This window comes from Pinus tabuliformis, chromosome 1_2 (genome assembly GCF_031772625.1).
Source record: "Pinus tabuliformis cultivar Carrire ecotype Pingquan chromosome 1_2, CPIR1, whole genome shotgun sequence".
In the NCBI taxonomy this organism is placed as follows: Eukaryota; Viridiplantae; Streptophyta; class Pinopsida; order Pinales; family Pinaceae; genus Pinus; species Pinus tabuliformis.
Window position 1 is genome coordinate 228,909,475 of NC_142298.1, and position 72,089 is coordinate 228,981,563.

At 42.4% G+C, this 72,089-nt stretch overlaps 3 non-coding genes and 3 pseudogenes across 3 annotated transcripts; 3 read left to right on the plus strand and 3 right to left on the minus strand.

Annotated features, from left to right (window-relative positions):
- Nucleotides 1-19,139: 19,139 nt before the first annotated feature.
- LOC149205231 (25S ribosomal RNA) lies at nucleotides 19,140-20,645 on the minus strand (annotated as a pseudogene).
- On the minus strand, nucleotides 20,646-21,730 carry LOC149205232 (25S ribosomal RNA; annotated as a pseudogene).
- A 502-nt stretch (nucleotides 21,731-22,232) lies between these two features.
- Nucleotides 22,233-23,317, minus strand: LOC149205233 (25S ribosomal RNA; annotated as a pseudogene).
- A 10,229-nt stretch (nucleotides 23,318-33,546) lies between these two features.
- Nucleotides 33,547-35,356, plus strand: LOC149205234 (18S ribosomal RNA). The gene has a single exon (XR_016253156.1). It is a non-coding gene; the product is annotated as an 18S ribosomal RNA (ribosomal RNA).
- Nucleotides 35,357-39,193: 3,837 nt separating this feature from the next.
- LOC149205235 (5.8S ribosomal RNA) lies at nucleotides 39,194-39,347 on the plus strand. The gene has a single exon (XR_016253167.1). It is a non-coding gene; the product is annotated as a 5.8S ribosomal RNA (ribosomal RNA).
- Nucleotides 39,348-39,593: 246 nt separating this feature from the next.
- LOC149205236 (25S ribosomal RNA) lies at nucleotides 39,594-42,961 on the plus strand. The gene has a single exon (XR_016253166.1). It is a non-coding gene; the product is annotated as a 25S ribosomal RNA (ribosomal RNA).
- Nucleotides 42,962-72,089: the final 29,128 nt, after the last annotated feature.

Here is a 72,089-nt window from a genome sequence, read left to right on the forward strand (position 1 = left end):
CCTTGTAGGCCTATTTTTGTAGCCCAACCAATGATATATGTGTGACTGTGGTGGAGGGGTGCTAAGATAGAAAAGATACCCTCCTTATCTTTGCACGTGTGACTATGGCTTGCCCTCAAAACAATCCTCTTGAGCTTAGTTGTGTACCCTTCTTCTTCATTGCACTTGGAGACCCTTTCTTCACTCTTCTCTACCCTTTCCTTGTGCCTTCTATTCATAGATTTCAGAGGTTATTTATTGATGTTTTAATGGAGTGGACAACCTCTATATATAGAGGACTTTCCCTCCTTTTAGGCCGACTTGAAGGCCGACTAGGAGATTGCGGGTTGACTTGACATTCTAATTCAAATTTCTTCTTTGGTGGTGTTAAATGCTTGGAGGAGACTTGACCTTGCTTGGAGGGTTATTCTTTGACTCTTATACAAACATATACATGATGTAACGTGCCCTTAAGGTCTTCAACATTTTCTTTTGACCATTTGACTCATCTATAACACTTTAACATGTGCTAGACCTATTTCAATGAGAAAGAAACTCATTGACGTATATTATAAAAATAATATTTCTTTTCTTGAATAAATAAAAATATAAAAACTATATTTATGAAGACCAAATGTGGTTACATTTCCTTCAACACTCCCTCTTAACTAGGGAGGTATTCATACAACATTACAAGATGTTTAGCTATGTTTCAATGTTAAAGATTTCACGTAAGAGAAATCAGATTTGCAATCCATATGTTATAGCATCATAATAACCAACATTGTTTCCACATCAAGGCCTTGAATGAAAGCTCTATCTCTCAATAGATCAGAGCACAATGTTGGTGATACCAATGAATTATAGACACCTTAGTAATTGTCTCTCAAGGTACATACCCACCCAAGTGTTCACTAAGTATTACCTTCTAGGACTATTCTTATCTTGGGTACCCACCCCTCAAAGAATATCGATCATCTTGCCTACTCTTGTCTTCGATGCCCTACACATACTCAAAGAGTATCAGATGCCATATGATTACCCAATCCTCCCATTATTTATTCCCAAGTGAAGACAATAATGTTGTGTTTATCACTTCCTCTCAGTTGAGGAAGACATGCCCACATATCTTTTGACAAGGTACTTTTCCAGGTTCCTTTGTAATTGGGAACTTGTTATAACTCCCTCTTAGCTAGGGACTTTTCCATTCATCAACAACTTCTTCTTCGTGGGTCCTTCAGCTGCTTGATCTTCTTCTTTCCTTCGATGTCATGAAGTCTTGGTTCGAACTTCCTTTTGGTAGGGAACCATCCATCAATCACTTTCCTTCCTGTTTTTTCATGTCATTTATTCCTTTGTGGAAAGTGTTGAAATGTGGCAACACGAATATTCCAATTTAATTTGTCCTTGAATTAAATTGTGAATTAAAATTGAATTTAGTCTTAACAGCTACTTGGAAATAATTAATTAAGTTTTTTTGACTTAATTAGTTGGAGAAATTCAAGTTAGAAGTCTTTATGAAGTCATGCAAGATTTATCCCTTAAATTAAGTAGATAAGCCTTAAATTGAGATAAGATTGAGTTATATTTGAGTTGTAATTAGTTAACTTAGTTTACTGAGTTAAGTCCAGTTAAATTAGTTCCAAACTGTTTGAGGAACTAATAGAGAGCTAATAGTCAGTTGATGCATGCATGCATTCAATTAGTGTACTACAGTCAACTGAAGGTTCCCTCATCAGAAACTCATGCATGTCTATTATGAGAAAGACCCAGTTGAGATTAAAAACAAGGACAATGTACTATCAGTTGCATGTGTTTTCTTATAAAGAAAACTCATGCATGCAGTCAAGGCATCATTCCTTGAGGATTGCACAGTTCTGATAGTGTGTAAGATCAGAGTGTTCCACTTGGTTGAAGGTGAATCAACCCAGAGGAACAATGCAAGGAAATAGGAGCTTGGAGGGTAGAGAGGAAGGTTGGAAAATAGCCAATATTTCCTGTGAGCATCTGTGAGCATTGTACTGAGATTTGGCTAGCTGTGAGAGCTAAGGCTTTGTATAATTCCTATGTATTTCCACCTTGTATGAAAGTACAAATAGTGGGGTTTTTAGCTGAGGCTTTCCCCAAATTATTTTCATGTGTAGTGTTTGGTTGATTCTTCTTCTTCTGGTTATATTGTTTAGCTCAATCTTTAAGCTTCCGAAAATTGATAGTAGAAGCAGGTTATAGTATTTTCTTTGATGTATATTGTATTATCGGGTTAACCTACATACAAATTCCCTACATGGTATCAGAGATGGATTTGTAGAAATTTTCTACAAGGAAATCAGAGATGTGAACAGTATACTGAGAAGAGAATTCGAAGTTTGAAGTTCAGGGTTGCAGGTGAAAATCGAATTCATATCATACTTCAAGGTTGGCCAATGGCGTTCTATGGATTGAGACTCGAGTATGCCTGGGAAGGTAGCTCGAATTACATAGCATGGAAAGATAGAATGGAGGTTTTATTAGAAGACAATAGCTTGAAGGAATTAATTGATCAAGAAATGCCAAATCCAGCTTCAACTAATGCACAACAGCTGGCTGAGTGGAAGAAGTGTGTGGCGAAGGCGAGATGAATCATCCTTGAGGGAGTTCAAGACCATATTGGCTTGAGTCTCCATGGGAAGGATACTCCATTTTCAATGTGGAAGATATTGAAGGACCTCTACCAGAATAGTAGAGACTAGAGGAAATTGGTGCTCAAGGATAAGCTTTGAAGAATCAAGATGGAGAAGGGCAATACTATTTCCACATATCTGAACAAGCTCACCACCTGTAGAGATGAGCTTGGTAGTGTGGGAATAACTATTGCCGATGAAGATATGGTGAGCCTCACTCTCCTTGGCCTTCCAAAGAGTTGGAATAGCTACCTGGACTCTGTGAATGGAAGGGATAAACTTCCGAATTGGGAACAAATATGGTCAGATCTCATGCAGGAGGAGATTAGGAAGAGCACACAAGATGGTTCATAATCCAAGGATGATGATGAAGAAAATTTGGCCTTAGCAAGTAAGGCAAGGAAAGGGAAGGGGAAGGCTTCCCATTCCAAATTGAATTCTTCTCATGGAGGGAATAAGGGTTACATGTCTAAAGTGAGATGCTTTAATTGTCACAAGATGGGACATTATGTGACTAATTTCCCATCAAAGAATTCCAAGAAGGGATCCTCGAAAGGATCGGAAGGTGAGGCATTAGCCTCTCAGTTTGAAATGGACTTTACCCTCATCGCATGCATGGTGTAATCGATGATGGGTTGTGTCTGGTATCTTAACAGTGGAGCCTCATTCCACATGACTGCTGATAAAAGTTTATTCAGTGCCTTGGAGGAGAAACACCTCAAGATGTGCATATATATGGGTGACGACGGAAGGTATATTGTTTCAGGATTGGGCACAATTTCTTTTCAGAGGGAGCATGGAGCTCCTATCACCTTGACAGATGTGAAGTATGTGCCTATACTGAAGAAGAACTTGGTATCAGTCGTGATGTTGGAGGAAAAAGGCTACGATGTTGTCTTTAGTAAAGGAAAGGTGTTCCTAAGACACATAGCGATGGTCAAACCAAGAGGATAGGGATTCGGGTGAAGAATATCTATAAACTAGAGATAGATGATTGTGCGAAATTGAGTACGAAAGTAGACTTGGTGCAAAGCCAAGACATTGGCGATTTGTGGCACAGGAGGTTGGGACATTTGCATCATGGGGCTTTGAAGACAATGCAACAGATATCTACAGGACTTCCCAAAGGTAAACTTGAGAAAGTTTACACATGCAAAGGTTGTACCTTGGGAAAGTACACCAAATCTTCCTTTCATGATCGAGACAGTCGAGCAGAGGCTATCTTAGAGTGAGTTCATATTGATGTGTGTGGACCATTCTCGACGGAATCCACAATGAAGCAAAGGTATTATGTGATTTTCATTGATGACTATTCTCGTAAATTCTGGATTTATTTCATGCAAAAGAAGGACCAAACTTTCACAAAGTTTTGTGAGTTCAAAGCTTTGGTTGAGAAAGAGTCAGGGAAGAAGATCAAGGCCTTGAGAAGCAACAACGATGGAGAATATGACTTTCAAGAGTTTAAGGACTTCTATGCAGTGGAAGGAATTAAACGAGATTTGATGGCACCTCATAACCCACAACAGAATGGGGTGGCTAAGAAGAACAAAACTATTGCAGGGACAAAACGGGCAATGTTGCATGACCAAGGCCTACCACTTCACTTGTGAGATGAGGCATGCAACACAACGGTATATTTTAAAAATAGAATCCCACATCGCATACTTGGGATGAAGACACTGGAGTAAGCTTTCTCCAGTAAGATACCGGATGTGGGTCACTTCAGGATCTTTGCCTCATCAGTATATTGCCATGTGACAAAGGATGCATGGAAGAAGATTGAGCTGATAGAAGACTTGGGGATATTTGTGGGCTACACTGATACACCTCACAACTATCGGGTGTAATTTCTACCAGTGGGAGGACAGTGGTTCGCAAAGATCTCAAGTTTGATGAGCAGAAGGTCATGCGAGTTTCCCTTGAGAGGGAGCTCCAATTACAGGCTGTGGAGGAATTGTTGGTTCCTAAGGAGGAGGAGCCTCAAACTTATGCAGAGCAGCCACATGTAGAGGTTCCAGGAGTGGAGACATCCACTCAAGTAGAGTCTTCCAGAGATCGACAGAAGCACACAAGAAAAGTTGACAGATTGTTAAAGGATGTGAAAGAGAATGAGGGAGCACCATCTTGTCTGTGCAAACAAAGGAGGTCACCTGAGAGGTACACTGGATACATGGCCCTTGTTCGGGAATGTGTTGAGATCGATCCATCTTCCTTTGAGGAAGCAGTGTAGCAGCTGATTTGGGTTGATGCTATGGTGGAGAAGTATGACTCCATAGTTCGTAACAATGTTTGGGATGTGGTTCCGAGACTGGAGAACAAGTCAATTGTGAGTTCCCATTGGCTTTACAAGGTAAAGAAAGCTGCTAATGATAGGAGGATCATGTTGCTGGAGTATATTTCAACAGACGAGCAAGATACTGAAATTTTGACAAAGGCATTGTCAAAGTGTAAATTTGAGTTCCATAGAGATAGGATCGGGGTGGCAGATAATCCCTTTCTTGTTGAGAGGGAGTGTTTAAATGTGGCAAGAAGAATATTCCAATTTAATTTGTCCTTGAATTAAATTGTGAATTAAAATTGAATTTAGTCTTAACAACTACTTGGAAATAATTAATTAAGTTATTTTGACTTAATTAGTTGGAGAAATTCAAGTTAGAAATCTTTCTGAAGTCATGCAAGAGTTATCCCTTAAATTAAGGAGATAAGCCTTCAATTAAGGAGATAAGATTGAGTTATATTTGAGTTGTAATTAGTTAGCTCAGTTTACTGAGTTAAATCCAGTTAAATTAGTTCCAAACTGTTTGAGGAACTAATAGAGAGTTAACAGTGAGTTTATGCATGCATGCACTCAACTAGTGTACTTGAGTTAATTGAAAATTCCCTCATCAAAAAATCATGCATTTCTATTCTGAGAAAGACCCAATTGAGATTAAAGATAAGGACAATGTACTATCAGTTGCATGTGTTTTCTTATAAAGAAAACTCATGGATGCAGTCAAGGCATCATTCCTTGAGGATTGCGCAGTTCTGACAGTGTATGAGATTAGAGTGTTCCACTTGGTTGAAGGTGAATCATCCCAGAGGAACAACGCAAGGAAATAGGAGCTTGGAGGGTAGAGAGGAAGGCTAGAGAGCAGCCAAGGTTACTTGTGAGCATTTGTGAGGATTGTACTGAGAGCTAGCTAGATGTGAGAGCTAAGGATTTGTATAATTCCTATGCATTTCCACCTTGTATGATAATACAGATGGTGGGGTTTTTAGCTGAGGCTTTCCCCAAAGTATTTTCATGTGTATTGTGCAATTGATTCTTCTTCTCCTGGTTATATTGTTCAGCTCGATCTTTAAGCTTCTGTAGATTGATAGTAGAAGTAGGTTATAGTATTTTTCTTTGATGTATATTGCACTATCGGGTTAACCTACATACAGATTCTCTACAGAAAGTGGTATTCTTGTCCTATATTAGGATCTTTTGTCATTTGGCTACTCCTTTATCACATTTTCCATGCTTCGGAATACTCTTCTCATGGATGCTTCGTTGAACTTGCTTGTTCCCATGCTTCAGTTGAGTAGCCCTTTATGAATTCATCATGTTATTGCTTCAACATTAAGTTTTGCTTGATGGGTTTCTTCATCATGACATATTTGTAGAGTAGAATCTTTGATTTCAGACTTCTGTGATCCATATCATTATCAAATAGAATTTCTAGAATAATCACATTGTTGTTTCAGAGTTGGCATTTCAAACCATCTATTATGGTTCATCCTTAGGACAAGGATGAAAAAGTAGATATGCAATTAGGTATAAATAGCAAAAATGCCCCATGTGCCAGAAGTAACTTTTAGAAATTTAGTCAAGTAAAATTAAATTATTTTAGGTATAAGAAGAACATTAGAGATTAGTTAGGTCAAAATAATATTAAAAAATAAATTAGTTGGGAAGGATATTAAATACTAATATAAATATAATAGAATAATTATTAATATTAAACATAGATAACCGTTAATAATAATAATAATAATAATAATAATAATAATAATAATAATAATAATAATAGTAAAAAAAAATGAATAAGTGAAAAAAAAAGTAAAATAATATATATATATGTATATGAAAAATAAAATGAAAATAAAAACAAACACAATAAGGAGTGAAACAGAAAAAACAAAGAAGTCAAGAAGAAAGGCCAGGAACCCAACTCCTACTTAAGGTCCAATCATCATCCTTGTTGAGATTCCTTGGATGATTTTCAATTTCAGTGGCCTCACGTAACTTCCTATGATGAAAGTGATCAATCCTAGCGATGACATGGGAGTTCTCAATGCAGACATGATGAACAGTTTTCTCTACATGCTGAACAATAGCTGAGGAATAATGCCTGTGCCTGAGGTTAGCAGCATGTCCCTAAATACGAAGATTAATGGAGCGACCCGTTTCCACAATGTAGGGAATCCCACAAGAGTAAGGGATTGAATAAACCCCTCTCATGTCTTTAGGGTTAATAGGGTCCTTCACAGATAAAAGGGAGCTTCTGATGGTATTAAGGTGGTTAAAGGTAGCCAAGAATTTATGCTTTTTAAGGATATGATCAATCTTGTATGTGGTTCCTTGGATAAAAGGAAGTGGAATTATGTGAACAAGATCATCCAAAACTTTTTTAACCTTGGGAGACTTACTGGCTCTTTGAAAAGCCTTAATACCCTGAAAATTGCTATAACCATTCTTTCTAAAATCTCTCAAAAGATGAGATTTCTCCTCCTCCACGTGACTAACATCCGAAATTATTAAGGCACGTAAGGGATTGAATAAACTCCTCTCATGTATTTAGGGGTAACAGGGTCCTTCACGGATAAAAGGGAGCTTCGGATGGTATTAAGGTGATTAAAGGTAGCCAAGAATTTATGATTTTAAGGATGTGATCAATATTATGTGGTTCCCTGGATAAAAGGAAGTTTAACTATGTGAACTGGATCATCCAAAACTTTTTTAACCTTGGGAGACTTACTGGCTCTTTGAAAAGCCTTAAGACCCTGAAAATTGCTATAACCATTCTTTCTAAAAACTCTCAAAATATGAGATTTCTCCTCCTCCAGGTGACTAACATCCAAAGTTATTAAGGCACGAGTGGATAGAGTGTTCAAAACTCCAATCTTCTGGGTTGGAAAGTTGTGGGAGCTCGTATGAAGATATTGCTTCGTGTGAGGTTTTTACGAAAAACACGATGCGACAAGGAGCCATCATCTAACCCACACAGAAGAACACTGAGGAATGGAAGGAACCCATCAACCTCAACCTCCATTATGAATATAATGGAGTCAAATTAAGAGTTAAGATGATGAAGGAAGATGTATAGCTTCTCACGCCTATGGAACCAAATGACACAAATGTCATCGACAAACCTTTTCCAACACTTGGGTTTAAAAGGAGTGGAGGCCAAAGCTTTGGTCTCGAAATCATCCATGAATAAGTTAGCAACGACAGGGGATAGCGAGGATCCCATAGCAACACCACAAGTCTGCTCATAGAATTCGCCTTGGAAACTGAAAAAAGGTAGAGGTAAGGCAAAGGCAAACTAACTTGGAAGTGTCATCATCAATGTTCCTACTTTTGAAACTAATGACTTCTTGGATGGGGATTTTTGTATAAAGTGACACCACATCGAAGCTCACCAATAAATCACCAGGGGAAATCTTCAAACCTTTAAACTCATTAACAAAAGAAGCAGATTCGTTAACAAAGGAATCAGTGTGAAAAACCAAAGGCTTGAGCTTATGGGAAAGAAATTTGGCAAGGAAATAAGTGGGACCACCTATCTTATTGACGATAGGTCTTAGAGGGGCCCCTTCCTTATGGATTTTGGGAAAACCATAGATTCTAGGGGAAAGGGGGTTACTCTCAATAAGTTTTTTTCTAAGGGGGTTGAGCATAGAATTAGACTTTATGACACAGGCAACACCCTTAGAAACTTTTTAAGGGGGTTCTTATTAGGTCTTTTGTAACTCCCACTATTTAGAAGATGGTCTAACATCTTCCTAATGTAGTCAAATTTGTCCAAAATAATGATGGTGCCACCTTTATCAGCTTTGAGAATGAAAAGGTTAGGGTTATCTTTAAGGGACCTAAGGGCTAGGAACTCATCCTTGCTAATGTTACTCTTGGGAGGCTTAGCCTTCCTAAGGATAACTGCGCAATCTTGCCTAATGGCTTCCTTAACATTGTCAGAAAGGTCTCTAATCCCAAATTCAATATTACAGATAATATCCTCTTTGGGAATTTTTCGAGGGGCCAAGGCAAAATTCAAACCTTTTTCCAGGAGGTGAAACACAAAAGGGTCAAAATCCAAACTAGACAAATTTACGACTGTCCTATGGGGAGAACTACAATGACTACTACTAAAACTATTACAAATATCTAAAGAGGAATTATTATTATTATAATAATGCAATTATTATCATCATCATCATCATCATCATCATCATCATCATCATCATCATCATCTATATTATTATTATTATTAAACAAATTATTAACATTGAAGAGGGACAATTTAGGAAAGGATGGGACAGACGGAATCAAACAGGGTTAAATGAGAGATGAGAATTCTATTTGATAGAGTATAATTTGTTATCTGCACCTTTTGTATCTCCAAGGCCTTCATAGGTGTCAAGGGTATTTTCTTGCTTTGTGAGAGTTGTCCTCCCTTCTTTCGGGAGATGTCTTCAAAGCATCTTTGTCAGATAGAGATATTCTTTGAGATCATGGTGTTCTTCACATGTTTGGTTTCTTTATTCATTTGCTTCTTCATGGATATATTGGTCAACCACCTTATGCTCCTTGTAGGAGCACTTTGTCATTGCTTTATTTTAGGACTAGTCAACATTTCTTCTTTACTTGCTTCTTACCCAACAATATTATACTCATTATGTGAGTATTTTCTTTTGTTGAACTTCTTTGCATTGTAGTACATGCCTTTGACCATATCAGCAGTGAAAGAGAGTCTTTCCTACTTTATCATGTTATATAACTATTCCCATGACTCAATAATATACAAATGATAACATGACTAAATTTTGATGCATACATACCTCATCTTGATTCTCCTTTGATCATCTTAGCTTCATTTGGTTTTCCTTGGTGTGTCCCTTCTTACTTCATCTTAGCTTGCCTGCTTATCATTCTTTTCTTGAATCCCATGAATGGGATTCCCAATGAGACATCTTCTTTTGTTTATGAATCTTCTTTTGAAGATTCCATCATAGGACCTTGAGGACCCTTATTGTGCAAATGTTTCTTTCCTTTTTGATGATGGAGGTATTCTCAGATTCTTAATCATGATCAATTTCCTTTCATTGAGGATGAGGTCCTATTCTAGGTATGCTCCTTCTACATGAATACCTCGAGCTATATCTACCATGCTCATATATTCTAGAAGATATTATAACCATGCATTTTGTTCTCATTATAAATTGTCCTTCTACATGAGTATCTAGAACTCTATGTACTTCATGTTGCTAGATTCTAGAAGATGTTTATAGCTATGAAATTTTATTCTATTCCTACTGTTAGTGTCGGTCTTGAAAGCCCTCCATCAGCGATCAAAGCTCTTTGCATTTGCATTCGTAGGTGTCTCATCAGTGTCAAATTTTGCATCCCGTTAGGCATGCCATAACCCTGATGGAGGAGCTGGTCTATTTATACCCCTCTTGGCTTTGCTGGATCAGGTCATATCAGTCATTAAGCTTTTTCAAAGATTGTCTTGTTTTGTCTTGAGGTCAAAGTCCTAGGTCTAGGGTTTTGGTCATTTATCTCTGCAAGGTCATGTCTTTGAAAATCCATGAGTACTCAGCAAGCCAGAGGGAGGTTTGCAAACGTGTTTCTTCGATATTTTTATCTTGTACAGTGAATTTTCACCTTGGATTTAAAAACTCTGTTTTTAAAGCCAAGGTCATTTTCCGAATTTTTGTAAATAAGTGATGAAATTTCAAAAGTCTTCAGCGGACAAAGTGCAACCCTGGTCCCCTTGCCAAGGTCCCTCAGATGATCTACCTACAAAAACAATCAAGTCAAAGCACTCAATGAGTCAAATTCAGGATAAAGGAAACCAAAAGTCAGTGTTATAAAAGTGTCAAAGATAAACTTTAGAAAGTGGGTTTATGAATTTTTTTTTTTTTAAATGAAACTTATAAAAGCCCAAATTCCCTCCTTTCACTCTCATTGTGCTTCCTAACGCTTTCAAGAGAGGTTTGAGAGAGTGATTGAGAGAAAGGAGCAAAGACAGAGCGATTTCAGGCAGCAGAGAGGGGCGCGACCCGTCGAGCCAGGTGCGCGACCTGTTGGGTGCGCGCGACCCGTCAGAGGGTCTCCCACAGTTCAGAAAAACAACGGGTGTGACCCGTCAGAGGGGCGCGACCTGTTGGGCGTGGTGCGCGACCCGTTGGACTGTTTTGGTGCAAACTCCAAACAAATTCCCTCAAACGCCCTCCAAGCTATCAAATTGTTCGAGGTAGGTGCTCTAAACATGGAATGGTTGCTGGTTATGAATGGTGGATGTCATGAACATGTTAAAATGATCAAAATTTTGCAAGTGAAACTCCTTTATATGGCTGCAATGTTAATGAGAAAACTGTGCTAGGGTTTGTGTTGTTTCAAGCTATTTTTCCCTTTGGTTTGTTTCCCTCCTTTCCCTTTCACTCACACTTATATGTTCATCTCTTTTCCCATATTATTTTACAAATGAAATGCAAATCTTTCCCCATCCCTAATCACTAAAATGAAAACCCTATCCCTCTCCCAAAGCATCAAAAAACAAAATTCAAAACCCTAGTTCTCCTCCACCATATGCATGTGTAAATAACAAAAAATGTTGGTAAATATGTCAGCATGTTTTGTGCATGGTTTCCCTATTTCCCCTATTAATACATGTATGCATATTCCCATGTTCACTTTCATATATGTTTTTTCCCATATGCAATGATCTTTGCAAATGATTTCCCAATTATAAATATGTATTCCTATATGCATAATGATTTGCAACATTTCCCTTAAAAATTCCCTGTTATATTTATATATTCCCATTCCTTGTTAAAAGATCCCTCCCCTAACATTTCCCTCATGTCTTTTTCCCCTTGAAATAGCATAGAGTTCAACACTTTTTGCAGGCAGAGACAGCAGTTCAGTTTGTCCACTTTGCTCCTAAACCATGTCAGAAACCGAAACTTATGAGCAAAGTGATGACCATTCATCATCTACAGAGGTTGAGGTACAGAGGAGGCCTTGTAGGGGTGGTAAGGGTGGACATCATAAGCAAGAGGAGCCCACCTCTTTGGCAGAATTACAGGCTTGTCCTATGGCAGTCACTTGTTTTCAGTACATGTCTTGTTATCAGTTTTGTGAGAGGATCTCCCGGATTCAACATCACAGAGAGTTGGCCCGCCTCTTTGTTTTAAATTTGCATGATGGACATGTCAATCTAGCAGGGGTAGATTTTACATTGACACCCAAGGTGATCTCACATGCTACAGGGATACCGAATGTTGGTGAGGTGTGGCCTAAGCGCAAGTTGCTAGATATTGTTCACTTTGAGCCTTATGTCCGACCACCATTCTTGAGACATTTAGCGGGTGTTTTTCCATTCAGATTTCTCTGGAGTGAGTATGCTCCCATCATGAGGCTTATTATGCACTATTTTACCTGTGAGGGCAGATTTTCACAGGTGTACTCATATCACATTCGCCTCTTGATGCATTTCACCCGAGTGAGGATGATGAACATCCCGGTTTTCTTCTTTCAGAACATTCAGAAGATGGTGCCCATGTTGCAGAGGAAGACCCCGGCCCAGCAGTACAGGAGCTTATGTCATTATGGTTTGATTCAGCTCATAGTCTTGCATTAGTTGACACAGCAGGGTATCTCATGGGAGGAGTTTATCTCTCGTGAGTTTTTCACAGTGCCACCCCAGCCACATCATGAGTTCATTCATGGGGAGGGAGGACCATCTCAGCAGCCCGATATTCCGGTCACTCGACATGTCAGCTCCACACCTCTGGTCACCTATCAAAAATGCCCAAGGGCCTTATTTGCAGCAGCCAGGCGAGTACTATCTCCACAGCAGGTGGAAGGGGTCTCGCCTTCATCATCAGCTCAGCGAGTGTTATCTCCACATCAGGTGGAAGGGGCCTCGCTCTCTTCATCAGCACAGGTAGGATAGAGGGGCAAATAGCCTATGATTCATGAGGGTCCATCAGGAGTCCCAGACACCGAGGTCATTGATCTTGAGGCCAGTTCTCCTAGCCGAGAGGCAAAGGAGTTCATTCAGCATATGAGAGCTGAAAATGATGCTTTGTAGAGGAGACTTGAGGGTGCCCAATGGACTATCACTTACCTGGAGCAGCGGAACAAACAGATGGAGGAGGAGAAAGCACTTGATGAGCTATGGAGGATTCGTAGTGACCGAGTCTTGAACCGAAGAAGACCCGGTGATCCATTGCCTGCAGACCGAGAGTCAATGCTCATCCAAGTGGATGCATACTTAGAGAGGCTATTGGCTAAGGCCAACCAAGAGAAAAAGCTGTTGAGGAATATGAAAAATCATTATTGGGCAAGGATGCATGTATGCAAAGCCAAAATGAAAGTTTTTCAAAGGAGGTTGACCGAGGCCCAAAAACAGAGAAAGAAGCCAAATCCCCTTCGTATCTTGGCTGAGGCTTCACTCAAGGATCATGGCACTCATTAGCCTAGACACAGCTCAAATCCCAAAAAAATTCTGAAAGTTTTGGGTAATTTTGGCAATTTTTGGAAATTTACAGGTTTTGGCTCCTCAATGGGTCTCACCCCCTGTGAGACCCTTTGTCATGGCAGCTCCTTTTTGCAAAAACTCAGCATTTCTAGATTTTTCATGCAAAGTTACATATGACTATGGATGGACTTGAGTTTTTATGGAGTTTTGGGCCTCCAAAAGGTCAAATACATGCAAAATTTGACTTTCTGCCCCTTTTTTGAGTTGCAGAAACCAGTCTTGGGAGAATTAAGTTTTGACAGGGAAAATGACCTCCAAATCCAAAAATTCCAGTTGGGTTGGAAATTAGACTCACAGAAATTTCCAACGAGCTATCCTGTACCCAATTCTAATACGTGAAAGTGCCTCAAACAGAGCTCCAAAGGTGCGCAACCCGTCAGGCAGGTGTGCGCGACCCGTCAGGCAAACTTTGCCAGATTTCACTGTAACAGCTCGGAAAAGCACAGTTTGACTTGGTTTGAATTTTTAAGGTTAATTATGGTCCTCTTTGATGTAATTGTGACATGTTTTAGGCACTTTACCCTTTTGTAACTCTTCTAGAAGATTTATTCATGTAAGGGGTAAAAATTGAATGTATGAACTGGTTTCCAAGTTTATAGAGGCAAGTTGTTTTGACTGCCTATTTTGTAGTGCTTAGTTTAGAGGTGGTTGAAACAGCTCCTAGGATAGTGAGCTCGACCCATGGAGGCAGGGAAAGAGGTTAGATCATCTATATTATGTACTTTCTTGCTCATTTTCATGGTTGGACTCTTGAGGGAGAAGCTATCATTGTATATTTTCACTGTATCTCTGCAATTTTTTGCTAAGGAAGACCAGGGTTTTGCAGTTATCTTTGGGATTCTTGTGGACTCATGTGTTGATGGTTTGTTTTCTCAATGTTCTTGTAAGCTTTTTTATGTGATTCATTTCCTTTCTTTACTTCTGCACATTAAACAAATGAAGTGTTAAAGTATGAATTCATGCTAGTCATGCTCTGCTTTTAAATTTGTTTAATTTCAATGTTTTCTACTGTCTAAAGGGAATTCAAAGTCATTGTTTGCTCTCTTTAGCTCCTCATATTTCATTCCTGATCATCCATCTCAATCAAAGGCATCAATACGGTCTCCTACCTCGCCCCAAGGAACCCCCTGCAGAAACTGTGTCAAATCCCCGCACCCAAAATTGCAATTTCTCAAATTGCCACCAAAAACCCAAAAAAAAAACCCCAAATCAACCTTTTAAATCAGTTTACTAGCCTAATATCAGTGTTACCTTGTTGGTCATCTCATCCCATTGAAGATCTGCCGAGATTGACCAGAGAGAGCCTTCTCCTGCCCCGTAGGGCTAGCTACGAGGCTAAATGGTTTGATGTAGCCTTGAGGTTTACCTTTCTCAGCCTGAGGTGAAATTTCAAGCGCTAAAACCTACATGCTCCTATCCTACTGAAAACTTTGAAAGAAGACTTTAAGTGAAGAAGTAGACTTATTCATAGTAGAGATTTGAAGGATCTTCCTTCTTTTGCTTCTTGTCTTCTTCTTTAATGTATTGAGTCACATAAGCTTCTTCCCTTTTTGTTTTGTTGTTGTTGTCCTTCTTTAGTTTAGGGAAATTCCTCTTGTAGTGTCCATATTCTTGACATCCATAGCATTGGATTTTAGACATATCTCTATTGTTTGTTTTTCGTGGACCAAATTTGCCAAATTTTCCCTTTCCCTTGGCCATGGTAGGTAATGTGTTACGGGCGAAGTCGCCCTAGGGTATTAGGTTGAGAACCCCAATAGAGCAAAGGGCTTACAACATAAAGAGGCATGCAGATAGATAGTCCTAATGCTTAAACTACTGAAGTAGGAAGAAGAGGTATTACCCGAAGATCCTACGTTTGGGGTCCTTCCCGTAGGGTCCAAACCCTGTGCTTCTTCCAATGCTTTAGAACCTACAACTCATTCAAGGAAAGCATATAAAATAATAGTAATAGAAAGCATGTTCATGATATAGGTGTTAGGTCATATAATCATGTAATTAAATAAGTATTAACATAAGATTTATAAACAAATCATAACATAGATTAATGCATTAAGACCATAAATATTAGGAACAAAATAACACCTCTTTGTTGATGTAAACTAAAAAGTATGGAAGAACTACAACCTAATTCATCCATTGGCTCCAAGTGAAACCATCCTCCAGATTTGTCTTGCCCAAACTTCAACAATCCTCCTCCATCGATATACACAAGGATGTCATAAAAGGGATGAAGGACATCTCAAGAAGGAAATAGAGGTTTCCTATGACATGGGAGTGCAGAAGGCACATGGATTTATTCACACTTGATCACGGATGTAATCAACTATGATATCAATATATAATCTTTTTCCTCCCCTTAGGCCTTCCCATGGAGGTCTATTTATACTTCTCAAAATTAGTTTTACAGTTGGGCCATGAGCTATAGTAGGTGAGTAACAAGTGAAACCCATAAACTCTACCTGAATTTAACGAGATTATATATTTTTTAATGTTTTAACACATATACGTGGGTTGGGTATAGATTGACCCACATGTACACGCTATTTATACAGGGAAAAACATCATATGGTATTTAAAACATTGTTTTTTATAATTTGGACCAAGTTTGGAAGGGAAGGGTTTCCCTAGGCCATAATGTAGAGCATCAAATCTACCAAGGGTGGTAAATGGTGCTATAATAGATTCTCCCTAATATATGAGGTTAGAAGGGGTACATGATGTCCGGAATGCATTAAGTGTAAAGAAGGAATCATGCCGAGACCTAAGAGGAGTTCACCAGAATTCAGCATGTCAAGAGAGTGGAACAGATTAGAAAGAAAGCTACTGTCTGAGGCGGGCATACCCATGCTCAGCGATAATAAATCATGTTTGTATATCAAATACAAAAGTGGATCCAATATGTATAAAATTATAAAAGAACTGAAAATACATTGTGGATCATCTAATCATATCCATAGAAGTACATGTCTCAATATCACATATAAAGAACTGATCAATGATGTTGAAGTAAAAAGATGATCACTGAAGTCATAAAGCTGATCCAAAAAGTACGAAGTCAAAAAGTGGAACAAATGGTACTACATGCAACTTGGGTACCAACGTGTAGGATTTCATTGTAACAAACTACAACATATAAGGTGGCTGTTATCACTGGTAGAAACAAGAGGAATGGGCAAGTGAACCAAAAAATGTTGATGCAAACCCAAGGTATTCGCCGACCTCTGTGGTACATTTCTACACAATGGGAATAAATGATCTAAAGTCAACCATGTGAGAAATCATTTGATTTTTGTTCATTGATGTATACCATTAACAAACACGAGACTACTCACCGATAATGATGATGAGAGCCAAGGTACCTAGTACAATCTAACAAGTGCAAATAAATGAGCTAAAGTCGAACACTTGGAAGAATCTATCAGTCAGGATACAATGATGTTTTCCCACTTTCGATAGTGAAGGAGTCTACCACTAATGACTACAAACCCTAAGGTACACGAGTTGCATATAACCGAACATGGGCGCCTGTACTATAGGTTCAGTATTTTGACTCTCTCGGGAACTCCCAACTCAAATACTTGACACCCCAGGAGCCCCCCCTGCGTATGTGGTAGAGGTTTCTGACGTGATGGGACATGGAAACCCTAGATTTCGTGCACTTCGGTAGCTATCATCACAGAGGGGTAGGGAAACCCTGTTTTCCCTGCACTTGGACGGCTCCCATCACAACAAGGCATGGAAACCCCAAGTTCCAGAGACAGACCAGGTAAGCAGTTTCCACCCCACCGTGAAATGGAAACCCCGAGTTCACAAGACTTGGGCGGTTCTTCATCGTTCCGCAACATGGAAACCATGAGTTCCATAAACTTGGGTGATTTTGGTCATGTTGCGACATGGAAACCCAAGTTCCCCACACCAAGATCTCAGTTTTTTCCTGGGCGGGAGATGGAGACCCCAAAGGTTCCCAGAATTAGGTGGTTTCCCTCATGCCACGAAACAGAAGCCCCAGGTTCTGCAGACTTGGGTGGTTCTCTATCGTTTGGCGGCATGGAAACCTGAGTTCCCTGCACCGAGGTCGCGGTTTCTGTCATGGCGGGACATGGAAGACCCCGATTTTCCCATAAGTGGGCGGTTTTCATCATGCCACAGAATGGAAAGCCTCGTGCTTGGTAGACTTGGCCAGTCGTTCCCTGTCGTGCGATGACATGGAAACCTGAAGCTCCCCAAACTTGGGCGGTCGTTCCCTATCACGCGATGAAATGGAAACCCAAAATTCCCTAGACTTGGGCGGCAGTTTTAGCCGCGGTGCGAGCGACATGGAGCCGCGCATTTCCTAGACTTGGGTAGCAATTTTTATCGTGACGTGAAATGGAAACCTCATGTGTCCACTGACTTGGGTAGTAGTTTCCATCGTGCTGCGAAATGGACACCCTGAGTTCCCCGGACTTTGGCAGCTTTTCGGCGCCCCACGACATGGAAATCCGAAGTTCGACATACTCTCGGGCGATTCAGGGTGTGCCATGACATGGAAACCCCAAGTTTCCAAAACTTGGGTGGTTTCTATCGGTGGTTCAGGCCGCGTCATGACATGGAAACTGTGATTTCCCCAGACTTGGGTAGTGGTTTCGAAACACCCCAAGTTCCCGAGACTTGCGAGCTGGTTTGCATTGTCATGGAAACCCCAAGTTCCCCACATTGGGGCATTGTTGAAAACCCCACGTTTTCATTGTGCCGTAAAATGCGGAAACTCGCGATTCCATCAAGGGAGGGACATGGAAACCCAAAGTTTCCCTAGACTTGGGCACCACTGGTTTTGGCCGTGGTGCGACATGGAAACCCTAGGTTTCCCAGGCTCGGCGCTAGGGCACGACATGGAAACCCGAAGTTTCCCAAGGCTTGGGCGCCGCTAGTTTCGGTCGTGGCGCGACATGGAAACCCCAAGTTTCCTAGGCTTGGGTGCTAGGGCGCGACATGGAAACCCCAAGTTTCCCCAGGCTTAGGTGCCATCGGTTTTGGTTGTGGCGCGACATGGAAACCCCAAGTTTCCTAGGCTTGGGTGCTAGGGCGCGACATGAAAACCCCAAGTTTACCCAAGCTTGGGCATCACCAGTTTCGGTCGTGGTGCGACATGGTAACCCCAAATTTCCCCAGGCTTGGGTGCCAAGGTGCGACCTGGAAACCCCAAATTTTGGGCACGACATTGAAACCCCAAACTTTTTGCACCGAGTGGAAGCCCCAAAATTTAGGCACCTGGTGGAAACCCCAAATTTTGGGTGCGACATGGAAACCCCAAATTTTTTTACGATGGGTGGAACCCCCAAATTTTAGGCACCGGGTGGAAACCCCAAATTTTGGCGCGACATGGAAGCCCCAAATTTTAGGTGCCGGGTGGAAACCCCAAATTTTTGGTGCCAGGGCATGGCATGGAAACCCCAATTTTTCCCATGCTTGGGCACCTTTTTCGTCGCAACGTGGAACCCCAAATTTTGGGCACCGGGGCGTGACATGGAAACCCAAAAATTTTGGGTGCCAAAGTGAGACATGGAAACCCCAATTTTCTCGGGCTTCGGTTCCTTTTCCGTTGTGGTGTGGAAACCCCAAATTTCCCACCCCCAAGCAATAAAAAATTGTCATTTGGAGGAAGAGGCAAAGGCGCGAGAGCAGGAGGGTTTTCTGGATTTGTTTGTGATAAGAGCGAAGCTCTAAATCGAGGCGACCAAGGGCTAAATCTTAGTGGATCATGGTAGCAAGGCCACTCTACCACTTACAATACCTCGTCGCATGTTTAAGTTGTCTGCAAAGGATTCTTCTCAATGACCGTTTGGAATTGAACTTCAAAGCTGCCCTGACCGAGATGCTTCATGGTCACGATTTGCAAATGACAAAGGCCCCTGGGGGCGACAAAGCGATGCCCCTACTGCGGGTCAAGATACAGTCGAAGAGTGACGTGCACTGCTTCTAGCGTGGATTCTAATTTAGAGTCGTTCAGTCATAATCTGACACACGGTAGCTTCGCGCCACTGGCTTTTCAACCAAGCGCGATGACCAATTGTGTGAATCAAGGGTTCCTCTTGTACTAAGTTGAATTACTATTATGGTGTGGTTCATCAGTAGGGTAAAACTAACTTGTCTCATGACGGTCTAAACCTAGCTCACGTTCTTTATTGGTGGGTGAACAATCCAACACTTGGTGAATTATGCTTCACAATGATAGGAAGAGCCGACATTGAAGGATCAAAAAGCAACGTCGATATGAACGCTTGGCTGCCACTGGTGGTAACTTTTCTGACACCTCTAGCTTCAATTTCCAAAAATCTAAAGGATCGATAGGCCACGCTTTCATGATTTGTATTCGTACTGAAAATCAAAATCAAATGAGCTTTTACCCTTTTGTTCCACACAAGATTTCAGTTCTCATTGAGCTCATCTTAGGACACCTGCGTTATCTTTTAACAGATGTGCCACCCCAGCCAAACTCCCCACCTGACAATGTGTTCTGCCCAGATCGACCCGCCGAAATGTGCCTTAAGGCCAAAAACGGGGGCAATGCCCCATCTCCGCCCCATGGAATAAGCAAAATAATGTTAAAAGTAGTTGTATTTCACTTGCACTGAGAACGGCTCCCACTTATTTTACACCTCTCAAGTCATTTCACAAAGTCGGACTAGAGTCAAGCTTTATACGGTCTTCTTTCCCTGCTGATTCTGCTAAGAATGTTCCCTTGGCTGTGGTTTTGATAGATAGTAAAGGGATAGTGTGAATCTCGTTAATCCATTCATGCATGCCACTAATTAGATGACGAGGCATCTGGCTACCTTAAAAGAGTCATAGTTACTCCCGCCGTTTACTTGCGCTTGGTTGAATTTCTTCACTTTTGACATTCAAAGCATTGGACATAAATCACATTGCGTCAGCATCTGCAGGGACCATCACAATAATTTATTTTAATTAAAAAGTGGGATTCACCTTGTCCATACCAGTTCTAAGTCAACTATTCGATGCCTAGGGAAAAGCCCCTTGCAGGGGGCATTCTATGCCTGTAGCCCAATCGGCACACAACTGCCCGCCCTCGTTGTGAGAGCAGCTCGAGAAGACTGCCGACAACCCATGAGTTGAGGGCATAGGCCCCTAGGCCTAGCCCTCAGAGCCAATCCTTTTCCCAAAGTTACGGATCCGTTTTGCCGACTTCCCTTACCTACATTGTTCTATTGACCAGAGGATGTTCACCTTGGAGACATGATGTGGTTATGAGTACGACTAGGCATGAACGGTACTCGGTCCTCTAGATTTTCAAGGGATGTCGAGGGCACATCAAACACTGCAAGATGTGCGGTGCTCTTCTAGCTATTGGACCCTATCTCTGAGTGAGCTGATTCCAGGGTGGGCAAGTTGTTAAAAAGAAATGATAACTCTTCCCGGGGCCGCTGACGACGTCTTCGGATTTCCTAACGTTGCCACCTGCCGCCATGTCTCGGTTTGGGAATATTAATCTGATTCCCTTTCGATGCTTATATAGAGTGCACCCTTGATACAAGGCTTCCCCATTTCGTAGGATCGACTAACCCATGTCTACGTCTTGTTCACATGGAACCTTTACCCACTTCAGTCTTTAAAGTTCTCATTTGAATATTTGCTACTACCACCAAGATCTGCACTGGGGGCTGATCCACCCAAGCTCATGCCCAAGGTTTCTCAATGACCCTTGCATCCTCCTACTCATTGGAGCTAGGAAATTGCTCCGACGGTCGAGTATAGGTTGCGCGCTTCAGTGCCATCCATTTTCGGGGCTAGTTGACTCGACAGGTGAGTTGTTACACACTCATTAGCGGATTTCGACTTCCATGACGACTATCCTGCTGTCTTAATCAACAAACACCCTTTGTGGGATCTAGGTTAGCACACAATTGGACACTGTAACTCGACTTTCGGTTCATCTTGCATCACCAGTTCTGCTTACCAAAAATGGCCCACTTGGAGCTCTCGATTCCACGACACGACTCAATCGAGCAACCGCACCCTCTTACCTATTTAAAGTTAGAGGATAGGTCGAGGGTGTTACGCCCCCGATGCCTCTAATCATTTTCTTTACTTGATAAAACTTGCACGTGAGCTCCAGCTATCTTGAGGGAAACTTTGGAGGAAACCAACTACTAGATGGTTTGATTAGTCTTTTGCCCCTATACCTAAGTCAGACGAACAATTTGCATGTCAGTATCATTACGAGCCTCCACCAGAGTTTCCTCTGGCTTCACCCTGCTCAAGCATAGTTCACCATCTTTCAGGTGGACTCTTGATTTGCATTTATTTCCTTCCATTTCCTTCACATTGTGGTTGCCGCAGGCGGTCAAGTGATCTAGGTCCACTGTTGCTGATGTCTGGGTGGACTCCTAAGTGGCCTCGGTGTAGGGTAGGGAGGGTTGGGGGCAGCATTTCTAAGAGAGGTTGTGGGCTCGGTTGGTATTTGGCGCGACATGGAAGCCCCAAATTTTAGGTTCCGGGTGGAAACCCCAAATTTTTGGTGCCAGGGCATGGCATGGAAACCCCAATTTTTCCCATGCTTGGGCACCTTTTTCGTCGCAACGTGGAACCCCAAATTTTGGGCACCGGGGCGTGACATGGAAACCCAAAAATTTTGGGCGCCAAAGTGAGACATGGAAACCCCAATTTTCTCGGGCTTTGGTTCCTTTTCCGTTGTGGTGTGGAAACCCCAAATTTCCCACCCCCAAGCAATAAAAAATTGTCATTTGGAGGAAGAGGCAAAGGCGCGAGAGCAGGAGGGTTTTCTGGATTTGTTTGTGACCAGAGGATGTTCACCTTGGAGACATGATGTGGTTATGAGTATGACTAGGCATGAACGGTACTCGGTCCTCTAGATTTTCAAGGGATGTCGAGGGCACATCAAACACTGCAAGATGTGCGGTGCTCTTCTAGCTATTGGACCCTATCTCTGAGTGAACTGATTCCAGGGTGGGCAAGTTGTTAAAAAGAAATGATAACTCTTCCCGGGGCCCCTGACGACGTCTTCGGATTTCCTAACGTTGCCACCTGCCGCCATGTCTCGGTTTGGGAATATTAATCTGATTCCCTTTCGATGCTTATATAGAGTGCACCCTTGATACAAGGCTTCCCCATTTCGTAGGATCGACTAACCCATGTCTACGTCTTGTTCACATGGAACCTTTACCCACTTCAGTCTTTAAAGTTCTCATTTGAATATTTGCTACTACCACCAAGATCTGCACTGGGGGCTGATCCACCCAAGCTCATGCCCAAGGTTTCTCAATGACCCCTGCATCCTCCTACTCATTGGAGCTAGGAAATTGCTCCGACGGTCGAGTATAGGTTGCGCGCTTCAGTGCCATCCATTTTCGGGGCTAGTTGACTCGACAGGTGAGTTGTTACACACTCATTAGCGGATTTCGACTTCCATGACGACTATCCTGCTGTCTTAATCAACAAACACCCTTTGTGGGATCTAGGTTAGCACACAATTGGACACTGTAACTCGACTTTCGGTTCATCTTGCATCACCAGTTCTGCTTACCAAAAATGGCCCACTTGGAGCTCTCGATTCCACGACACGACTCAATCGAGCAACCGCACCCTCTTACCTATTTAAAGTTAAAGGATAGGTCGAGGGTGTTACGCCCCCGATGCCTCTAATCATTTTCTTTACTTGATAAAACTTGCACGTGAGCTCCAGCTATCTTGAGGGAAACTTTGGAGGAAACCAACTACTAGATGGTTTGATTAGTCTTTTGCCCCTATACCTAAGTCAGACAAACAATTTGCATGTCAGTATCATTACGAGCCTCCACTAGAGTTTCCTCTGGCTTCACCCTGCTCAAGCATAGTTCACCATCTTTCAGGTGGACTCTTGATTTGCATTTATTTCCTTCCATTTCCTTCACATTGTGGTTGCCGCAGGCGGTCAAGTGATCTAGGTCCACTGTTGCTGATGTCTGGGTGGACTCCTAAGTGGCCTCGGTGTAGGGTAGGGAGGGTTGGGGGCAGCATTTCTAAGAGAGGTTGTGGGCTCGGTTGGTATTGTTTTATTTCCTTCTATTTCCTTTGCATTGAGGCTGCCGAAAATGATCATGCGATCGAGGTCCATCATTGCTATTGTCCCGGTGGACTCCTAGGTGGCCTCTGTGCAGGGAGGGGAGGGTTAGGGGGCATTTCTAAGGGAGGTTGCGGGCTCGGTTTGTATTGTACTATTTCCTTCCCTTGCATTTGTGTCGAGGCTGCTGCAGGCGATCATCTGATCGAGGTCCACTATTGTTGCTGTCTTGGTGGATTCCTAGGTGTCATCGATGCAGGGTGGCGAGGTTTATATGGCCTCTCTATGATGGGATTTTCAGTCGGTTGTCCTCTTTTTATTTCCTTCCTTTTCCTTTGCATCGAGGCTGCCTCAGGCGATCGAGGTCCATAGTTGCTGCTATCCAGGTGGATTCCTAGGTGGTCTCAGTGCGGGGCAGGGAGGGTCAAGGTGTTGTTGGGAAAAGTATCTAATACGGAATGACCATATCCCACTCTAAGGGTGATAGTACCTCAGCAACAATCGAAGCAAAGCTATCTAAGATTTCTTCTTTATGAAAGTAAAATAGGGGAGAAAGAGATCCACTAACCGATGTCTTTCGCTAATGGTTGATCCAATCTTCTCTCCTTGTTGCTTGTTCCCAGCTCCTTGCTCTTTCACTGGCCCAGCTACACCAAGATCCTGCAAAATGGCAAGAGAGGGAAACTACAAGAAGCATACATTCATAATTGATTCAAGGATTAGAATAAATCAAATACACAAGTATAACAATACATCATTGAGACACATGCATATAGAAGAACCTCAAATGCTTTATTAATGGAAGAAGTAAAGTTCAGGAAGTGATACAACCATAAGAGGCCCAATCCAGCATCACCTTCCCAGCAGAAAGAAATCTCCTCTTCACCTCCTTCAAAGCAAATCACCGAATAGTTCTAAACTCAAACCAACAACACTTCCTTACATTCACAAGATTCCAGCCTCCTTTAGACCGCATGAGAGAGATCTATATATAGGAGTTTTGGAGAAAGGATGAGTCAGCTTGAGGCTGGCATGAAGCTGACTAGTGTCCTCTCTCACTTCAGTTATTCTTCAGTTCTTGAGTCCACTTGGAGGTTCTTGCTTCCACTTGGAGATCTAGACCCTCTTACTCATCACCAGTCGAATTCCTTGATCCAAGTGTCATTTTGGAAGCTTCCTGGGCATTGACACCTTGAGGAATGACTGTGCCACATGTCCCAACTCGCCCAGCGCAGGTAGCCTTCTTTGCAGTTGACATTCAGCGCAGGTAGACAGTGGAGCAGTTGACATTCAGCGCAGATGCTCAGTGGAGCAGTTGACATGATCCATAATTGCCTTGTTTTTGAGTGTTTTCAGGTGGAGAACTTTTATTCAGTGCTGTGGTATTTTGACCTTGTTCCTCTAGGGGTAGGAACAACATGTTTAGGGACTTTGGATCCCTTAGATTATGGACATTTCATGCTTCATGCTGTAAGGCACAAAAATGTCTATAACAGTTGCCCCCTAAAGTATGAGGTCGTTTATCGGGTGAAATGCTTTATCAGGAGGATCCGAAGTTCATTCAATCGCTGAGAGGTGACCTGTAATAAAATACAATACAATACATTATTTTTCATTCTGCTTTCATGATCTAGCTGAGGCGGGCATTCCCATGCTCAACTTTATAAATTCATTTTGGTACATAGAACAGACAATCGTCTGATGGTAGACTGATAATTCTCTGCTGAAATTATCATCCTTTGAGTAGGATGATCATCTGCTGCAATGATGTACATGTCAAATGTCTTTATATTTCCTGAATATATATCGCAGCCCGGATGGATGAAACTAGATCTAGGGTCTTCAAACTCGTTCGATCTTCACTCTAAGTACAAGTCGATCCATGTGAGAATTTCGCTGAAGTCGAACATGGAAAGACATCACTTGATTACCGGTCAATGATGTAAACCGTTAACAAGCGCAAGAGGAATCACCGATAATGATAATGACCCTCAAGGTACTGCAGTACAATTCACGTGGTGTGAATAAAGGACTTGGCATCGAACACCACGCAAAATATTCTGGTCGAAGGTCATTGATGTATACCTGTCGCCGGAAGTGAGAAACTTGCCATTGAGGCATGCAAGCTTCAAAGTACTGAGGGGGTTGTTCCTAGATCAACTTCTTGGATAATGAGCTGAAGTCGGCAAGAAGCGATCCGTCAAAGGAGGGCCTTAATGAATCCCACATCAGTGACACGGAAAGGAGCTAATGATTTTAATGGAGGTGAAAACAATCTGTGACATATGATTCAGGGTGGCGGTCATGAATGGATGAAGGATAATGTATGGCAGTGGATGGGACACGGTTGACTCTTTCTGAACGACATCTCTTGAACATATAACGACACTGATGCGATGGATCGGTAGCATTACCCAAAATGTGGATGGTTTGGCGAGACCATGGTGATGAGACCAGTGAATGAAACAACCCAACCTGATGTGGTACGGAGGAAAAGTGTCATGTTCAAGAGTGACTTGCTACCATTAAAGCTTTGAGGTTCTCCCAATTTTTCCCCGGTCATTTCTGACCAGTACCTCTTTATTTTTGTCAAGCTTGAGGAGGATAACATATGCTTGTTCTATAACCTACCCTTCGGGCAAGCCCATCGCTATGTTTTAACGAGCCTAGCGATAGGGAAACTCGTTCTCGTCTAAAGACAAGTTTATCGCTATTTAATCATTTTAACGAGTCTAACGACAAGGAAAACTCGGTCCTTTTCATTTTTAGAGAGTCTGAAAAGGTACAGAAAGTTAACTCCAAAATTCCTTTTTCGTCATCTAATCCCTTAAGTCCGAAAAAAGTATAAAACAATACAGAAGGGATGAGTTTTCGATAACTTTAACGAGCCGAATAAAACAAGCGCTCGACCTTTTTGTGCAATAATCCCTCAGGTCCAAAAAGATTAAAATCTAGAGGAGGGATAGCTCTTCCGGTCCTTTTAACGAGCTGGAAGGCCAAAACTCGACAAACTTTTCATATTTTACGAGTCAGTTGAAAAGAGCTTAAAGAAGACTCGTATTTTGAGGAACGAATGATAAACAAGGATAGCAACTGATTCCAGGTACAGGTTGGAATTTTCCAATCACGGCAGTGTCACAAGGATGGCTAGGTGAAATCGCTCTTCGCAGCTGTTCCTCAAAATGGGTAAACAATCATATGGAGGTGAACGATCGGCCAAATGACGGTGGAGGTGGCAGGTGCAAACACGACCAAGGCTTTTTATGGCTGATAAATTTACGATCACAGAGGTTATTTACCAAAATAGGTTCATTTTTTATTTAAAAATGAGCTTAAACTCTGGGGGAAACATTGCTCACTGCTTTTATTTATTTTTTAACGAGCATGAAGACCGCGTTAAAACTGCTCGGATCTTGCGTTTATTTTTTAACGAGCATGAACTTTATGCTAAAACTGCTTGAATACCAGTCATAAGATAAGAAATGTCCCCTGTGAGATCTCTATTTTTTAAGGAGTTTCATCTCACTGAGCTTTACTCCATATCCTTTCTTTATGCAAGTTCAGACACGACTAATCCAAAAAACAGATAAATAACCGCTCTTTGCTTGCACTCCAAAAGGTTTGCATGCCCCCAGGTATAAAATACAATTTCAAGGCTGCCCCTCCTCCTTCCCACCTCTGTTTTTTCTTTGGGTGTTCACAGCTACTTGTCGTCTTGCCAGTCTAATGTTAACGATACTTGTCTTCTTGTTATTTTTAACGGGTCTTACGCGATACTTGTCTTCTCGTCAGCCCAACTTTTAACAGATCTTTCGCAAGATCGCAAGAGAACAGATGCTTGCGACAAGAGAGCAGCTACTTGTGACAAGAGAAGAACACTACTCAAAGACAAAACATTTGTGTTATTGAGGGAGGCTTGCCTCTTTTGGTTACCCAAAGATTGTTTCGTTAATCTTTCAAACAAAACATTTCCTCGGCACTGTCTACCGAAATAGACAAGGGTGAATGACCTTTGTCAAACACGTAACTTTGACAAAAGAATCCTATTCCAGAACAACCCCACTTCCATCCACGGACGGGGTACGGACCAGTCATATTCTCTTGTGGAAATTCTATCTTATACCCAAGGTTTTCTCTGCCCAAAGCAGACCAGGATGCATGCCCCCTGGGTTCCAGTCCCATCTTTCCGAATCACTCGCACTCATCGGGAAGAAGGACGGGGGGGGGAGACATTTCTTGATTGAATAGACCATTCAAGGTTGGTATGTGACTATTTGCGATGCGTGATCCCGGAAATGAAAGTTGGTCTATGAGCTTGACCATTCTTCCTTCGTGTGGAAAACACATTACTCTAAAGAGTGAGGAGACTATTGCTCCCATGCAATATATATAGTCTCGTCCAAGGAGTAGGTTATAATTCAAGGGTCCTTGAACGACCATCACATTCATTTGAACGGTCTTCCCTTTCAATGTAATAGGCACATTGGGGAGGATCCCTAATGGTCGACTGGTTCCTTTATCGAAACCCGAGAGATTTCTTATCTCAGGCAAAAGCGCTGGGGAACCCAGTGCTTTCCAAGCAATAAAGGAAAGGATACTCACAGATGCCCCTTCATCAATGATAGTGCCAGCCATTACCATTCTGTATATTTGGACTATGATTCTGAATGGTATACTGGCTGGCAACCGGGGTCTGCCTAGTTGGTTCCAATCAAAGGACACAACCAGGTTGCTTGGTGGTGGGACCGAATACACGACCGGATACGACCCTGATGATGTTCCTTCCTGCGATAAAGGAATGGGCGCATTGCCCTGACGCTCGTCAGAGTCTGTGCTGATGAAAAGAATCTGGATGGTGTCATCCTTATTCTCTTCAGTGAGGGTGTCATTTGAAGATGAATCTTCAGTGACGGTGTCATTTGAAGATGAAACTTCTAAAGGGAGAACCGGGTCAACTGCTGTTTCGACCTTTGGACTTTCGTCCGGTCTGGATTCAGTATGTTCATTTTCAATGACTGACGCTTCAGCTGATCACTTGAGTGGGCCAGCTGTATTCTCAACCAACGAAGGACTTGGCACGAGTTTTTTGTATCCAGGAGGAAGTCTCAACGGTGAAACCGGACGATCTTTCAAAACTCTCTTCACTTCGTCTAAGAAGGGACAACAGTGGATGGTGTGATCGCCTTCACGCAGTCTGCAGGGGGATCTTGCTCCCCCTCTTTGTCTTGAACCTTCACTTTCGCTGGTTGACGGTAAGCAATCAACATGTCTATCAGAGTTTGATGCTCCCGAATTGTGCAAACGAGGGGACCAATCCCTTAGTATCCGGGGAATACAGGGACAATCTCTATGGAAGTGGTCTCCTCTACATATGACACATGGCGATTTAGGCCCGGTATGTGCTGTGTGTGGATTTTTGTCAGATGTCTTTTGCTTGCCCCCAATCGCCTTAGGCTCCTTCTTCTTCTTCTCTCTCTTCTTCTTCTCCTTCTTCTCCATGGGAGCTTGGCTTTTTCCGGCTCTACCTTGCGAAGATGAAGGATTGGAGGAAGAGTTATAGGAAGTAGAAGGCTAGTGGGTAGCTCTAGACTAATCTAATTGTTGACTTGACTGTTAAGGAACCATGGTGTTCTGAACTACATTGGTTGAGAATAGCCAAATTGGCAGGCCAATGGTCAGTCCTGGAAGCGACAATGTGGCCATGTGGGGCACACCAACTTCTCCCCAAGAGGAGAAAGGACTAGGATTTCCATCATGGGGAATTCCTTGGTTGGGGCGTTCCATGTTCTCAACCTACAGATCAACGCAGGAATAGGAGGTGATTATGTTCCATTTAAAATAAATTTTATAACGACGCTTTAGACACAACTTGCTTTTTCACTTTTTAAGAGTCGAGAAAAAGCTAAAGATGACTCTAGTATCCTTCGATGTTTTAACGAGCCCGAAGTGACAAATGCTCGGATGGACTTTTTCAGTTATAGAGTTTGAAAAAGGCCAAAAGAAACTGCTCTGGAGTTCTAGGCAGAGGGTGTGCCAAACTTTTCGCAAAACCACAGAATACGTTTTACGGTACGAGTGGTCGATCTTCGTGAATGTTGTGTTCATTGCATTGCAATCAGTAGGGCGGCCGACACGGTTTCCTATGGATAAAGGCTTTTTCCTACAGGGGTCTCCCAATATATACGCGACGGTACGTGGGAGCACAAGTCCGTATTGATACTTATCGTTTCACCGTGGAGGAATCACCCAACCACTCAACGCTAAGATATCACGTTTAACGACGCCGGAACACGTCTCTAGCTTAGACCTCTATGTATTTGCGTTATGTTTCAAAGCGTTGTTATGTAAATTCAATTCATTTTAAGTTGATCTTGTTTAGCAGTTTGCCTTTATGGATCACCACGAGATGTATGGTACAACTCCTAAATGCAGTCTAAGATGATAAGCAAGCTTTTCAATATTTCAACTTTGAAAATATTAACTACTGAGGGAAAAGAAAGACATCATCTTTTCACACAGATCATAGAGCACACACTAATGCACTTTTCCCTAAATCAACATACAAGCTGTCAAAATGCACATGCACAATGCAGGTATTTCTTTTCTCTTTCTTAATGTTGATGTATTACAAAAAGAAAGCTGTTGTATAACTTTGAATTCAATATCAAGTGAAAGCAAACAAGCTTTTGTCCAAAATCAAAAGACACCTTAAGATTTACTTGTTTCAACACTAGAAATACATAAATTCAAACCATATGACGAAAGCAAATACTCAATCAGCTATGAACAGCAAACAAACTAACTCTTAAGATCAAAACGACACTTATCACAGGTCTAGATCTAAGAGGCCACAGTAAGACTAGTTCACTTTCGTTATGGGAAACTGCAAATGATGTAAGAAATACACAAAGAACAAATACAGTTTCTTTATACAACCGAGGTGGAATAGTGGTAAGGAAAGGTTGTTTTAGATAGGTACATTGACTGATAACAGGCTGCAAAAACAAGGATGAAAACAGGGCAATAAACAGCAGGGAACCCCAGTTGCACAAGGCAAAACTGGTTCAGCGCAGGTAGTACACTGTCAGTTTGACATTCAGTGCAGGTAGCCCCTTTGGGACCTGCGATGAAATGCAGACTGCCTTCACAGTGTCTGCAATGAAGAGAGAAACTCTCGTTTCTCTTGGTTTCCGAGTTACAGATTGCTCAAAAATTCACAGTTTTTGGCCAAATCAAAAGCTATCAATCAAGTACACACTAAAGGATGAAAAGGAGGATGAAAAGCTATCACTAAGAGCTGTTCAGAGTCCTTGTGGATCAGCTCTTCAAATCATAAACATGCCCAGAAACTGAGCTAGAGTAGCTGCCCTCTACTTTGCATTTGAAAGATCCAAATGCAGTTCGATTCGGTACTCCCTGTGTTTAGGAAATGAATAGCAAAAACACAAACAACCAACAAGATACGATCCCCAGTGGAGTCGCCAATTTGTTGTTGGGAAAAGTATCCAATACGCAATGACCCTATCCCACTCTAAGGGTGATAGTACCTCAGCAACAATCGAAGCAAAGCTATCTAAGATTTCTTCTTTATGAAAGTAAAATAGGGGAGAAAGAGATCCACTAACCGATGTCTTTCGCTAATGGTTGATCCAATCTTCTCTCCTTGCTGCTTGTTCCCAGCTCCTTGCTCTTTCACTGGCCCAGCTACACCAAGATCCTGCAAAATGGAAAGAGAGGGAAACTACAAGAAGCATACATTCATAATTGATTCAAGGATTAGAATAAATCAAATACACAAGTATAACAATACATCATTGAGACACATGCATATAGAAGAACCTCAAATGCTTTATTAATGGAATAAGTAAAGTTCAGGAAGTGATAAAACCATAAGAGGCCCAATCCAGCATCACCTTCCCAGCAGAAAGAAATCTCCTCTTCACCTCCTTCAAAGCAAATCACCCAATAGTTTTAAACTCAAACCAACAGCACTTCCTTACATTCACAAGATTCCAGCCTCCTTTAGACCTCATGAGAGAGATCTATATATAGGAGTTTTGGAGAAAGGATGAGTCAGCTTGAGGCTGGCATGAAGCTGACTAGTGTCCTCTCTCACTTCAGTTATTCTTTAGTTCTTGAGTCCACTTGGAGGTTCTTGCTTCCACTTGGAGATCTAGACCCTCTTACTCATCACCAGTCGAATTCCTTGATCCAAGTGTCATTTTGGAAGCTTCCTGGGCATTGACACCTTGAGGAATGACTGTGCCACATGTCCCAACTCGCCCAGCGCAGGTAGCCTTCTTTGCAGTTGACATTTAGCGCAGGTAGACAGTGGAGCAGTTGACATTCAGCGCAGATGCTCAGTGGAGAAGTTGACATGATCCAGAATTGCCTTGTTTTTGAGTGTTTTCAGGTGGAGAACTTTTATTCAGTGCTGTGGTTTGCTGACCTTGTTCCTCTAGGGGTAGGAACAACATGTTTAGGGACTTTGGATCCCTTAGATTATGGACATTTCATGCTTCATTCTGTAAGGCACAAAAATGTCTATAACACAAGGGGTAGCATTTCTAAGAGAGGTTGTGGGCTTGGTTGGTCTTGTTTTATTTCCTTCCTTTTCCTTTGCATTGAGGCTGCTGCAGGTGATCATGCGATCAAGGTCCATCGTTGTTGTTGTCCAGGTGGACACCTAGGTGGCCTCTATGTGGGGAGGGGAGGGTTGGGGGCCATTTCTAAGGGAGGTTGAGGGCTCGGTTTGTCTTGTATTATTTCCTTCTCGTGCCTTTGTGTTGAGGCTACCGCAGGCAATCATCCGATCAAGGTCCACTGTTGCTACTATCTGGGTGGACTCCTAGGTGGCATCGGTGCGTGGCGGGGAAGTTTGTATGGCCTATCTATGATAGGATTTGTGGTCAGTCATCCTCTTTTTATTTCCTTCCTTTTCCTTCGCATCGAGGCTACCACAAGAAATCGGGAGATCGAGGTCCATCATTGTTGCTGTCTGGTGGATTCCTAGGTGGCCTTAGTGTGGAGCAAGGAGGATTGGGGCTCATTTATAATATAGAGGTTACATGGTTGGTCGTTCTCCATTTATTTCCTTTGCATCGAGGCTAATGCAGGCGATTGGGAGATCAAGGTCCACCGTTGCTGCTATCTGGGTGGACTCCTAGGTGGCGTTGGTGTGTTAGAAAATTATATATTATAGAGCAATGGAACACATAGAATATTGCAGAAATATAAACACAAAAAACACATAAAACCAGAGAGACATAGATATACATGGTTCACCCAGTTTGGGCTACGTCCACCCCAAACAACCAGTCCTTCCTTTCTATTACCCAACAAAATGAAGAGACACAACCTACAACAGATCTGTTGTAATATCCTCTGTTTTCTCTCACAGCCTCACCTCTCTGTTTCTCACTCGGAGAATACACATCTGTTACATAGCCTCAACACAATACACTCATATGAAGAGAGGGGTTTCCTTCTAGGGCAAAAAACCATAAACTAAACATAAGTTCTACCGTCAGATCATCCGCCTAATGAACGGCCCAGATTGACTAGAAATTAATATACTTTTACAAGGCAATTTTACATATTTTTTTAGCTTTGGGGGATCGGGCCCACCAAAATCCTGTGGGGGGACAAGTCCCCCCCGTACTCCCCCACATGGAGGGGTGTACAAACTTCCTGGGGTATACATCTGGCTAAAACAAATACCTCTAAATAATCATGCTCCGCACCCAACATGGTGCGGGGCATGGAGGCTTTTGGAGGCATTTCTAATGGAGTTGGTGAGTGATCGCTCGTTTTCTTGTTGGTTGTGGCATGGTTGCAAACTTTGAAGTGGCCTTGGTGCATTGTGGCTTGGCAGGTCTACCCATTTGTTCACCATGTCCTTGGCATGTTGCGTGTGCTTCCTTCTTGGGATGCAAGAGGTGCAAGGCATAAACGTTTTACATGATATTTTGACATCTCTTTGACTTGATGGGTGTTCAAGTTGGATCATGGTAAGAGAGCACCTGGAATTCCCTTTGAAGTGGGAGGTTTCTACCTGGTTGATCTTGTCAGTAGTCATATGCTTGTCTCAAAGATTAAGCCATGCATGTCTAAGTATGAACTAATTTAGATTGTGAAACTGCGGATGGCTCATTAAATCAGTTATAGTTTTTTGATGGTACCATACTACTTAGATAACTGTAGTAATTCTAGAGCTAATACGTGCACCAAGTCCTGACTCTTTGGAAGGGATGCATTTTTTAGATAAAAGGCCGATGCGGGCTTGCCCGCTTCTCCAGTGAATCATGATAACTCAATAGATCACACAACCCTTGTGCTGGTGATGCTTCATTCAAATTTCTACCCTATCAACTTTCGATGGTCGGATAGAGGCTTACCATGGTGGTGATGGGTGACGGGGAATTAGGGTTCGATTCTGGAGAGGGAGCCTTAGAATCGGAAACCACATCCAAGGAAGGCAGCAGGTGTGCAAATTACCCAATCCTGACATGGGGAGGTAGTGCCAATAAATAACAATACTGGGCTCATTGAGTCTGGTAATTGGCATGAGTACAATCTAAATCCCTTAACGAGGTTCCATTGGAGGGCAAGTTTGGTGCCAACAGCTGCGGTAATTCCAGCTCCAATAGCGTATATTTAAGTTGTTGGAGTTAAAAATATCATAGTTGGATCTTGGGTCGTAAAGGTCGGTCTACCTACTTGGTTTGAACCTGCCCTTCCATCCCTTTTCTCGGCGGCGTGCTCCTAGCCTTAATTGGCTGGGTCGCGGCTCCAGTGCTATTACTTTGAAAAAATTAGAGTGCTCAAAGCAAGCTTATGCTCTAAATACATTTGCATGGAATAACGTGATAGGAGTTTGGTCCTATTCTGTTGGCCTTCAGGACTGGAGTAATGATTAATAGGGACAGTCAAGGGCATTCATAATTCATTATCAAAAGTGAAATTCTTGGATTTATGAAAGATGGACCACTGCGAAAGCATTTTCCAAGGATGTTTTCATTAATCAAGAACGAAAGTTGGGGGCTCGAAGACGATCAAATACCGTCCTAGTCTCAACCATAAACGATGCCGACCAGGGATTGACGGATGTTGCTCTAAGGACTCTGCCAGCACCTTCTGAGAAATCAGAGTGTTTAGGTTGCAGGGGAGTATGGTCGCAAGGCTGAAACTTAGAGGAATTGACAGAAGGGCACCACCAGGAGTGGAGCCTGCGGCTTAATTTGACTCAACACGGGGAAACTTACCAGGTCTAGACATAGTAAGGATTGACAGATTGAGAGCTCTTTCTTGATTCTATGGGTGGTGGTGCATGGTCATTCTTAGTTGGTGGAGTGATTTGTCTAGTTAATTCTGATAATGAACGAGACCTTAGCCTGCTAACTAGCTACGCGGAGGTTCCCCTTTGCGGCCAGGTTTTTAGAGGGACTATGGCCATTTAGGCCATGCAAGTTTGAGGCAATAACAAGTCTGTGATGCCCTTAGATGTTCTGGGCCGCACGTACGCTACACTGATGCAACCAATGAGTTTTTCTTCCTAGTTTCTAGAGGATCAGGAAATCTTCTCAAATTGCATCGTGATGGGGATAGACCATTGCAATTATTGGTCTTCAACGAGGAATTCCTAGTAAGCGTGTGTCATCAACTCGTGTTGACTATGTCCTTACCCTTTGTACACACCGCCCGTCGCTCCTACTGATTGAATGATACGGTGAAGTGTTCGGATTGAATGATACGGTGAAGTGTTCGGATTGAAGTCTTGCGAAGTTAATTGAACCTTATCATTTAGAGGAAGGGGAAGTCGTAACAAGGTTACTGTAGGTGAACCTACGGTTGGATTATTGATAGAAGGGGTTTTCTTTTTTGGTTTGGGTTGGTTGGGTTTGCAATGTGGGACTGTGTGTTGTGTCTCTAGGGGAGCGGGTTTGGTGTTTGGCGGGAACATTGTTGGTTGCTTGTCTTGAGGTAACGCTTGCTTTTTTGTGTGTGTGCTTGCAAGCCATTCTTGTGCTTGTCCCACCCATCCTTTGTTTTTCTTCCCCCAATGTGTTTCTATAGGGGGTTTGGAAGCTTGTTTCTTGGGGACCCTTCTGACGATCTATTCGACCGGGCATGGTTGCTGCACTTAAGGTGCTTTAGAAATACGATGGATAAATTTAGACTCATTTGTAGCGGCAGTGCTCGGTCTTTTGTTCATTGGAAGGCATGGGCAAAGGGTGCGGGCCTCCATATTTGGTTCTCTCAAAAAGGTGGCAGTGGTTGATGTGTTGCTTGGGTGAGCTTTTTTGCTGGTGGTTGGGTCGAGGGAGTGGTTGCACGCGCGCCTAGTGGCTCAAACCTTTCGTGAGGGGAAATTGTTGGGGTGGGGTCAGTATGGGATGGATGAAGAGTGGTTCAACCTATTCGGCTGGCCACCCTAGTCCTCCCAACCATTCCTCAACATGCCCTCGCAGAAGGGTTGGGTGTCCAGGGAATGAAAAGCCCCTTCCTTGGTCTGAGCTCCATCAAGATTGCAATTTTCCCCGCCAATGGGCATGAGGGTGGCAATATTATCTCGTGCCTTTTCCGTCAAGGGAATTCCTCATCCTCTCATGAGCCACTCCCCTTCTAATGGAAAAAGAAGTAGGAGGTTGTGTCTTTGTTCCTCCCTTTGGATTGTGGGTTTTTTGTGGGACTTGGTCTTTTCTTTGTTTCATGGTGTGCGCTTTGCGAACATCCCTCTCTTTAGTGGCCTTGCACCATTGATGTATTTGTGGCCCGTGGCTTTCTCCAGCATTGAGTTTCAGCCTGTGACAACTCCGCTTTGGAGTTTGATTCTTGACCCCTGCTGACTTTCTCGCTGGAAAGGTTGTTGGGTGTTTTGTACACAGAGGGGTGTAATAGCGGGGTGGGTTTTTTATTAGTAGACTATTTGTCATTTGAAGCCTTGTTTCAGGTTGGGGGGTTGTTTACCTCTCAGTAATGTGCTCTAGAAACCGGTCTCATCGCAACCCTTGTCTTTTCTAGTGGTCAAGTTTAGGCTGTGATTTAATTGCTTGGTTGTTTGATTGTTGTTTGTTATGTTGTAAGCTAGAAAGGGCGTTGTGCTGTAATCTATGTGGGAGGGTGTGAAGAGGTGGGATGCTTTTCGATTGGATGCCTTATTTGATTTCTTTTTAGTTAGTAGACATCTACTTGGCATGTCGTTGAGCTTCTCTCTTTTCTTGGGACCTTTGTTTCTTTGGTGTTGTTTTCTTCCCTTTTTCCTTTTGCCCCTAGCTTTATGGAGAAGAGGTGGGATTGTTGTGGATTGGTGTTTGGGAAGGACGAAAAGCAGTGTGAGTTCCCGTGGTGGCCACCCTACTCCTTCTCAATCGTCATCCCCTACAGTTCCCTCCTTTTTGCAAAGGCACAGGGTTTGGGAAGCTTGTTTTCTATTTGAGCCTCCCCTTGTGAGCCGGTAGCCATGTTTGATACCTCTTGCTTTCACGTTGTTTTCTTCCCTTCTTGATTTTGGCCCCTAGATTTACGAGGAAAAGGTGGGATTGTTGTGGATTAGTGTTCAGGAAGGATGAAAAGAAGTGTGAGTTCCTGGGGTGGCCACCCTAGTCCTTCTCGATCGTTGTCCCCTGTGGTTCCCCCCTTTTTGCGAAGGCACGGGGTTGGGGAAGCTTGTTCTCTGTTTGAGCCTCCCCTTGTGAGCTGGTAGACACATTTGATATCTCTCTTTCTTTCATGTTGTTTTCTTCCCTTCTTCTTTTTTGCCCCTAGCTTTATGGAGAAAAGGTGGGATTTTTGTGGATTGGTGTTCGGGAAGGACGAAAAGTAGTGCGAGTTCTCGGGGTGGCCACCCTAGTCCTTCTTGATCGCCATCCCCTGTAGTTCCCCCCTTTTTGTGAAGGCACGTGGTTGGGGAAGCTTGTTCTCTATTTGAAGCCTCCCCTTGTGAGCCAGTAGCCATGGTTGCTCTTCCATTCTTCCTTCTGGCCCCTAGCTTTACAGAGAAAATGTGGGATTGTTGTGGATTGGTGTTTGAGAAGGACAAAATGTAGTGTGAACTCCTTGGGTGGCCACCCTAGTCCTTCTCAAACGTCGTCCCCTTCAGTTCCCCCCTTTTTGTGAAGGCACGGTGTTACACAGTAATTTGTCACTGTCTCCCTGTCAGTCACCCTACTGTGTCAGGAATTCACAATAATCAAGTTCATGCCTTCTGAACTGGCCAAAAACCCACTTTTCCAAAGTTTTCCTCATCAGCGCATCTGTTTCTAAAATAACCGCACTGACTGGCGCTTCATAACAGACTGCGTGCGCTGCCAGCGCGGAAGCACACGACTTTCCCGCGCTGATCGAATTTCATGACCAGCGTAGCCTCTATTTGTATTAACCCGCGCTGACAACAGCTTGACCGTTATTGCATTGCGACGTCAGCGCGTCAGACCAGTTATGCACCCGCGCTGATACAATTTGGGCGAATTTGTTCCAACAGCCAGCCTTCCAGATAACTCCAGACTTGGTTGTTGGCCTTGTGAGTATCGCCTCCCTTCTATGGCATGTCTGTTCGACCCTTTGCAACTACTTCCCTTGAAGATAAGCTCATCCTTCCATCATTCAAGGAGACTCCTTCTCCTATATAAACCTCTACCATTACCATGAGCAGCTAGTTTTGGAATAGCTTGGATTGTGTGGAGCTTATAGTGCTCAGATTGCTGCTACTATAGGTAGTTGGTGTGATAAGTGTGGAAGTGTTTGATAGCTTAGGGAAGGTTGTGTTGTGTTGCTTGTGTGAGAGAGAGAGTTTCTTGTCTTGGGAGAATCATTTCCAAAGGTGAATGCTTAAGATACTTACTGACTGGCCCCTCCTGAGAAGGATATCGACGTCAGAACACTTGGTTGTACTCTTCTCTGTTATTGATTAATAATAGATGACTACTATTATTGTTCCATTCTCATTTGTCTCTGTAATGGTTAATGTGAATTACATCCTTTCTGACTGATGTATGGTTGCTTTTATTAGATTTCACGCTTGTGTTTGTTTTCTCTTCGTGTGTGCAGGTATCTATTCGCGGAGATCGCGGAGGATCGTGACCAGCCAGAGTGAAGGAGCGAAGGTGGCATCTCTTCATCAAACAACAACGCTGGAATCCAAGTAGGTGTTCTTTGCCTACCTTTTAATTGCAATTAGGAACTCGCGTAGTAGCATTGACTGATTGTTGCTAGACCCATTCTGGGCTAGTAGGGATCGCCTCTATCCCTAGAGGGGATTTTCCTCTCCAACACACGGGGCTTAGGAGGCTTGTGCTTTGTTTGAGCCTCCCCTTGTGAGACGGTAGCCACATTTGATCTCTATTTCCTTCACATTGTTTCTTCCCTTCTTCCTTTCGGTCCCTAGCTCTATGGAGAAAAGGGGGAATTGTTGTGGGCTAGTGTTTGGGAAGGATTAAAATCAGTACGAGCTCCTAGGGTGGCCACCCTAGTCCTTCTCGATTATTGTTCCATGCATTTCCCCCCTTTTTGCGAGGGCGTGGGGCTCGGGGAGATTGTTCTCTATTTGAGCCTCCTCCTGTGAGGGGGGTAGACACCTTTGTTTCTCTTTCTTTCATGCATTTTTCTTCCTTTCCTCCTTTTGGCCCTTAGCCTTACATTTGTTGTGGGGGGTGCCCCTATTCAGTGTTGTGGCGGATTTTTCGGTAATACGTGGAAACGACTCTCGGAAACAGATATCTCGGCTCTTGTTATGATGAAGAACGTAGCGAAATGTGATACTTAGTGTGAATTGTAGAATCACATGAATCATAGAGTTTTTGAACGCAATTTGTGCCCGAGGCATCGGTTGAGGGCATGTCTGTTTGGGCGTTGCATCCCATTTTAACACACTCCTTGCAATGTGTTAGGGAGCAGCGGAGCTAGTCGTCCATGCCAATGTGGTGCGGTTGGCTGAAATACCTCAAGTGATGTTTCGTGGCATGCGTCGACGAGCAGTGATCTTGTCCCCTTGGATGGGCAGTCGGCGTTAGCTGATGTAGGCTTTGTGTGGCATTGCTCGAACTTGCTTTGCTCTCTCTTGTCCTCCCATTAGGTAGGGCAGATTTAGCTCCAACTTTACGACCTCAGCTCAGGCGAGAACACCCAATAAGTTTAAGCATATAATTAAGTGGAGGAAAGGAAACTTACAAGGATTCCCCTAGTAGCAGCAAGCGAACCGGGAAGAGCCCAACATGAAAATTGGGCGGCAGCGTCACCTGAATTGTAGTTTGTAGAAGCGTCCTTAGCGGCGGACCTGGGCCAAGTCCCTTGGAAGGAGGATCCTGAGAGGGTGATAGGCTTGTCAGGCCGAGACCCTACCGCATCATGAGGCATTGTTGGCGAGTCAGGTTGTTTGGGAATGCAACCCTAATTGGGTGGTAAATTATGTCCAAGGCTAAATACAGGCAAGAGACCGAAAATGAGCAAGTACTGCGAGGGAAAGATGAAAAGTACTTTGAAAAGAGAGTTAAAGAGTGCTTGAAATTATGGGAGGGAAGTAGATGGAGGTTGTCGATGCCTCTTGGTCGGATGTGGAATGGCTTAGTCTGGTCCGCCGTTCGACTTGAGGTGTAAACCAACACGAGTTGCTACATCGTCACAAGTGCGGGTGGATTACTGCCAGTCAGTTTGCCATTACAGTGGTTGAGGAATGAAGCATGCACCCTTATGGAGGGATGTGTACACCTACACGCTCGTGGTGTTGGTTGGTGGGCTTTCCATTCGACCCATCATGAAACACGGACCAAGGAGTCTAACATGTGTGCGAGTCGGCGGGTTTGAAAACCTGCGAGGCACAAGGAAGCTAACGGGTGAGATCCCCTCTCTAGGGGGGTGCATCGTCGACTGACCTTGAGCTTATGCGAAGGTTCGAGTGCGAGCACACCTGTTGGAACCTAAAATATGGTGAACTATGCTTGAGTATGGCGAAGCCAGAGGAAACTCTGGTGGCGGCTCATAGCGATATTGACATGCAAATCATTCGTCTGACTTGGGTATAGGGGTGAAAGACTAATTGAACCATATAGTAGCTGGTTTCCTCCAAATTTCCCTCAAGAAATGATTAGAGGCATCGGGGGCATAATGCCCTCAACCTATTATCAAACTTTAAATAGGTAAGAGGGTGCGACTGCTCCATTGAGCCGTGCTGTGGAATCGAGAGTTCCAAGTAGGCCATTTTTGGTAAGCAAAACTGGCGATGCGGGATGAACTGAAATTTGAGTTACGGTGCTGAATTACGCACTAACCTAGATCCCACAAAGGGTGTTGGTTGATTAAGACAGCAAGATGGTGGTCGTGGAAGTCGAAATATGCTAAGGAGTGTGTAACAACTCACCTACCAAATCAACTAGCCCCAAAAATGGATGGCGCTGAAGTGCGCAACCTATACTCGACCATTGGAGCAATTGCCTGGCTCCAATGAGTAGGAGGACATGGGGGTCATTGAAAAACCTTGGGCAAGAGCTTGGGTGGATCGCCCCTGGTGTAGATCTTGGTGGTAGTAGCAAATATTCAAATGAGAACTTTGAAGATTGAAGTGGGGAAAGGTTCCATGTGAACAACACTTAGACATGGCTTAGTCGATCCTAAGAGATGGGGAAGCCTTGTATCAAGGTTGCACTCTACACAAGCATCAAAAGGGAATTAGGTTAATATTCCCGAACCTGGACATGGCGGCGGGCGGCAACATTAGGAAATCTGGAGACGTCATCAGAGGCCCCAGGAAGAGTTATCTTTTCTTTTTAACAACTTTCCCACCCTGGAATCGGTTCACCCAGAGATAGGGTCTAGCAGCTGGAAGAACACCGCACATCTTGTGGTGTCTAGTGTGTCCTTGGTGGCCCTTGAAAATCTGGATGATCGAGTATCGTTCATGCCTAGTCGTACTCATAACCGCATTAGGTCTCCAAGGTGAACAATCTCTAGTCAATAGAACAATGTAGGTAAGGGAAGTTGACAAAATGGATCCGTAACTTCGGGAAAGGGATTGGCTCTAAGGGCTGGGCCTAGGGGTATATGCCCTCGACTCATGGGCTGTCGGTAGTCTGCCCAAGCTACTCTCATGGCAGGGCTGGGCAGTTGCGTGCCGATTGGGCTACAGGCATAGAATGCCCCCTGCTGGGGGATTTTCCCTACGTGTCGAACAGTCGGCTCAGAACTGGTACAGACAAGGGAAATCTGATTGTTTAATTAAAACAAAGCATTGCGATGGTCCCTGTGGATGTTGACGTAATGTGATTTTTTCCCAATGCTCTAAATGTCAAAGTGAAGAAATTCAACCAAGCATGGGTAAATGGCGGGAGTAACTATGACTCTCTTAAGGGAGTCAAATGCCTCGTCATCTAATTAGTGATGCGCATGAATGGATTAATGAGATTCCCACTATTCCTATCTACTATCTAGCGAAACCACAGCCAAGGGAATGGGCTTGGTAGAATCAGTGGGGAAAGAAGACCCTGTTGAGCTTGACTCTAGTCCGACTTTGTGAAATGACTTGAGAGGTGTAGAATAAGTGGGAGCCGTTTACAACTCAAGTGAAATACCACTACTTTTAATGTTATTTTATTTATTCCGTGGGGCGGAGACGGGGAACTGCCCCTATTTTTTGCCTTAAGGCACATTTTGGCAGGTCAATCTGGGCGAAAGACATTGTCAGGTGGGGGGTTCGGCTGGGGCAGCACATCTGTTAAAAGATAACGCAGGTGTCATAAGATGAGCTCAAAGAGAACATAAATCTCGTGTGGAACAAAATGGTAAAAGCTCATTTGATTTTTATTTTCAGTATGAATACAAACCGTGAAAGCATGGCCTATCGATCCTTTAGATTTTTAGAATTTGAAGCTAGAGGTGTTAGAAAATTTACCACAGGGATAACTGGCTTGTGGCAACCAAGCATTCATACTGACATTGCTTTTTGATCCTCCAATGTCGGCTCTTCCTATCATTGTGAAGCAGAATTCACCAAGTGTTGGATTTTTCACCCACCAATAGGGAACGTGAGCTGGGTTTAGACCATCGTGAGATAGGTTAGTTTTACCCTGTTGATGAACCGCACTGCAATAGTAATTCAACTTAGTACGAGAGGAACCATTGATTCACACAATTGGTCATCACGCTTGGTTGAAAAGCCAATGGCGCGAAGCTACAATGTGTCGGATTATGACTGAACACCTCTAAGTCAGAATCCATGCTAGAAGTGGTGCATGTCACTCTTTGACTATATCTCGACTCACAGTAGGGGCATCGCTTTGTCGCCCCCAGGGGTCTGTGTCATTTGCAAACCACGACTATGAAGCATCTCGGTCGGGGCAGCTTTGAAGTTTAATTCCAAATGGTCGTTGAGAAGAATCCTTTGCAGGAAACTTAAATACGCGACGGGGTATTGTAAGTGGCAGATGGCCTTGCTACCACAATCCACTGAGATTTAGCCCTTGGTCACCTCGATTCAGAGATTCGCTCTTGTCACAAACAAATACAAACAACCCTCCTGCTCTCGGGCCTTTGCCTCTTCCTCCAGATTTATTGCTTGGGGGCGGTAAATTTGGGGTTTCCACGCCACGACGGAAAAGGCGCCGAAGCCTACGAAAATTGGGGTTTCTATGTCGCACTCCGGCGCCCAAAATTTTGGGGTTTCCATGTCGCAATGTGGTGCCCAAAATTTGGGGTTTCCACCTGGCACCTAAAATTTGGGGCTTCCATGTCACGCCAAAAATTTGGGGTTTCCACCTGCTACCTAAAATTTGGGGGTTCTGCCCAGTGCAACAAAAATTGGGGTTTCCATGTCACGCCCAAAATTTGGGGTTTCCACATGGCGCCTAAAATTTGGGGCTTCCGCTCGGTGCAAAAAAATTTGGGGTTTCCATGCCGCATCCAAAATTTGGGGTTTCCAAGTCACGCCCCAGCACCCAAGCCTGGGGAAACTTGGGGTTTCCATGTCGCACCACGACTGAAACTGGTGGTGCCCAAGCTTGGGGAAACTTGGGGTATCCATGTCGTGGCCTGGCGCCCAAGCCTAGGAAACTTGGGGTTTCCATGTCACGCCACGACCAAAACTGGAAACACCCAAGCCTGGGGAAACTTGGGGTTTCCATGTCGTGCCATGGCGCCCAAGCCTGGGAAACTTGGGGTTTCCATGTCGTGCCATGAACGAAACCAGCGGCGCCCAATCTTGGGGAAACTTGGCGTCTCCATGTCGCGCCTTGGCGCCCGAGCCTGGGAAACTTAGGGTTTCCATTTCACGCCACGGTTGAAGCCGGTAGCGCCTAGGTCTAGGGAAACTTGGGGTTTCCATGTCCCACCCTTGATGGAACCATGGGTTTTTGCATTTTACGGCATGATGGAAATGCGGGGATTTCAACAATTCCCCAATGTAGGGAACTTGGGGTTTCCATGACGATGAAAACTAGCTCGCAAGTCTCGGGAACTTGGGGTGTTTCGAAACTGTTGCCCAAGTCTGGGGAACTCGCGGTTTCCATGTCACGGCACAACTAGAACCATCGATGGAAACCACCCAAGTTTGGGAAACCTAGGGTTTCCATGCCGTGACACACCTTGAATCACCCGAGAGTCTGTGGAACTTCGGATTTCCATGTTGTGGGGTGACGAAAAGCCGCCAAAGTCTGGGGAACTCAGGGTGTCCATTTCGCGGCACGATGGAAACTGCTACCCAAGTCAATGGACACACGGGGTTTCCATTTCGCGTCACGACAAAAATTTCTACCCAAGTCTAGGAAACGCGGGGTTCCCATGTCGCTCGCGCTGCGGCTAAAACTGCCGCCCAAGTCTGGGGAGCTTTGGGTTTCCATGTCATCGCATGACAGGGAATGACCACCCAAGTTTGGGGAGCTTTGGGTTTCCATGTCATCGTGTGATAGGGAACGACCGCCCAAGTCTACCAAACATGGGGCTTTCCATTCTGTGGCATGATGGAAACTGCCCAATTATGGGAAACTTGGGGTCTTCCATGTCCCGCCACAACAGAAACTGTGACCTCGGTGTAGGGAACTCGGGTTTCCATGCTGCAGAATGATAGAGAACCGCCCAAGTCCATGGAACCCAGGGGCTTCTATTTCATGGCATGAGGGAAATCGCCTAATTCCGGGAACCTCTGGGGTCTCCATCTCCCACCCGGGCGAAAACTGCGGCCCCGGTGTGGGGAACTTGGGTTTCCATGTCACAACACGACCGAAATCGCCCAAGTTTATGGAACTCATGGTTTCCATGTTGCGGAATGATGAAGAACCACCCAAGTCTTACAAACTCATGGTTTCCATTTCGTGGTAGGGTGGAAACCGCTTGCCTGGTCTGTCTCTGGAACTTGGGGTTTCCATGCCTCGTTGCAATGGGAGTCGTCCAAGTGTAGGGAAAGCGGGGTTTCCCTGCCCCGCCGTGATGACAACTACCCAAGTGCAGGAAATCTGGGGTTTCCATGTCCCATTGCACCGGAAACCTCTACCACGTATGCGGGAGGGGGAGGGAGGTGGGGGGGTTGGGGTGTCAAGTATTCGAGTCGGGAGAGCCCGAGAGAGTCAAAAGATTGAACAATTAGTATGGGCGCCTGCGTTTAGTTATATGCGACTCTGGTGAGCGTTCAGTTATATGAAAATTCTTGGCACGGCATTCGCTTATGCGCGACGGTGATGGGCGCACTCATAGCGAGTGTGCCGTGTTGGGCATTGCACATGCCCCTTGATATGTGCACGATGGGCGAGTCACCAAAAGAAGGTGCGCGGGCGAACCTTGTTGGGTGCTCGGATGAAAGAGGTGACCATGTGCGAAGGAGTTAGGATGCGGGTAGGTGTGCAACACGCAATGATGGGTGTAATCGGCTAAGTGTTGGAGCCCACCCATGGGTGCGATGATTCACATGAAGGGACGCGGTGGTTCGTTGGAATGGGGTGTGTCGAGGTTATGTGGCAGGTCAGCCAGGCATGCATGTTGATGGAGCTGACCCTTGTTATCCCCGAGAGACACGGCCCTTGGGCGAAAGGATGCGTATAAGTAAGGAGGATGGCGTTCGACGAAGGGACATCGAATTGAGACTTCCACATCGCAGAATAAGAGCAAAGGAAGGAGTTGGGTGAAAATGGAAGGAAGAGAAGGACGTGTGTAAGAGGGCCACACTGGCAGGCAGATTATAGTGGGTGGGTCGAACTTGGTAGTGCAGATAGGCAAAGCAGGGCAGGTTACTGTCCGGGCAGGCAGGCCGCATTGCGTGCGGGCCATGCACCCTCACTATGGACCGCATCGACGGGCAAAGTTTGGGCGCCATGGAATGGAAAGTCGGGTAGACAGGTTCGCAGTTTAGGTGTGGAGTTGTGTTGTGTAGGCTGCTGGTAGTGCAACATGACCACACGACACGACGGGTTGAAAGAATAATTGAAGAAGATAAATTTATGGTAATTTATTTTTGTTGCATTATTAAGAACACTTATTGGAAAATTGACTAAGTGTTGAAGTAGGCACAGGCCGTGTACTCAAGTATTGGTAAAAGGAAAAAGTATGGCGGTGTCGCACCTACTTATGTGTGGTTGAAATACTACCACTAGGATAGGAGTGGACATGGGGTCTCCCAGTACCTCCTCGACAAAAGTCGCCAAATTGGGGGGTACCCAGGGATTCCATGTCCCGCCTTGTCGAAAGCCTCCCAAGTGTGGGAAATTTAGGGTTTCCATGTCTCGTCGCGATGGATATCACCCCAAGTGCAGTAAACTTGGTGTACATTGAATCTAAAACCTCACATCAAGAAAAAGTCTTGGTTGGTCAAGAGAATGAAGGTTTCTTCATTGGTAAAGGATCTCACTAAGGATCAAAGGTTGGAGTCTCTTCTAGAGCTAGTCCACCAAGGACTATCAAAAGTTGAAAGAAAGAAACAATGCCGGGGAATGAAGTGCCGAAGAAACAAAGTGCAGAGAGGAGGAAGGACTCGACTTTTGCTTGGAGGATATTATTGCCAAGGGTCTAGGGCTTCGCAATGACCAATAAGAAGCTTCAATAAGAGAAATTTATGAAAGGGTTGTCCTCTCTGAGAGAGAGAGGTTTTTCCCTGGCAAAGAGCCAACATCTTGTGTTCTTGTTCTTATGTTTTTGGCACCAGTTTGATGAAGTAAACACACATACATTAATAAGAAGAGAAGAAGATTAAGATAACAAGATAAATTGTAAAAGTGCTTCACAAATTATTATCAAGTCTAGAAGAATCCCGCTATACCCCATTGCCCCAGATTCTTCAATGTGGTATCAGAGCTAAGGTGACAAATCAAGGAAAGGGAATCTCAAGAACATCCACAATGTTGAAGCATCAAGCCAAGAAGTCTCAATCACATCAAGGCCAATAAGGTCTACCATCTATCATTCATCATGGAAGACTACAAAGCAAGAAGAAATGCCTAGTATAAAGGCACCTACAAGAAGAACAAATCAAAGAGGAACCTACATCAAGCTACACCATCTTGAAAAATGAAAGGCACTACGAGTCAAGTCATCAAGCAAGTCCATTTGAAGAAAGAAACTTGAAGAACGTCAAGATCTAAGGAAGGCAAGCCATCAAGTCTTCAAGAAGAAACCAAGTTCACTACATCTCAAACTCTATCAAGTAAGTATATGTTCCCTTTTGAGTATACCTCAATGTCTTTTTGCAAGGAAAGTAACAAATTGGTTGGGACCACTACATGTCCAAAGTCCAATGATTTGGATGCCAATAATATGGATGCTACAAAATGGATTGTCCTAAACTTAAGAAGTACAACAACAACAAGAGAAAATGGGAAGAAGCTCATGTAACTCAAGAAGTTAAAGAAGATGACAAGAAGAAAAAGAAGGAAGATCCTCCTATGACTAAGTCAACCTCTTTGCTTAAAGTCTTCTTTCAAAGGGGGTAGATGTCTCATTGGGGGTCCCATTTATGGGATTCAAGAAAGGATGATATACAGGCAAGAGCAGATGAAGCAAGAAAGGCTACACCAATCAAGGAGAACTATCAAATAAAGCTGAGATGATAAAAGCATAATCAAGATGAGGTATGTATGCATCAAAGTTTAAGTCATGTCATCATATATATTGATTGGGTCATGGGAAAAGTTCTAGAATCATGATCAAGAATAAAAGGATCTCTTTCGCCAACGATATGCTTGGAGGCATGTACTACAATGGAGTAAAGGTCAACATGAAGAAGTGCTCTCATAAGGAGTATAAGGTGGTTGACTAATCAATCCAAGAAGTTGCAAATGAAGAAAGAGATCAAGCATGTGAAGAACATCGCGGTCACAAAGAATAACTATTTGACAAGATTCCTCAACATCTATCGAAAGAAGGCATGGCAACTCTGAGAAAGGAAGAAAAAGATAAAGGACCCTTGACACCTACGAAGGCCTTGGAGATAGTAAGGTGTAGATAACTGATTCAACTCTACAAATATGTCATGATGAAGAGGCCTTCCAACAAAAGCACCATTTGATGTTGAATCAATATCACGATGAAGTGATGAAGGGCCACTAAATCAAAGTATGGGAACAAGCAAGTACAACTAAGCATCCACGTGATAAGTGTTACATAGTAATTTGTCACTGTCTTCACTCCAGTGTTCCTACTGTGTCATGTGTCCAAGTCATACATGCTCATATTAGACAAATGCTCTCTGATGTTGCCAAATGACCCACTTTTCCAAAGTTATCTGCCTCATCGCGTCTGTTGGCTAAATAAACACACTGAAGGGTGCTCCAAAACAGCCTAGAAGCACTGCCATCGCGGAAGTACACCTGATTCCCGCGATGGTCCAATTTTATGTGCTAGCGCGAGGTTGCCTGTAATCTTCAGCGATGACCTAACTAGCTACGTTATTCAATAGCGATGTTGTTTGGTTCCAATTGATGATGTCAATTAGAGTTCAATTTAATGTCAACCCGGGAAGGTAAACTTAGAAGTGCTTATCTAAAATATATAGATTTAGAAGGATTCCTAATTTGCCCAAGATCTTAAAGTCCCCTTACAAGAACATATTCATTAAGACCTCTTTCAATAACTAATCAAACCTAGATCTAACAATTGTTTGGGATCTATGGTTCTCTTACAAGAACATATTCTACAAGATCTCTCCCAACATTAGAACATCTAATAAGAACTTAAAAGCCTATATCTAATAATTGTTTTAAATCTTACGGTTCTCTTACAATAACACTTTCAAATAAGGCTCTTCCAATATTAGAACATTTAACAAAAACTTGAAAACTGAAATCAAACAAAAACATAAAATAAATTATACCTAAAATAAGAAAATAAGCATGCAAGTGAGGCCATGGGGGCCCTCCATAACTCCACAAGCACACCACTTCAATGGAGACTAAAATTTAGAAGCAAAATTGAAGTATGATCCTTTATTCCAAATTATCCATTACAAACCAACTCTAAGATTAGAACTCTAAGCTTCTAAGATTACATACTCCAAAATTCTAAGATTACAAAAACTTCAAGATTACCAATGGAGGAGATTGTACTCCTATTTATACAATGGGATGAGTAACAAACTCATAATGATCATCCACTAATCCCTCTTTAGTTCCATAAATCTCTCAACCATTTAGACACATAATCCCCTCTTGTCCTTGATCTTATCCATGAGGTTTATCTCTTCAAATTCGAATTTGATCATTCAAGGCCACATAATGTGTCTTGGAAGCTTCCTTGGAACCTACACATGTCACAAAAACAACCCACTTTCCATATATAAAGTAAAATATATTATTTTCTAATATTTAATCAAGAATTTCTCTTAAAAATGCTTAAAAATAAATAATATTTGGAAAATATAAATGAGACCCATTAATGGTGAATAATAGGGAAAATGAAGTGACATGGTGGTGAATAATGGGTGATATAATGGAAACATAGGTGAAAAATGGATGGTAATGAGTGATATTTGTATGATATTTTGAAGCCCAAACATACTCCCCAACTAAACCTCTTGCATGTCCTCATGCAAGCTACTACAATGACATATTTGATTTATTTCTTAGATGAGCTTCCTTTTACAAGATGTTTGGTTCTTGTGTAACAAACATCTTTCAATCATGGACTTCCTTTTAACTTTGCACATCTTTGGATAACTTTTTATTTTTTCAAAGCATTTACATATTTTAATGATTGGTTCTTGTGTTACAATCATTATTTACTTTGTTGAGATCTATTTTTAATGATTGGTTCTTGTGTTACAATCATTATTTACTTTGTTGAGATCAATCATTTTAAGAAGTCGTTTAATATGCTCATCATTTTGTAGTATTTTTTATTGTGGGAAGACTATGTGGGTTAAGATGTAATATAAATGAGGGAAAAAATGAAGTGTGAAATTCCCCCCTCCCCAACTGATGGTTTTTGGCAATTTTTAATGAGAAAGGGAATAGTGAAATAGTGGAATATTTTCCAAATATCATCATTTTAGCATCTAAAAAGAATTTCAATATTAAAGGTTAGAAAACATCATACCTTACTTACCTACAAAAGTGGATGAATCATGCATGTTCAGCTGCTACAATTCTGATCTCAAGCTTCCTCTGCAAGTTGTGGATGAAAGATGGATCTGTATTGTCGTATCTGCTACTGGATAGTCTGATGAATCTGATGAGTCTGCTGAATATGGCTGAAAATCTATAAGGCTTGGAAGGTATACAAAATATATAAGTTACATTTTCCTCCCCCCAACCTTATTTATTGACTTGTCCTCAAGTCATGACAAATTGAAAAACAATGAAAGGAAATCTGCTTCATCTGCTACAAAATATGGGTCTTCAAGTCTTCAACGGTCGATGGCACAAATCTTACTATGTGATTAAATGTGTTGGTGTCGAACATAGTAAGAAGTTGTTGACTTAGTGGCCGTTAATGAATGCCCCTAGCCAACACAAGAGCTCCCACCATTGATTCCAATGGGAGTCAGGATGCCTAACACATCTTTGTAGATACAAATAAATTTGTCGTGGTCGAGTCACCTACAAGATCCAACGAACAAGGGATATTAATGTACTCCCATTGTTCATTGGCAAAAGTACTTGCCATTAAGGCATGCAAGCCTCTAGGTGTTTTTACAAAGTTAATTAGACTCTAGGACTTTGACTCAATGATATCCATAGAAGCGGGGTTTTATTTGCGGAAATGAAGGGGAATGGTAATGACATGGAGAATGACAATAAGCTTGTAAGGAATGGATGTAAGGAAATGCATGGTGTATGAATAAGAACTCTTGTTGTGAAAAATGGATATGGAAATGTCATGCTTTATGGATTTACAATTGGTGGAATTCAAAATCTGTTTCAAAAAGGGAGGTGCAAGGTAGTGGTTGTGGAGTTGGATTTGTCTTTAGAATTTTTCATGAATTAAGTCTTTGGAAGACCAATTGTCGTCACAATGTAATCTCCTTATGATCACTTGATTATCCTGTAACCTATAAAAAAACTTGGCAGAAACAAAACATAAGTGTGTTCAAGAAGAAATGATCAGTTCCTTTATGATTCTTACCCAAAAATTTCATACCAAATAAAACAAATTAAGGACAATAAAAGTGTTGAAGTTGACTCAGTCATGATATTAATATCAATCCATTCATAAAGATATAACCATGAAAAGTAAATTTACTCCCCGTTTTTGTCAGCTAACTTTTGTGCATGGCAAAAAGCTTGGCATTATAGATTTGTTGTGTCTTGCAGATGAGTACGTTATAAAAGCATACAACAATATGAAATTGCCAACTCTTAAGGAATTTAATAAGCATTTATATAATCCACCAAATGTTTTTTTTTAAATTAATCTTCCAAATGTCAAATTTTTGTAAGATTTCATAAAACAAACTTCGAAGTATTTTTCAACTAAAGGAGCAAAAAGATCTGCAATGAAAGTGCATTTTGAAAATGACAATAGTGAATAATTTTCATCGTTTATACAAATCTAAATAGCATATTCAAAGAATTTCAAAAGCATAAATGAAAAATACATAAAATACATCATTTATAAAAACAAATAATGTATTATATAAACTTAAATAATATATTCACAAAATGCCAAAAAGATTCTAGAGTTCTATACAACAATAGATATTTGAATCAAGCAAAAACTCCACGCAATCTAATTCATAATCTCGGGTCTTGCTCTCGATAACTAACTTGCCCACTAAAGCCGAGACGCATATATAAAAACATAGGCTGTCATCACGGTAATTAAATCCAGATTACCAAGGTGTTGCATATGTAGAATAACGTTCTCCCTAAAAGCCGCCAACAGATGGAGATGGAGAGGAAGTAGGAGTAGTAGCAAATGATTCGGCTGCTAAGTTTGATTTCGATTCTGATATAATCTCTCTTATCATCTGTTGGTCTAGGTTTCTGTGAGCGTCGCATAGGCTGGGCAAGTATATACCTTCCCCTCTATAACACCATTTCCACATGTACAGGTGCAGTTCACTTGATACGTGGAAAGTGGCCATGGTCAATGAACTAGGAAAATTGCTCAAATCGAGTCACAAAATCACTCAAAATCTACTTCACTGCGAGCAAAACCCGTAATTCTCTGCGCATTAATTTTAAAAACATTTTTTTCTTCACGTAGTTATCTAAACAGGGTCACGAAGAACCATTATTCCCTCTTAGACCATTAGGAATTTAAGCAAACAATTTCTGGGTTATGTAATTTATTCTGTTGTGGAAAAAACCCATGTCTTCGTTTGTTTAGATTTGTCCTGGTTTGAGCACAAACGTCTTTTCAAAACTAACATTTTTAAGGGGTTGCGTTCTGAAGATGTTGGCATCCACTATGAGGCGGTGGGAGTAATTGGGTTTGAAATCGGATAATTCACTCTTGTTTTTTACATTTTTCTAATTTTGAAATGGCACTGCTTCTTCACCTTGAGTTTCATCAGAACTTACTCTCAGAAGTTGAGACTACCGACTTTGAACAGGACCACTCTTATTCTATCTTATCAGTAGTGCAGCAGAAACTGTCTGAACACGCATCCCATCTTGCACAGAAGAAGAATCTATCTCTTCTGCTCTAAAAGCACACAACATTCCATGAGTACAACTTGCACAGCTAGGAATGCAGTAACGTCCTTGACAAAGGCCTGAGCTGTAATTAACGAGAATATTTGTTCCTAGACGAAAGCAGCAGACCCCATTTATTCAAATCTCCTCCCCTTTTCCAGACCCTAAAATTCTCTTCCTCTAGAGCCTCCTATTCAATTGCATCTTTTATTAAGTTGTCCATTATGAACTCTAAAACTATGCCCAAGAGCCTATCCTGTAATAAGGCAGCTACGACCACAAGCACTCAACATTTGATCATTCAATCTAATATTCCACGAATTTTGTAATTGGGAATTTTTGGGTCGTATGTGTGTTTTGTACTTTCTGGAGCATCGTGAACAGATGTCTATTGAGTTCAAGGTGCCAGGAAAGCCAAAGGGAAGCAACATTGTTATTAGGGCAGTTTGCAAAAACAGATCCTGAATGCAAGGTTCACATTGTCCAAAGTGGTGTTGTTCGTCCTCTTTCTAAAATGCTCCAATTGCCGGATGCCCAACTCAAAGAGATGGCATAATTTTCTCTTGGTAGATTAGCACAAAATTCACACAACCAAGCTGGAATTGTCCATGAAAGGGGACTAATATCGCTTCTTGATCTTCTAGAGTCTAAAAATGGGTCTCTTCAACACAATGCAGCTTTTACTCTTTATGGGCTTGTAGATAATGAGGATAATATATTTTATCTAATGTGTGTATCAGATAAAATTGTTCAAAGACGCGTTGTTTTGGCTCTTGTTCATCTTTGTTGTGTTTTATTAGTTTGAATTGTTATTTTTTTTATTTTTAATATTTTTTTATTTTTTTTTAATTTAAAAATAAAAAAAATAAAAATGAAACTGAACCTATATCTAATAAAAATGGTTAGTTTTCAAAAAGATTTTATTTTTATTTTTTTTTCAAAGCTAAAATTCAAAGAAAAAACTAGATTTTATCTAAATTATTTTAAGATGATCTTTTTCTCATTCACAAAATTCTTTATTGTCATATTGCAGATCAACTTTCCAGCAAAAGTATTTTTATTTGAAATAAATCAATAGATTTTCTGATCTTCCTGATCACACGAAGCGCAGGAAGAGAGCATACTAATCTCTTGATTTTTTTTTATTTATGCAGGTTAGCATGGATGGATAAAACACAATTAGGATTTGTGACAAAACCTTGCATTATCTACACTCTTTCTATAATGTCACGGGGGCGTTTAGACTCTTGGAAGACAAGGCTTTCCGATAATCAAGCTCCTGGCTCACCCGTGATACAGAAACAAGACATAGAGATGCAAAGATGTGCCACTGAATTTATTCATGATGATTTATTTTTTGAAAACAAGACTAAAAACTTCTAATGATAATGACTTCTAATGACTTCTAATGAGATCTCATTTTTATTTTTCTAATCTATTCTACATTAACTTAAAAGATGTTTTATTTTCTAAGTAAAAGAATGCTTCCAATGAAGCCATCTACAGACTAAAAATTCGAACATGCTCACATCAAGATTTAAAAATTTTACATTATGTTTTGCAAGTATGTGAGAATCTTGTCTTAGAGTTGGCTCAAGGTTATTGTCCTTGCTCTCCAAGAAGTACCTGTTCAACATTGTCAAATTCATCATCCGTAGATGGATTAGTAAGAAATGGGGGGTTTAAAATAAAAACTGAATTTAAATTAACTAGGTGTAAAAATAAAAATGCTCCAAACTTTGAACTCCTTTATGAACCTGCTGTCACCAAGTTCCACAAATTAGCCCATTAAAAACAAATGCATAAAATAATTACTAAATCCTTCTAGTTGCACTTCCCCGGCAACGACGCCAAAATGTTTGGTTCCAATTGATGATGTCAATTAGAGTTCAATTTAATGTCAACCCGGGAAGGTAAAATTAGAAGTGCTTATCTAAAATATATAGATTTAGAAGGATTCCTAATTTGTCCAAGATCTTAAAGTCCCCTTAAAAGAACATATTCATTAAGACCTCTTTCAATAACTAATCAAACCTAGATCTAACAATTGTTTGAGTTCTATGGTTCTCTTACAAGAACATATTCTACAAGATCTCTCCCAACATTAGAAAATCTAATAAGAACTTAAAAGCCTAGATCTAATAATTTTTTGAAATCTTACGGTTCTCTTACAAGAACACTTTCAAATAAGACTCTTCCAATATTAGAACATTTAACAAAAACTTGAAAACTGAAATCAAACAAAAACATAAAATAAATTATACCTAAAATAGGCAAATAAGAATGCAAGTGAGGCCATGGGGGCCCTCCATAACTCCACAAGCACACCACTTCAATGGAGACTCAAATGTAGAAGCAAAATTGAAGTATGATCCTTTACTCCAAAATCTCCATTACAAACCAACTCTAAGATTACAACTCTAAGCTTATAAGATTACATACTCGAAAATTCTAAGATTACAAAAACTTTCAAGATTACCAATGGAGGAGATTGTACTCCTATTTATACAATGGGATGAGTAAAAAACTCATAATGATCATCCACTAATCTCTCTTTAGTTCCATAAATCTCTCAACCATCTAGACACATAACCCCCTTTTGTCCTTGATCTTCTCCATGAGGTTTATCTCTTCAGATTCGAATTTGATCATTCAAGGCCACATAAAGGTGTCTTGGAAGCTTCCTTGGCACCTACACATGTCACAAAAACAACTCACTTTCCATATATAAAGTAAAATATATTATTTTCTAATATTTAATCAAGAATTTCTCTTAAAAATGCTTAAAAATAAATAATATTTGGAAAATATAAATGAGACCCATTAATGGTGAATAATAGGGAAAACGAAGTGACATGGTGGTGAATAATGGGTGATATAATGGAAACATAGGTGAAAAATGTATGGTAATGAGTGATATTTGTATGAAATTTTGAAGCCCAAACAGATGTCAGCACAGAATATCAGTTATGTACCCGCGATGATCCAGATTGGGTGAATTTGTTCCAACAGTCGGCCTTCCAAATGACTCCAGACCTGGTTGTTGGCATAGTTTATGGCACCCTCCTTTCTCTGGCGTGGCTATTCCATCATTTGTGCTACCTTCCTTGGAGATAAGCTCACTCTTCCACCTTTCATGGAGACTCTTTCTCCTATTTAAACTCTCACCATTGCTATGTTTTGCTAGTTTTTGGAATGGTTGCTGATAGTTGGCTAGTGGAGCAGTGTTGTTAGTGTTTGTCAGTTTGCTAGATACATGGTGTGAGTGTGACAAGTTTGGGATTGTTGAAAGCTTGTGGAAGATTGTGAAGTTCCCTTAATTTTGTGTAAAACTTGTGAGTGAGAGAGACTTGTATGTTGGGAGATCCATCTTCAAAGAGTGAATGCTTGAGGAACATGTTGGCTGGACCCTTCTGAGAAGGCTTGTGACGTCAAGACTTTGGTTGTAAGATTACTCTTATTTCATTATTAATGCAATCAATGATGTTTTCCTATGTCTTGTATGTAATGTATTTGATAGCTCATGACTTCTTGACTTTGTGAGTAAATAGATCATTGTTGTTCCGGTTACGTGCTTTGTTTTATTTCATTTGCATTGTTTCAGGTTGATTACTCATTAGGAGAAGGAAGCGGAAGCTGGAGCAATGCAACGAAACTCCATCGACCACCGGTTGAGGTAGGCCTGCAATGTTTAAGGAAAGTTATTGTTGATCTGTCCTTGTTTGTGACTAGACCCACTCTAGGGCTAGAGGGGTTGCCTTTGTCCATAGAGGGAACACTTTCCTGCATCACAAATTGGCGACTCCACTATTGAGCTTTGGCCTTTGTTCTTTTCTTGTTTACTCTTGTCTTGATTTGTGTTTTGGTCTCTTTTGAAGTTTTGGGGATTAGTTACCGGTCTTCTACATTTCCTAGCTTGATCTGGGAACACCCCTGATTTGATTGAAGATTTGACTATTTTTGATTTGGGAGTTTTTGGTTTGCTTGTTATTATTTTGAACATCATCGCGGCTTTAATTTTAATAGTCGCGTTGTCATCGCGTCGACCCTTTTGTAGTATTCTATTCATCGCGTGATTACGCCTAACATTCGCGACGGTTCTGTAAATCGGACCATCGCGGAAAATTCGTGTACTTCCACACTGACATCAGTCTGTTGCTGCGGTGTGTTCTTTATCAGCGCTTGTTGCTTATGTATCACCTGCGCTGATTGTTGTAGAATTGATTTTCTCAATTCTGCTTCCTGAGTCTATCAGTCCTGCTACTCCCTTGCTGTTCTCACTTGTTTGATAACTTGTTTTTCACTGTTTATAGGTTGAGGCACTCTCTTGTGGGCTTTGTTGAATGAATCTTGTTTTCTTGCAACCTAGTTTCATTGTTTTAAGTCTTTTGGATCAGTTTTGCTTGGTGGCTTGTTTGCTCAAAGATTCATTTGCAGCTTGTTGTTGGTTTGATTGAGCTTTCCCCTTGGCTTACTTTTGGTTGATTGTTTAGTGATTGTTATTGGACAAATCTTGGCATTGATTCGATTTCTCTTCTCTACCCGGACATAGATTACAATTGTTTGGATCAACCGTTTTTCCACACTTTTCTTATTTGTTTCTTTTAGATTTAAGATACATCAAAATCAAAAAAGAATTGCATTCATTTAGTATATGAAAGTGAAAGCGAATTTGCATCTCAAGTTTACATATTGGAAAGTGAATGTTTAAATCACTCATTAGTAGTATCCGTGCACTTTAGGAATTGATGTCTATTTGCATTGAGTGACTGATTTGTTGTCTTGGTTTGGGAATGATCTCTCTACCCTCCCATAGGTAGGTGTTCATCGAAGAAAAAAGAATATTTCATTCATTCTAGCTGCACCCTAGGTTTTTTTTATATACATACGGTAAGGCCTGAAAACTGAAACATAATCCAAGATCAACTCTAAAATGAACTGAATAAATCTAACAACGCATTGGAACATAACGCACACTATTTAGAGGTCTAGGCTAGAGACATGCTCGACGTCGTTAAACCTAGTCACTTTTGTTTCCACTCAAGGTTGGGTGATTCCTCCTTCTGTGACTCAATAGTGGTCTAGCACGGAATTGTGCTCCCATGTACCGTCGAGTATATGCTAGGAGACCCCACTAGGTTATCATCCTTTATCCATAGGAAGCCGTGTCTACCGCCTTACAAGCCGTAATGCACTGAACACAGCATCTGGGAAGATTTACTGACGTATGAAAAGTCCTTGGTTTTCATATGACTGCCAAGGTGTATATACGGTTTTACGGATTTGTCTGGTAAACGTTTTTGCCTAGTTCTCCAGAGTAGTCATTTTTGTTCCTTTTTGGACTCCCTAAAAGAAAAGGTCCATCTGAGCACTTGTCACTTTAGGCTCATTAAATATTCGAAGGTGACTGGAGTCATCTTTTTGTCCTTTTCTCGACTCTTTAAAGATGAAAAGGTCAAGTTCCGTTCCTGTGTCTTAAAATTTATTCGGCCACGATTCACATTTACCCTGTTATATATTGTTTGCGTTAGCTTGAGTAGGGTCCTTTCTCGTTAGTTTGCCTAGGATTTTTTGAATCATCATCCTGGCAGAATCACCGGTCCCGTCTCCTGTTCCAAGTGACCAAGGGTCTCCTTCTTCTGTTGCTCCTGAGGTACCGGTTGTCAGTGATACTCTTCCTGTTATTTTGAGTATCCAATCGATTAACTCTCGCACTCCAAAGGACAAGACTTACGATATTCACTGGAACCCCTTTTGGGAGCCTTCCGAAGAAGATATTCTTGGTACTCCTCCTAGTGTTTTGGTCCCAATGTCTTCTTCCGATATGGAGGACACATCCCCTGTTACAAGTGAAGAATATGCTGCGACGAGCGATGAAACTCCCACTTCAGCAGAAACTATACCTTTTTAGATCACCCCTCTTAGTGTTACGTTGCCTTTACACTATAAGGCTTTGAGGGATGTTATGGGTTCTAGGACACCCCTTACGAGTTCTATGTGGTCTCACACCGTCACTCCGACCTCGAAGTCTTTTATTCCTCAAATTCACAATGTGTCTGTCACCTCAGTCCTAACTATTCCAACTGTTTGTGTGGCTTCTTCAACCCCTGTTGTTGGTGCCATTACTGCATCTTCAGTTATGACCATTGTTGCTAGACCTTTTCCCGGGTCGATAAATAGTGGCCCGTCAGCATCTGTATCTGGAATTGTTGATCCTACACTAAGTGCCCCACCTTCTTCTGGTTCCATTCCAACAGGGGGGGGCATACGATCAATATCTGCATGCTCTTTAGAATCTGGATCCTTAAAATCCATTTCATTATTATGATTCTAGAGGGGCTCATATCTATTATCTCGGAACCATGCTATCTCAACCCATGGTTGAGGTTTCGGTTCCGCTATCCGTTGCTTGGGGTACCACCACTTATCATGGAGGCCAAGCACCACCTGTGAATTCTCAAGGACCACCTTATCAAGGCCAAACATCTTACATGCAACCCTCTTATGGGTAGCAGTATTATGGGCAGCCTTATCCAGGGCAACCTAGAGGCCTACAAGGACAACCCTTCCATGGACAACCTTCGGCCTCTAGTGGTCCATATTTTACCTATTTCACGCAACCTTCTGGTAATCCGGGACAACCTTACATGCAACAAGGCCAACCTGGTGTCCAGCAAGGCTACCCTTCTGGGCAAGTCGGCCAACCTTACGTTCAACTGTACAAGTTGGTCAGCCTCAAATCCAATCAGGTCAACCAACTGTCCAGTCTGCTCAGCCATCCGGTCTCTCAGGACAACCCTCAGCTGTGAAAGGACAACCCAACACCCAACAAGTTCAACCTTCTGGGAAAATGGGTCAGTCTCAATCTCAACCAGGTCAACCTTCTGGCCAGATGGCTCAGCCTCAATTCTCCCAAGGACATCCATCTGGGCCTGCTCAATCGGGCACTCAAATGATTGTTGCTTCTCAAGCTCAACCCAGTTTTCAGCCCCAGGCCGGGCTCCAGACCCAATTCGGTCTTCAAATATAGGTTGAATCTCAATCCCAACCGACCTATCAAATGCAGCCTACCTCTTAGGCTTAGTTTGGAGCCCAGCTGCCTTATGGTTTCCAGCAATCCCAAGGGAAAACTCAATTTTCCCCATATCAAAATTATCAACAACTACAGGTGAGTCCTTATCAGACTTACTAGCAACCTTATGTTGCTCCTGTAGGCCAAGTTGGTAATCAATGGAATGCTGGGGAGAAAATCCAGGGTCAACCATCCTATAACTCCTATGGACAAAATCCCTACGGACAAAACCCTTCTGGGTCAAATCCGTCCAGACAAAATCAATGGGGGCAACCAGCAGCTGGCTGGAACTCTGGTACTGCCTCCTACCCATAGCCTCAAATGTCCTTTAACCCTCAATTACCCTTTTTAGCAACGTTGGAATTACTGAATGTGTCCAAACTGACAAATGATCCTATTCTTCATAATCCGTATTGGTCCCTGGTTCCAATTAAGATTCTCGGTGACTATCCCAAATTCGATGGTAAAGCTGGAGAAGATCCCCAAGCTCACGTCATGACTTATCATCTATGGTGTTCATTGAATTCGTAGCTTGATGATTCAATCCGGCTCTGCCTTTTTCAAAGGACTCTCACTAGATCTGCTGCTAAATGGTATATTGAGCTAGCTCGCGGATCTTTTCGGGATTTTAACTCGTTGGCTATGGCATTTTTAACTCATTTTCAGTTGCCGATTTGATATGAAATGGGCACACACCTTCTGACATCCTTAAAACAGACAACAACTATGCACATCTCTAATCATATCCATGAATGCAGACAGTGTTGCCGCTTGATTAAGTTTTGGATTCCCGATCAGCTTCTCACCGACTGGTTCACGACCTCATTCGTCGGTCCGATAGCACAGGACATTGCTATGGTGGCATGTGTAACTAAAGAGTAGGCTATTGCACGTGCTTAGTACCTTGACTTGGTCTACTCCTAGTCCGGTACATTATATGATTATTTGCCTGATGCCCCGAGACTCAAAACTTCCAAAGCCCTGCCAACACCATCCGTTGACGGTGTCATCGGTTCTGTTAATTCGCCTTCAAGGAAAACTTCCGCGAACCTTGGGAAGGAAAAGTAAAATGCTCTGAATGAACATAATTCTCATGCTGTATCTAATCCTGGTAGTACTTCCGAGGTTAACGCCGTCTAGTCCACCATGGTGGACAAAGCCTCGAAAGGAAAGAAGAAGGGAAAGGGAAAGAATAAAGCTGATCAACCTAAGCAGGATTCCCCTAAACCTCCACCCGAGGAAGGTGCCAAACACAAACCCAAGTATCCGTGTCTTATCTGCGACAAGGATCACTATACCAAAGACTGCCCAAGGCAGTCTAAAGTTAGTCGTTTGTTGAAAGGTGCTCCTGGGACTCCTACCGTGCTCAAAGAGCCTTTTCCCTCGCAGAAAATGCAAATGGTGGCTGATCCATCCCAATCCTCTTCTCCCTTTGGTTCTCAAGTATTTATGGCTGGGACGATTCCCATCCACATTAGTACTCAGGCAAACGAGTATTCGTCTCTTGCCGGGAAAGAGCCTGAGGTTCCCTCTAGTGCTCCTCCGCCCAGTTCCAGTCCGCTCCATATCGAGAGACCTAGCACTGAGGCGCTTGTCCGACCCCCTCCTAAAAGTGTACTCCAGAAATCTTCTTACAACCCTAATGCTCATGCTTCCTAGCACTATAGCACTATAGTAGACCAGCTGTCTTTCTTCGCCTCCTCTTCCGAAGGCAACGTGCCTTTTGTGGAGCATACCTCTATCCCATGTGAAAGTGTGGGAACTGGACTTTTTAAAGATCCTGCTCTTATGGGTGTTTTTTCACTCCCACCTCCTAACGTCACTCCTATTAATATGATTTCTGTTTGTGCTGATCCTTGGATCCTTCCCCCCACCGATCAGATAGACTCATGGGGCGATGAGATGCCGTTGAGTCCTGCCGAGCTCAACTACGTCGAAATTGTTACTGCATCGGCTCCACCTTCTAAACCTACTCCTTCGAGCAGGGCTCTCAACTCGTACGCTCATTCCCCTTGGTTTGGAAATGACACTTCTTCAAACCCTTTAAAGGAAATATTTCCTTCTGTTGAAGCTATTATCGAGACCATGAACCCCCTTTGTCTGATTATCACCATCGTTCCTCGTTTCTCCCTGCTCACCGGGAAATGCTTACCTATCTCGAGCGGTTTGCTCCTTGTCTCCCATCCCAACCCCTTCAGACACCAGTTCAAGTTCATCAAGTGTCTTCTGAAGGGAACATGGGGAAAATCACGCAAACCTAGCCGATCGACACCTCTGTTAAACCAGGGATTATCGAGCACATCCATGTTGGAGTAACTTGTACTCCGGAGGAAATTTAGCTCTATACTAATCTTTTTCGCGAATTTCGTGATGTCTTTGCTTGGTCCTACGAAGAAATGCCCAGTATCGATCCTAGCATTGTGGTGCATCAGATACCTATGTATCTAGGTGCTAAGCCTGTTCGCTAGCGTCTACACCCCGTGCACCCCCGAAAGGCGGCAGCTATTAAAGCATAAGTTGAAAAGCTTCTTAAAGCTAGTTTTATTTACCCCATCCCACTCACAAATTGGGTCTCCAATATCGTCCCTGTGACTAAAAAATAGGGTACTATCTGAGTCTATGTTGATTATCATGATATTAACCGGGCCTATCCCAAGGATAACTTCCCCACACCCTTCATTCACGAGCTCATTGATGAGTGTGCTGGGAGCGAAATGTATTCATTCATGGACGGTTTTTCTGGATATAACCAAATCAATATTGCGTCCGTGGATCAGCACAATACTACCTTTATCTGTCCGTGGGGCACTTTCGCGTACAAAAAGCTCCCTTTCAGTTTAAAAAATGCCGGAGCTACCTTCCAACGCATAATGTCCTATGCATTCCATGATATTCGACACATTGTGCAACCGTACCTAGATGATCTACCAGCTCATTCAACAAAATGTCAGGACCATCCCACTCATCTTCATGAAATATTTCTCCATTGTTGACACTACCGTATCAGGCTCAATCCTCATAAGTGTGTCTTCTGCGTTGAGTCAGGCAGACTTCCTAGGTTTATCATCTCCCGAGAGGGCATCCGTTTGGATCCCCTTAAAGTCGAGGCTATTCTGAATCTTCCTCCCCCTGTCTCTTTGCAGCAATTGCAAAGTTTGCAGGGCAAAGCTAATTTTTTAAGACGATTCTTTCCCAACTATGCCGAAGTGGCTAAAGGTTTCACGCGGTTGTTGAAGCGGGATACCCCTTTTTATTGGGATGCCACTGCTCAAGATTCCTTCGAGCGTCTCAAGGTTCTTCTTGTTTCTGCTCCATTGTTGTGTCCTCCAAATTATCATCGTGACTACACTCTGTATTTGGCCACTGCCGATACCACTATTGGCATGGCTCTCGTTCAAGATCATGATGATGACACTTAGCATGTCATATATTATCTCAGCCACAATCTTCTAGATACGGAAACTCGATACGCATACATCGAGAAGTTGGCATTGGCTGTTGTTTGTGCTGTCCAATGTTTCTGCCATTATATCTTGTTACATACTACGACAGTGGTTTCTGATTGCAACCCGATGACGTACATCCTGTCACGTCAGTTGCTGGGGGGCAAGTACTCGAAGTGGATTGTTATCCTCCAAGAGTTCGACTTGGAATTCACCACTGCCAAGTCTAAGAAATCCCTTGTCTTTGCTGAGTTACTTTGCTCTTTGCCATCTCCTACCACGCCCTCTCAGTCAGAGGACCATATCCTGGACGAAACTCTGTTTTTAATTAGCACCCTAGATCCCTGGTACGGGGATATCATTGTATATCTACAGACGTCTTCCTTTCGTCCCAATGTGTCTAAGGATGCTCGGTGATGGATCCGTCATCAGTCTCAGCCCTACCGTATCCTTGGGGACACCCTGTACCGTCTTGGCGTTGACTCTGTTCTCCACCGATGCCTAACATTCGAGGAAGCTGAGCGAGTTTTGAATGACTGCCATTCTGGCGCTTGTGGTGGTCACATGTCTAGCTATGCTGCTGCTCAAAAGATCCTCCGCCCAGGTTATTTTTGGCCCTCCATTTTCAAGTATTGCATTCTTGCCGTCTATTGCTATCATGAGTGCCAGATCTACTAGCGGAGGATGCGTGCGCCCCCAGCTCCATTACACCCTGTTGTTACCGTCAGCCCTTTTGCAAAATGGGGCATTGATTATATGACCTATAACCCTCACTCGACCGGGGGGCATGTGTTGTTGGGAAAAGTATCTATTCAGAACGCCCCTATCCCACTCTAAGGTGTGACAGTGCCTTAGCAACAAACAAGGAAAAACTACTTGTGTATTCTTCTTTATGAAATGTAAACGAAGAGGAAGGATAAACTAACTTGTGTCTTGTGCTAGTTTTTTGATCCAATCGCTCTCCTCTGCAATAGCTTCCAGCTCCCTGCTCCCTTACCTGCCTAGCTTCACTAAATTCCTGCAAGATCACAGAAGAGAGAAACTACACGAAGATATAGATTTACATTCATAAAAAGCTCAGGATCAGATTAAGCTAAACATGCAAATATAACAAAACATCAGTGATAAACAAGCATGTAGAAGAAACTCAAATAGTTTTATTAATGCAATAAGAAGATCCAAGAGGAGATACAACCAAGTGAGTCCCGATCCAGCATCTACCTCCCAGCAAAGGAATCCCTTCCTCACCTCCAACAAAGCATAAATCACCCAATGCACTAATCTCAATCTCAAACCAACAACAATTCTCTGCAAAGTACAAAATTCCAGCCTTTGGATCTCTGGGATGAGGGATCCATATATAGATGTAAGCAGAGAGGATGAGTCAGCTTATGTTTTGACTTGTGGCTTCTCTCTGTCAGTTCTTGCTTCCACTTGGAGGCTGAGAGCCTCTTACTCATCACTGGTCGAATTCAGTGAGGCAAGTGTCATTGGAGAAGATTCTGGAAGCTTCCATTATCTTTCCACCTCGTTGAATGACTTTGCCATTTGTCATTTCCCGCTCAACGCACCCTGGTAGTGCATTCACCTGCGTTGCAACGCACCTAGCCAGTGTATTTGGGTGCTTTGCAACGCAAGCAGCTAGTGGAGCATCTGAATTGATCTTGATTTGACTAGTTTTGAGCAGTTTCTGGTGGAGAACTTATGGGAGAAGTTGTAATTTGTTGACCTTGTTTCTTTAGGAGCTGGAACAACATCTTTATGGATTTAGGATCCCTTGGTTTATGGACATTTCATGCTTATAGCTTTAAGGCACAAAAATGTCTATAACAGTTGCCCCCTAAAGTATGAGGCCGTTTATCGGGTGAAATGTTTTATTAGGAGGATCTGAAGTTCTTTCAATGCTGGGAGGAGACCTGTAATAAGATACAATACAATACATTATTTTCATATTTTTTTCATGATCTAGCTGAGGCAGCCATTCCCATGCTCAGCTTTATAAATTCATTTTTATGTACATAGGGCAGACAATCATCTGATGGTAGAGTGATGATTCTGATGAAGTCATCATCATTTTGGTAGGATGATTATCTGTGCTGCAATGCTGTACATGTCAATGTCTTTATTTTTCCTGAATATATATCACAGCCCGGATGGATGAAACTAGATCTGGGGTCTTCAATCTCGTCCGATCCTCACTCGAAGTACAAGTCGATCCATGTGAAAAATGTTTTGAAGTCGAACATGGAAAGACATCGCTTGATTACCAATCGATGATGTAAACTGTTAACAAGCGCGAGAGGAATCACCGATAAGGATGATGACCCTCAAGGTACTGCAGTACAATTCACGTGGTGTGAATAAAGAACTTGGCATCGAACACCACGCAAAATCTTTCGGTCGAAGTTCATTGATGTATACCTGTCGCCGGAAGTGAGAAACTTACCATTGAGGAATGCAAGCTTCAAAGTACTGAATGGGGTGTTCCTAGATCAACTTCTTGGATAATGAGCTGATGTCGACAAGAAGCGATCCGTCAAAGGAGGGCCTTGATGAATCCCACATCAATGACACGGAACGGAGCAAATGATTTTGATGGAGGTGAAAACGATCTGATGATATATGGTTCAGGATGGCGGTCATGAAGGAATGGAGTATAACGTATGGTAGTGGATGGGACACAGGTGACTTCTCTGGATGACTTCTCTTGAACATGTCAGCGACACTTATATGATGGATTGGTAGCATTTACCCCAAATGTGGATGGTATGGCGAGACCATGGTGATGTGACCGGTGAATGAAACAACCCAACCCGATGCAGGCACAGAGTGGAAGTGTCATGTTCAAGAGCGACTTGCTACCAATAAAGATTCTTTGAGATTCTTCCCAATTTTTCCCCAGTCATTGCTGACCAGTACCTCTTTATTTTTGTCAAGCTTGAGGAGGATAAATATGCTTGTTCTATAATTTGCCCTTCGGGCAAACCCATCTCTATGTTTTAACGAGCCTAGCGATAGTGAAACTCGTTCTCGTCTAAAGACAAGTTTGTCGCTATTAATCTTTTTAACGAGTCTAACGACAAAGATAACTCGGTCCTTTTCATTTTTAGAGAGTCTAAAAAGGTACGTAAAGTTAACTTCGGAATTCCTTTTTTGTCATCTAATCCCTTAAGTCCGAAAAAGTATAAAATAATACAGAAGGGATGAATTTTCGATAGTTTTAACGAGCCGAACAAAACAAGCGCTCGATCTTTTTGTGCAATAATCCCTCAGGTCCAAAAAGATTAAAATCTAGAGGAGGGATAGCACTTCCGGTCGCTTTAACGAGCTGGAAGGCCAGAACTCGGCAATCTTTTCATATTTTACGAGTCAGATGAAAAGAGCTTAAAGAAGACTCATCTTTTGAGGAACGAGTGATAAAATGGGTACAGCTGATTCCAGGTAATAGGTTGGAATTTTCCAAGCACGGCAGTGTCACAAGGATGGCTAGTGAAATCACTCTTCGCAGCTGTTCCTCAAAATGGGTAAACAAACAAATGGAGGTGAATGATCGGCCAATGGAAAAGTGGAGGTGACGGTGCAAACACAACCAAGGCTTTAATGGCTGAAATATTCATTCACGGTGGTTATTTACCGGAGGATAGTTCATTTTTTAACGAGCTTAAACGCGGATTGAAACACTTGCTCGGTCTTATGTTTATTTTTTATCGAGCATGAACTATGTGCTAAAACTGCTCGATAATCCAGTCATATGATAAGAATGTCTCATATAAAACGGCAACATTTAGATTTTTGCCCCACTTCCTTTCTTTATGCAAGTTAGGAAACGACTAATCCAAAAAACAGATAAATAATCGCTCTTTGCTTGCACTCCAAAAGGTTTGCATGCCCCCAGGTATAAAACAGAGTTTCAAGGTTACCTCTACTTCACTTCCACCAAAACAATTGTTTTACCGAGAGAGGCCTACCTCTTACAGGTCACCCAAAGATTGTTCTATTAATCTTTCAAACAAAACACTTCTTCGGCGATGTCTACCGAGATAAACAAAGGTGAGCGACGATGCCCGTCAACTCACATAACTTTGACAAAAGAATCTTATTCTAGAATAACCCCTATCTCAATCACGGATGGGGTACAGACTAGTCATATTCTCCGGCGGAAACCTACCCTATACCCGAAGTTTACCTGCCGAAGCAGATCAAGACGCATGCCCCCTAGGTTCCAGTCATATCCCTCCGAATTACTCGCGCTCATCGGGAGGACGGACCGTAGGTTAAGACATTTCTTGCGTGAAGAGACCATTTAGGGATGGTATATGAATATTTGCGATGCGTGATCCGGGAAATGAAAGCTGGTCCATGAGTTTGACCACTCTTCCTTCGTGCAGAAAACACATTACTCTAAAGAGTGAGGAGACGATGGCTCCTATGCAATAAATATAGTCTCGTCCAAGGAGTAGGTTATAATCCAAGGGTCCTTGGATGATCATTACGTTCATTTGAACTGTCTTCCCTTTCAATGTTATGGGCACATTGGGGAGGATCCCTAAAGGTCGACTGGTTCCTTTATCAAAGCTTGTCAGATTTCTCAGTTCAGGAAAAAGTGATGGCGAACCAAGCGCTTTCCAAGCAATAGAGGAAAGGATACTCACAGAAGCCCCTTCATCTATGATGGTACCAGCCATGACCATTTTATATATTTGGACGATAATTCTGAATGGTATGCTTGCTGGTAAATGGGGTCTGCCTAGTTGATTCCAGTCAAAGGAGACAACTAGGTTGCTTGGTGGTGGGATCGAGTAGACGGTCGGGTACGGCTCTGACGAACTTCTTTCCTGCGATAAAGGAATGGGTAGGGTGCCCCCATGTTCGTCGGAGTCTGTGTTGATGAAGAGAATTTGGACGGTGTCATCCTTGTTCTCTTTAGTGACTGTGTCATTCGAAGATAAAACTTCTGAAGGCAAGACCGGGTCAACTGCCACCTCGACCTTTTGACTTTCGTCGGGTATGGTTTCAGCTGATTCATCTTCAATGACCGGCGCTTCAGCTGACCACTTGAGTGGGCCAGCTGGATTCTCAACTAACGAAGGACTTGGCAAGAATTTTTTATATCCAGGAGGGAGCCGTAACGGTGAAACCAGACGATCATCCAAAACTCTTTTAGCTTCTTCTAAGAAGGGACAACGGTGGATGGCATGATCGCCTTCACACAGTTTACAGGGAGATCTAGCTCTCCCTTTTTCTCCTGGGACTTCACTTTCGCTAGTTGACGGTGTGCTTTCAACATGGCTATCAGAGGTTGACGCCACCGGATTGTGCAAACGGGGAGACCAGTACCTTAATATCCGAGGGATGCAGGGACAATCTCTGTGAAAGTGGTCTCCCTTGCAAATGACACATGGCGATTTAGGCCTGGTCAGTGCAGTGTGTGGATTTTCGTTAGACGACACTCGTTTGCCCCCATTCGCTTTTGGCTCCTTCTTCTTCTTCTCTTTCTTCTTCTTTTCCTTCTTCTCCTTAGGGACTTGACTTTTGGCTTTGCCAGCTCCATCAAGAAAAGAGGAAGGAGGAGAGGAAGAATTAGAGGAAGTAGAAGGTTGGTGGGTAACTCTGGACTCATCTAACTGCTGATTCGACTGCTCAGGAATAGTGGTGTTCTGAACAACATTGGTTGAGAAGAGCCAAACTGGCAAGCCAATTGTCAGTCCTGGAAGCGACAATGTGGCCATATGGGGTGCACCAACATCTCCCCAAGAGGAGAAGGGACTAGGATTTCCACCAAGGGGAATTCCTTGGTTGGTAGGCTCCATTTTCTCAACCTAAAGATCAACGCAGGAAAAAGGGTATGAATATTCCATTTAAAATAAATTTTAACACGCTTTGACACAACTTTGTTTTTTCAGTTTTAAAGAGTCGAGAAAAAACAAAAGATGACTCTAGTCTCCTTCGATTTTTAATGAGCCCGAAGTGACAAGTGCTCAGATGGACCTTTTCCGTTAAGGAGTCTGAAAAGGAACGAAAGGGACTGCTTTGGAGATCTAGGTAGAGGGTGTGCCAAACCAATCGCAAAACCGCAGAATACGTTTTACGGTACGGCAGTCAATCTTCCCGAATGCTGTGTTCGGTGCATTGCGATCAGTAGGGCGGCCGACACGGCTTCCTATGGATAAAAGGTTTTAAGCCTATAGGGGTCTCCCAATATATACTCGATGGTACGTGGGAGCACAATCCGTACTGGCACTTATCGTCTCACAGTGGAGGAATCACCCAACCATCAGTGAGGACAACAGTTACTAGACTTTACGACGTCGGGACACGTCTCTAGCCTAGACCTCTATGTTGTGCGTTAAGTTCCAAAGCGTTGTTAGATTCATTCAATTTATTTTAAGTTGATCTTTCTTAGAAGTTTTCCTTTTTGGATCACCACGGGATGTAGATGTAATTCCTAAATGCAATCTAAAGATGATAAGCAAGCATTTATCTCTTTTCAACAATGAAAATCCTAGCTACAAAGGGAAAAGAAAGACACAATATTTTCTCAAAGAGCAAAGAGCACACTGTAAATGGACTTTTCCTAAATCAAGCCATACAAACTGTCAATATGCAAATGCACTTGTGCATGTATTTGTTTTTCACTTTCTTAATATTGATGCCTAAAAGGAAAGTTGTTGTACAAATTTGAATTCGATTTCAAGTGAAAAACACAAACAAGCTTCTTTTCGAAATCAAAAAGGTAGAGACGATTACGACACTTTATGATTTTGAAGTAAACACTTGTTTCGACACTAGAAATTCAGAAATCCAAACCAAAAGGCAAAAGTAAAAGCACAATCAACTATCAACAGCAAATAAACTTTCTCCTAAGATCAAAACGACACTTACGACAGATCTAGATCTAAGGGCGACAGTGTGATCAGTTTACTTTTGCAATGGGAAACTGTAAATGACGTAACAAATACACAAAAAACAAATACAGTTTCTTTTATACAACTGAGGCGGAATTAAGGCAAAGAAAAGGGGTTTTCAGATATGTACACACACTAATAATAGGCTGCAAAAATCAGAGGCAAAACTGGAAAAAGTGAGCAAAGAACCTCAGCTAGGCAGGGCTAGGCTGATCAACGCACCTTCTACACAGAGAAACTGAATTGCAGCGCAGGTAGCCCTCTTGGGAACTGCGTTGAAATGCAGAGTCTCTTCACAGAGCCTGCGCTGAAGCAGAAACGAGATTTTTCTCTGGGTTTTGGGTCACGGTTTGCAGTTTAATCTATGGTTTTTGGCCGGATAAAAGCTATCAGTAAGGTACAATCAGAGGGATGATTTAAAGGAGGACTAAGAGCTATCACAAAGGGCAATTAGAGCATTTGTGGATCAATTGTTCAGATCATAAATAGGCCCAGTGAATGGACTAGAGTAGTAGATCTCTACTTTGCATTTGTAAATGGCAAATGCAGTTCGATTCGCCACTCTTGTGTTTATGAGATGAACAACAATAGACACACAAATAAACTAACTAGACGCAATCCCCAGCGGAGTCGCCATTTTGTTGTTGGGAAAAGTATATATTCAGAACGCCCCTATCCCACTCTAAGGTGTGACAGTGCCTTAGCAACAAACAAGGAAAAACTACTTGTGTATTCTTCTTTATGAAATGTAAACGAAGAGGAAGGATAAACTAACCTGTGTCTTGTGCTAATTTGTTGATCCAATCGCTCTCCTCTTCAATAGCTTCCAGCTCCTTGCTCCCTTACCGGCCCAGCTTCACTAAATTCCTGTAAGATCATAGAAGAGAGAAACTACACGAAGATATAGATTTACATTCATAAAAATCTCAGGATCAGATTAAGCTAAACATGCAAATATAACAAAACATCAGTGATACACAAGCATGTAGAAGAAACTCAAATAGTTTTATTAATGCAAGAAGAAGATCCAGGAGGAGATACAACCAAGTGAGTCCCGATCCAGCATCTACCTCCCAGCAAAGGAATCCCTTCCTCACCTCCAACAAAGCATAAATCACCCAATGCACTAATCTCAATCTCAAACCAACAGCAATTCTCTGCAAAGTACAAAATTCCAGCCTCTGGATCTCTGGGATGAGGGATCCATATATAGATGTAAGCAGAGAGGATGAGTCAGCTTATGTTTTGACTTGTGGCTTCTCTCTGTCAATTCTTGCTTCCACTTGGAGGCTGAGAGCCTCTTACTCATCACTGGTCGAATTCAGTGAGGCAAGTGTCATTGGAGAAGATTCTGGAAGCTTCCATTGTCTTTCCACCTCGTTGAATGACTTTGCCATTTGTCATTTCCCACTCAACGCACCCTGGTAGTGCATTCACCTGCGTTGCAACGCACCTAGCCAGTGTATTTGGGTGCTTTGCAACGCAGGCAGCTAGTGGAACATGTAAATTGATCCTGATTTGACTAGTTTTGAGCAGTTTCTGGTGGAGAACTTCTGGGAGAAGTTGTAATTTGTTGACCTTGTTTCTTTAGGAGCTGGAACAACATCTTTAGGGATTTAGGATCCCTTGGTTTATGGACATTTCATGCTTATAGCTGTAAGGCACAAAAATGTCTATAACAGCATGGGTATATCATCGTTGCCGTTGATTACTTCACAAAATGGGCCGAGGCGATGCCCACATTATCTAAAGATGGTCACATAGCAGTGAAATTTTTATTTAATCATGTTATTTCATGGTTCGGAGTCCCTCAGGCTATCGTCATTGATCACGGGAAACATTTCTATAATCACATGATGACTAAGCTAACAACCCAGCTAGGCTTGTGGCATGATAGCTTGACTCCATACTATCCTCAGGCCAATGGCCAAGTAGAAGTCGTCAACAAGGTTCTAGTTACGATGCTTCAACGTACCGTTGGCATGCACAAGTCTAACTGGCACTTGATGTTGTTCTCCGCCTTGTGGGCCTACCGAACCTTTGTGAAGGATGCCACCGGTTTCACTCCATTTCAATTAGTTTACGGACTAGACGCTACCCTTCCAATTGAGTGCGAGATCCCTTCTTTGAAATTA